The following is a 72,089-nucleotide window of genomic DNA, read 5'->3' as shown; positions in this document are numbered from 1 at the left end:
TGGAATGGAGTGGAGTTGAGCGGATGTACCTTTTGACATAAAATAATAATGTAACCTTGAATATACATCTTCATATGTATAATTCACACGTATTTCCGCTGCAAGATACTCTGATTATGTTAATGTTTTATTTTAAGTATGATACTCTTTTTGGGTAATTCACTTCGACGGGCCTTCCCGAACAAACATCTTGTATTTGCCCAAGTGATCAGTTATGATCCTAGTGTTATATAATAAACGTCTCTTTTCGTAAAATGTTTGATTGTTAAGTAAATGCCCCTTTCTTTCCCCGCTTCTTAATCCCCTTCCCGAGTCATAACCCCGGTTAAGCCATCCTTAGGGATTGCGGGCTGTGACAGAGTGGTATCAGAGCCGTTCGTTTGCTCTGGACCCTAGAAGTTCCTTTCAAAGTAAAGCCTAGATCGAGTCATTAGATTTATATGGGTTCAAACAACACCGCTCAACGCTCCATTGCATCACGCTCAATCAGGAAAAAGGTAACTGTAGTTTCAATCTTTTAATAGTGTTATGATTTTAAACTGTTGCAAGATCATGATTGTGAAGATATGATATGAATGAATGTAGAATGTTTTACGTTGGTATGATAGATTTGGTGCATACTATGTTGATATGATTAGAGGAATGAATGATACTGAACACGTTTTCAAGGAATGTAGATTGTTATAAGTTTTATGATCACATTTGCAAAAGAACATAGATTGATGGATTTATAGGGTATCCCTATAACCTAGATGCTTGATATGTTGAATGAGAAAAATGACTGAACACCTCGAATATTTTGGTTTCCTTCGGAAGACTGTAGTTTCGTTAAAACTCAAAGATAGACTGAAAAGATACGTGCCACGATGATAGTAAGTCAACGAAAGGTGGCATGAGACAACTTTAAGATGGACGTTACACCACGAAGGTTTTAAGCATAGTCTCTACGTTCGAAAGTTCACACATGACAGAATATCAAATTGACTTCGTTTCATGATGAGTTGTAGAAAGAATATGGTTTGACTGTTACATTACTATGTTGTAATATGTCTACTTATGTAAGAATGTTGAATGTTCAGAATATGAGTTTAGAACAAATGATCCTAAGTTTGAACTTTTAGCTTACTGCGAGCTGAAGTTTTGTTATATATAGTATCTTGAGGGTTTAGAAGACCCAGAATTATCAAGTTCGGGATGATGTTTCCCGTGTAACTGGGAAGTGATTATGTTGGACCTGGCCAGTCCACATGATCCAAATCTCAGTAGACGTCTTTTGGGTTTATAAACCCCTGTATTTCAACTTCAGTTTAAAAATCAGATGGGTTCCCACTCGAGGTCATTTTGTTCGACTTGGTAGTTACTCCTTTCTACCCTCTGGTTATTTATTTGAGTCTCTTGAACAAATTTTCTGCAACACTTTATATCATTCGAGATTTGAGCTTTTGCAACTTTGAGTTGCCCTAGTAGATTCTTTTGATGTATACGACTAAGAAGCGTTAGTATATTGACTTAGTAAGTCACCCAAACTATAGCATGGTTAATTGACTTCAGTTGTGTCTAAATTAGTTGAGATTAGTATTTCTCCTCTGATTATTATCGACCACTCCTTTTTTTTTTAACAATTTATAGTACAAACCGTAAGGTTGAGAATAAGGACTTGAGTTATTTTGTCTATGCTGATTTCACGATGGAATCATGGAAAAAGTGTTACGCATGTAATATGAGAAAAGGAATGTATTGATGATCGTTTTTTTTTTTTTTAAATAGAATGTCTGGTAGATGAGAAGCTAGAAACGAGATGGGGACAAAAATGAACCATTACGAAAGATGGATGAACTTTTTCTCGAGTAAAGCTTGTTATAGCTATGAAACCAAGAATCCAGTTGAGGGTAAACTCTAGATTAAGACGATGAAGAGAACCTTTGATTTTTTTTGTACCGCACAAAAAAAAAAAAAAAACGACTTCATGTGTTGCGTTCCAGTTGACTAGATCTACAGATTTTGGTGGGAGGCCAAAAGAAAAGCAATGACTCAAGAATGGTTAGTAAACTTGTCTTAGAAAGACTTTAAGACGGATACATATGACATATATTTTCAATATCTGCGATAGGAGGAGAGAAACGAAAATGTTCAATCTAAAGCAAAACAGGATATCTATGACCCAGTATGACCACATTTGTTGTGGCATGTCCGTTATACCCCACAATAGGTGGACATCAATGAAAAGATCCCGAAGAAGTTTCGCCCTGGCCTAAAGTATGAGATAAGAATGACACTCGCCAACTACGGTGAGTTTATGTACTTTGAATTGCTCAACAAAACTCTAGACGCCAAGGTAGTTATGCTCGGAGATCACCCGTCACAAATTCAAACTGAACAAAGTGATCAAGACATGAAAAACTTTTCACCCATAGAAGGAACGACGATAGTGACACGTAGTTATATGAACCTGTAATTGAATGTAGGATCACTTAAGGTGGTAGCGAATAACTTGATGTTATACCAATATGGAACGTAGATGTAACCCTAATAATGGACTGGTTAGCTGAGAACTATATGCTATGATTTATGCAATGAATGGGAAATCTCCTTCAAACCTCCAGGAATAGACGCTTTAAGTTTTCACGAGATTAGTATAAGGAGCGGATACCAGTTATTTCATACATACAAGCCATGAAAGTGATAAATAAGAAACATTACCAAGCTTTCCTTGTATACCTAAACGGAGGAGCTAGAACCGAAAGGACAATTGAGGACATAGAAGTTATACGTGAATTCCATTATGATTATCCGGAGAACTTACCAAGACTGCCACCCAACAGACAAGTAGAATTTACCATCGACCTAGTACCAGGATCGACACGTGTATCAAAAGCATCGAACAAGATGACTCCAAAGGAATCGGAGAACCTAAAGATCCAGTTGCAGAAACTACTAGACCTAAGTTAGATCATATCTAGTGCATTCCCATCGGGAGCGCATATTTGTATGTTATGAAGAAATATGGCACTTTGAAAAAGGCGCACAGACAATAGAGCGATGAACAAACTAATACTCAAGAATGAATATCCTTTACCGATGGTAGATGAATTGTTCGACCAACTCAAGGGTGCAAATGTGTTTTCCAAGATCGATTTGAGGATCGAGTGTCATCAGCTAAAAGTCATACAAGAAAGTATACCCAAGACAACTTCTAGAACGGGATATGACCACTACAAGTTTGTAGTTGTGCCATTCAGGCTAACAAATGACCAGATATATTCATAGACATCATTGATAGAATATTCCACCTTCACCTGGATAAGTTCGTCTTAGTGACTCCAAGAATGAAGATGAACGTGAACATTTAAGGACCATGTACACAAGTACTATTGGGTGAACGAATTTATGCCAAATCAGTAGGTTTGAGTTTTGCTCAAGGAAGTGGCATTTTCTGGAACATATTGAATGATTTGAGTTTATATATGTGTTTATATTTATTTAATATTGCACGTATAATTTACTTAGATTAATTTGAACACCAAGGTTCAAATTTGATGAAGGCCGTGAGTCATAAGGCCAGAGACGAGCGATGCTCGATTTTAATTGAGTTATTTTGAGCATGCCAATGTGTTTAGAATAATTAAAAATATTTGTATTTAAATTTTGGAATTTATTTCCATTAAATACGAATTTTCTAACTATTCAATGATTTATTAAGTTGAGATATGTGGAGTATGTGAAGTCATGTAAGTGAACTAGCAGTGCATATGAGTTAATGCTATGTTAGTAAGATTATATGAATTATTTGAGTATTTATGAGATGAGCATGATTAGTAAGTTATTGAGCTTTTTGAATTGCATGAGAAATGCATATAAAATGTCTAAGTATGAGAAATTAGCATGGATTAGATTTATTAGTTTAAATGAGATAAATAAATGAGAGAAACATGTTAATTAATTATAGTTGGAATTTAGTATTTAATTACAAAGTCCGAGATTTAATCGAAAACTATGAGCATGATAAATTGTTAAGATATAATTTATTATTTGAGTTTGATATCGATTATGTGTCTAAATGGAGTGAGTGTGAGAGTTATGAATAACGCACATAAATGTTGGTATCTGACACTCGAACAATTGGTGTCGAGTATAAATGATAGTTTATTGATAAAGAGTCTTGATGATTTTGAATTGTAGTGCTAGAGATTCTAAAACCTGATGAGGAATTTGTAGTAGCTGATGAGACAAAGAGGATGGGTTGAACCCGTAAAGGATTATGATTTTGGTATTAACCATCACATGGACAAGACCAATGTAGTAGATGATACAGTGAGCCGGAAGGCCTCGTCTAAGATAAGATAAGATGATGATAGAAGTGATTAAACCACCCAGCTTGAGGAAAATTGTGGTAGAAGCACGAAGGAAGGATGAGAAGTTACGAGTAAGAATAAGGATAAGAAGTTTCAAGAATTACCACGAGGAATCAAATAATGCTATCTTCTTTGAAGGGAAGATATGCATCTCCATGACAATGAACTTAAGAATAAGATAAAGCCACGGCACCCTTATACTATCACCAGGAAGTACTAAGATGTATTAAGATCTAGAAAAAAAAAAAAAAAAAATTCTAATTAGGAGGAATAAAACGAGATGTAACCTCATTTGTTGAAATATGTCTTGCGTGCTAGCAAGTGAAGGTTTTACAACATATCATATTGTTACTTTGAGTCTTCGAGCTCATAAAGTCAAGCCTAATGTCGTGTTTGGGACAAACCGAGCCCTTAACGAACCAATGGATTTCTTTGTCGAGATGGATTTTTCGAACCCTTCAGACTTAAGCAAAGGTTGTCACGAAAGGGGGCAGTGAATGCCCACATGACTTGAGATTCCATCGATGAATGAATAAAAGTTTATAACGGCGTTTTAGGCTGACTGCCTACATGCTCGAAATGGTTGGTCTCCTTACAAACTGTTTAAGTTGCCTTAGGAATGCTTTAGAGATATTAGTCGTTATAGTTCCACTTAAACGACATAGAAATTACTAATAAGGTATGTTGAGGACGACCAAGCTAAACCGGGGTGAAAGCTGAGAACATGTTTTTGCCACTCTTTGTGAGACATATAATACCAGTTATCAATCGACTATCGATAGGTTAGCAAATGAGGCGTTATACGTGAGGAAATATAGATCACCACTTTGTTGGGATGAAATGACTAGATGATTGAAATTATCCGTCAAAAATTTGATAGTAAATAAAATAGGGGCCATAATTGACAGAGTCATATGTTGACAAATGACAAATTGACCTATGATGTGAAAGTGGAGAGATAATTTCCATAAAAGTTTCTCCATCAAGAGAAATCATTGGACTCAATGTGAAGGGTAAACCTAAACCCGTTTTATAGGCTCATACGAGATTGTAGAAAGGATAGGCCCAATAACTTACTGTTTGGCGTTAGCGCTAAGCTTTGAGAATGTGCGTAATGTATCCCATGTGTCGCAATTGAAGAAGAATGTTTACGATTCAAAGCATATGATCCATAAGAACAACATTGTTATTAGTCAATATTTGAGTTACGAAGGAAGATCCAAATCTATCTTAGATCGGGAAGTTCAGGTACTAAGGACTAAGTCGATACCGATAGTAAGGGACCTATGAATTTATCATGGTCAAGAATAGACTACGGTCTAACAGGAAAGTGAAGTACTCAGAGTTGTTTTCTGCGGTACAAATTTCGGGACGAAATTTCTTTTAAGGGGGATAGTATGTAATGACCCGACTTTTAATTGAGGATTTAAAATCTTCTAATTACTGATTTAAGGATTTATTATGGTAATTAGGGTTCAGCATCCATTAATAAAATACGAACTTATATGAATTTGATGATTTATATACATGATGATTTATTTTATTTTATCTTCAGTGGACGATGCACTCAAAATATATTTTGAGTCCATTAATTTATTAATGATGATTTAACATTTAAGTGTTAAATATGAATTTTTATTAATTACTAAAGTTGATCCATGTGGTTAGTTAAATTATTAAATTGACAAGCCCAAATGGATTTTATACTTCAAATAAGAATTAGTCTTGTATGTGTTAATGTATTTAATTGAGTTTGGAACCATATGATTAATGTATTAATCCATTAGATATTTTAATGATTAAATTTGAATAAATCCTAAGCATGCTGAAGAATTATTTTAGTCATAGCGCATGCTGAAGAATTTATTTCAGTCATACGCATGCTGAAGAATTTATTTCAGTCGTACGCATGCTGAAGAATTATTTTAGTCATAGCGCATGCTGAAGAATTTATTTCAGTCATACGCATGCTGAAAAAGAATTTTACTTCTATTAAACCAACCCCACCACTTCACAATTTTCTTCACCTCTACAGTCAATCTCCAAATAGAATTTTACTTCTATTAAACCAACCCCACCACTTCACAATTTTCTTCACCTCTGCAGTCAATCTCCAAATAGAATTTTACGGTAAGAATACAAGGAATTATGTATCTTTCAATTCTTTCTCATACTTGATCCCCTAACTCATATTACATACAAAATCTGCAGAAAATTCTACGCCACCTACTCAAGGTACTCCTCTTGTTTACATTCTCCAAATCACCAACATTAGCAACAGAGGATTCCCAACACACACAATTATTTAGATGTTTCATTATATGTTTACTAGATATATACAGACGAACTGAAGTTACAAGGATAGAGATAAAGACTTTTTTTTTTGATTAACAGATGTAAATTGAATTTACACCCTATATGCTATCGTGTGAACTAAATCTTGGCTTAAAACCCCTGAGTGTGTGTGTGTATAAGTCGAGGTCAGGGGACGGCAGCCGCGGTGGCTGCCGATGGACAACGGAAGGCAGCGGAGCCTTGGTTCTGTTCTGCTAGAAAGGGGAAAGAGGAGAGGGTTTCAGCTTTTAATTAAAATGAAGAAGATGAGGAAAATAAAAAGGAAAAGAGAACAGGGAGTTAGGGTTTACCGATTTCAGGTGAGGCGGAGGTGGCTCCGACTGAGAAGAAGGATCAGGCGGCGGCGCACCACGGTGGGACGTCTGCTGTCTTGTTTCCGGCGGCGGCGCGGCTTACGCCGAGTCCGTGCGCGTATGAGAGTGTAGAGAGAGAGATAGAGGTGAAGGGAGATCGAGGAAAGAGAGAGAGAGAGTCAGGGCGTGTAGAGAGAGAAATAGAAGAGATGGAGATGGAGATGGAGATGGCGGCCGTGTCGCCGGAGAGGAGAACCAGGCGGCGGCGCATCGTGGAAGGTGGCTGTCTGCCGCCTTGTTCCGGCTGTCTTGAGATAGAGAGATGAGCGATAGAGGCGAGAGGGATAGAGGAGAAGAGAGGGTGAATGAGTTCAGGGAGAGAGGAGAGGGGCCGACGCCGGCCTCCGTCCGGCGAGCATCCCGGCGAGGCGCGGCGGAGAGGGCAGAGGCGAGAGAGAGAAGTGAGGCGCAGCTTTGTGTGTGTGTTTGAATGTGAAATAGTGTGTGTGGAGATAGGTTAAAGGATGAAGGATGGGCTTTGGGCCATAGTTAATTGTTGGGCTTGCTGTTGGGCCGAGACTTGGGCCGATTTTAATAAGTGTGTGGGCCCTTATTTAATTAACAGATGGGCTTCGATTTAAATGTTTGGGCTCGGCCCTTTACAAATAAAATCTGATGGGCTTCTTTTAATTAAAGGATTTGGGCCTATTTTAATTTAATTGTTTGGGCCTTATTCAAAGAAAAACATGATAGACTTAATTTATCTAATTAATTTGGGCTTATATCTATTTAAATTATTTGAGCTCTTAATTATTAATTTAAATTGAGCTTGATTAATTTAATTATATATTGACCTTTAAATTAATTATTTAAATGGAGTTCTTTATTTCAAGTATTTATAAATGGATTATAAAATAAAATATTTTGAGTTAAACTCTCATTTAAATTAATTCTTTTCAAATGACTTATTAATATGGATTATTTGTAAATGATTAAATGATTTTAAAAATAAGAAAGCATGATCTATGATGATATAATTTATCTATGTGATATTATAGGATTTGTTTTTTTTAAATGACGGAATATTTAACTTGATTGCGTGAGTAGAACGAGTTATGATTGATGCGCATGATGATGTTCAAATAAACGGTTTCGAACCTAAATGTTAGTTATGTGATAGATGTTTTGAGTTTAAAGTTTTGAACGAGACAAGATTAATATGGATGCTAGAACCCTAAAATCATTAAAGGAGATAGTTTAGTTTAGAGACCTATCTTCCTTTCTTACACGACTTTCTTCTCGAACTTATCGACTCTTCGTCAATAAAGGTCCAGACGGGAAGTGAAAGCTAAAGAAGGAGGTAACTCTACGCCCCTAGTGGGAACGGAATGAGGTGGGCTTTCTTAAAACACGTATATAGAGATCCCCTGGATACAGGCCTCTTATACGAAATAAAATAAATGACATGATATAACTGTGATATTTCAAATGATGAATGATTATTATGAAATGAAATGTTTATGGAAATGATTAATTGATGAATGGTTCTTATGAAAGGAAATGAAATGTTTATGAAATGATTGTCTGCCAAAAATGTTTATGTTTTATGTATGTATCCTATCTGTGTTGGTTCGCCAACTATAAAGGAAATCGAATTCGGACCCTACGCTAGACGAAGGTTTGCTAGTAAGGGTTAACGTGTACACTCATGGAGACTGTGTGTCGCTTGCGACCGGTCTTAGCGTCCGTGGAAGGAGGCCTCCTTCCCGGCGTGTAAAAGGAACAGATATGGATCATATAGACCGAAAATGGGATGCGCATCCAACTTTATGAAATGAAGAAAATGTTTAGTAAGCACAGGTCTTTCAAGTAAAACCCTGTGTGTTACTGTTGGCAGTACAATAAATGATATAAAATGTTATGTTTCCGGCATATGTTCACTGAGTATTTTTACTCAGCCCTGCATGTTGTTTTCCCTAATGTGCAGGTTGAGCAGGTGATGGAATGGAGTGGAGTTGAGCGGATGTACCTTTTGACATAAAATAATAATGTAACCTTGAATATACATCTTCATATGTATAATTCACACGTATTTCCGCTGCAAGATACTCTGATTATGTTAATGTTTTATTTTAAGTATGATACTCTTTTTGGGTAATTCACTTCGACGGGCCTTCCCGAACAAACATCTTGTATTTGCCCAAGTGATCAGTTATGATCCTAGTGTTATATAATAAACGTCTCTTTTCGTAAAATGTTTGATTGTTAAGTAAATGCCCCTTTCTTTCCCCGCTTCTTAATCCCCTTCCCGAGTTATAACCCCGGTTAAGCCATCCTTAGGGATTGCGGGCTGTGACAATAAAGGTCCCACCTACGTGCGGTGTAAATATTTCTCATATTTGTGTGATGCAGAGGTTCCGCCTGAGTGCGTGTAATGACTTAATTATTTGACTATATAATACATACCAGTGGCGAATCCAGGACTTTTAAATTGGGGATGCAAAAAATAATCTTATAAACACTGGTGGAGCTAGGATTTTTTTGAGGGAGTTGAACTTCAACGGGGGTTCCGCCCCCGATTTTTTTTTTTAGGCCTTCAATACATTTTAGACATTTTTTTTACTAAAATACAAATATAATAGTAATAACTTTGCATTCCAAATGCAAAATGTATACTTTCAACTTTTTTGTTTAATTAATAATTGAGGTAATTGATTGATTAAGTGATGGGCTTGATCAAAAGAGTGAAAAAGAAAGAGATGATCGATGAGCTCTCTTTTTAGTTGGGCCAATGGAATTTAGGATTTTAAAAACTGAATTTCTTTTTTATTTTGAATTAAAACTTTTAATTGGGGGTGCAAAAACTAAATCTAAAATAATTTATATATGAATATTAATACTACTATTTTTTTTTTGGGGGGGATGCAGCTGCACCCCCATGTTCCTAGCTGCATCCGCCAGTGATACATATATAGATACTACATAGTCGATACCTCTTGTAATTTGAAAAAAGATATTGTATATATATTTATTCATTGGAATAATAGGATGATGCATATAATATGTAAAAAATGACAAATTAGTTAGGCGCGAGATGATTAAGGAGCAAAGTTAGGAGGTTGCTGTCTCAATTAAGAATAAGATATTTACCTTTTTAAAATTGGTTTTATTTATCCTTTCCGTGTCAATGAAACACTACCAAAGTCACGAAAAAAATTAAAGGAAAATCACAATAACGTAACTAAAGCAATTTACGCTTCTATATATATGAGGCCAGCTTGTTCGTAACTTAAAAACATTAGACGCTCTAGAAAGAAATATGATCAAAAGTCTTGGGAAATAGAAAATCGGTTATAAATTTGGTTTCTTGTGTTTTTTCTTAGCAACTAATTGAAGAAAATCCCATGATTTGAGAAGTTTCTAGCACTCAACCCAACCCAACCCCACTCCATTATTATTTTCCACTATTTCTACCTCTCATATTTTTCCCTTCACTCAAAATTCATGCAACCCTCACCACACACACACACACGTACATACATTATATATAGAGTATATTGTATATCATGAGTTTCCCTACCTATCCTTCCACAAATAATTCTTTCTAGAATCCTCAGCTCTCAATTTACACTGATCGAACTCAATAAAACAACATTCCATTACCTTTTGTCTCCTGTTTAATTTTTTCAACCAAACCTCTCCCACACTCACTTACACACACACACACACACTACTTGAAGATGGGGGTTGCAGGAACTATGGAATACTTGTCAGATTTACTAAGCAGCACTAAGAAGAAGAAAAAGAAGCAGCTAAACACTGTAGCTGTAAAAATCAGAATGGATTGCGAGGGCTGCGCACTCAAAGTCAAGAAAGCACTCTCCGGCGTCAAAGGTAATTAACAACTTAATTATATAAATAAGGCACGCAAACGAGCACGTGACATTCAGTGGATGATGAATCTATATATCGACATGCAGGTGCGAAATCGGTGGATATCGACATGAAGCAGCAGAAGGCGACGGTGTACGGCTTCGTAGACGCTAAGAAGGTTCTGGCAGCTGCTAAGTCGACTGGCAAGAAGGCCGAGCCCTGGCCGTACGTGCCCTATACGATGGTGGCGCATCCCTACGTGGCCGGCGTCTACGACAAGAAGGCGCCGCCCAATTTCGTCCGGGCCACCACCGACCCGGAGGTGGTCGCCTTGAACCCGGTCGAGGAGAAGTATACGCTTATGTTTAGCGATGAGAATCCTAATGCTTGCTCTATTATGTGAATTTTGTTGATTCCAGATGCATTATATATATACTTCAACTGTAATATCAAATTATGAGTGCTACTTCTTTTTGTACTGTGCATTAATAAATAGAGTTATATATCAACGTATACATTTTGCTACTGTGAAGATAAATAATACACCCTCCATCTTATACGAATGTGCATGATTATTGGTAGTAAGAGTTTTATTCAATGTTAAGTGAATGTGTTATTGTCACGACCGCACTTGCTAAGGATAGCAAATTCGGGGAAACCGCGAATAAGGGAGGGGATTTAGAAGCGGGAGTTAGAAAGGGGCATATTCGGTTTCTTGATGACTCGATTTGTATAAGGAAATCAATCGAAATATCTAGATATCAATGAAGGCCACAAGGGGACCGTACATAATATTATCCCAAAACGGGGTACTCAATAGTTTTAGTACATTATTAAATAATACATATTGTTTGACATAATATCTTAACATAATCAGTGTTCGCAGCGGAATAACAATAACTTGAGTATATGTATGAAGACATATACTCTACTCTGAGGTAGTCATCCTAATTTGACAAAGCTCCGCTTGCACACTACATCCTCGATCACCGCTCAACCTGCACATTTAAAAATACATGCAGGGCTAAGTACAAAAGTACTTAGTGGACACTTGCCGAAATTTACATATATGCATAATATTTTATTGTCAAGCCTTTCAACAGTAGTAAAATACGAGGGTTTTCCTTTAAAGACTCGTATTTACCAAACATAATATCATTTCTTTCATCAATAACCCGCGCAGGTATTTTATATCATTAATCACCATATCAGTAACTCGTGCCGAGAGGGAGGCCTCCCTCTACGGACACTATGATCGGCCAACCCGCTAGATGACTCACGATCACAAGGTGTACACTAATTCCGAAGGGATTTGCGGTCCCATCCAGAATCCGAATTCGATTAACATCAGATAGGCAATTAATAATAAAACATAAAGCATTTAGGCATTGACAATATCATTTAAATTCATAAGCATAAAGTCTTAACAATTCTAATATATAATTTTAGTTTATACGTAGAAAGCCTACCTGAATAGCAGACTCACGGTTTAGCTCTAACTCTGGTGCTTGACCTTTAATCCGAGAAAATAAAATAAGATTCTAATTCTCGAAAAATCTCAATAAATGAGGATGCGTGATATGATTATGCATGACTCATATTCCTTTAATTAAATTATGAGATGTTAATCCTATTTAAGGAATTAAAGCTCGTCTTATGAGGTCGGATTATTAATCTTTAATAATCTACTCATCTTAAAATAATCTAATTTACTTACTAATTAATGATTAGTAAGTCTTAAAAATTTATCACTAATAAAAATAATTAGGATTAAATAATGGGGCCTAAATTAATAAATTTCATTGGGCTTAACTAATAAATTTCATTGAACTTAATCAATTAAAATAGTAGGAGTTCAATTAATAAAAATAATAAATCCATTATTAACAATTAATAGAAGCCCAATCAAAATAAATAATAAGAGCCCATTTATAAAAATAATAGAGTCTAAACAATATATATATTAGCCCAATGGAAATAAAATAAGCAAAGCCCAATTGAATTAATCTCCGGCCCAATAAAATAAACTAGGCCCAAAAGGAATTTAATTTGAGCCCAAATGAATAAATTCAAAGCCCAATGCATTAATAATATTAGGCCCAACATCAATTAAATCGTAGGAGCCCAAGTAATATAAATTCGAGACCCATTATTAATAAATAATAGGAATCCAAGTAATAATTAATGTGGACTGGAAAGAATTAATCTTAGTCCAATAGACACTTTAATCGGCCCAAATGACGAATTAACAGCTGGGTTGAACTAAACAAATCTGAAACAGGCCCAATAGAATTAAATAAATTCCAGCCCAAGAACATTAAATAAATTCGGCCCAGTTAGAAATAAAAAGATGGCCCAATAAAAGAGTCCAAAAATTCTCCCCATAAATCTTCACTCTCGGTTCACTCACTACCGACAATTCTCCTCTCTCTCTCTAAATTATCGGTTCTCTCCCTTTCTTTTTCTTTTTATTAAAGCAGCCACTCTCTCTCTCTCCTACTCACAAAAATTCTCACGCTGCATCTCCTTCTCTCTCAATATTTTTCAGACAACATCTATCTTTATTAAAAGCAAATATTCCTTCTCTTATCATGACCGAACCACTCTCTCTTTTTTTTTTCCTTATTAAAGTATAGCACTCCCCCTCTCTCTTAATTATTAAAACTGAAACTCTCTCTAAAATAAAATAAAAAAAAACGCTGCATCATCTCTCTCTCTATTCCTCTCACGGCTGGAGCCTCCCTTCCATTTCTCAAGCTCGTCTCTCTCACTCTCAATCGAAAGAACACTGTTCATCATCTCTCTCTCTCGCTCGATTCTCCTCCGGCCGCCCCCTCACGAGCTCCACCGCGGACGGTTCCAGCGAACATCGTCGACCGGGAGTCATCGCCGCTCCGCCCTCTGGACGTTCCAGCCGTCGCCGAGGAACTCGCCGTCGACTGCTGCTGTTCCCGGAATCGCGGCCTGGAGTTGCAGAGCTCCGAAATCCGGCGAATCGGCCTCTATCGCGCCGAGGTCCGGCCCTCCTTCTCTCTTCCTCAACCTTTATCTCTCTCGCTCTCTCGGCCGCTGGACCCAGGCGCAGCAGACACCACCACCGCGGTGTGCCGCCATCGCCGGGCCGCCGCCTGCTCCCTCATCCTTGCGGCAGATCCGCCGCCGCCGTTCAACGCCACGGCCGCCTGGAGCTGCTGCTGTTCGCCTGGGGTCGACGGATCTGGCCTTCGGTCGTTCGTCTTGCTCGGAGTTCCCGCCGCCGTTGGCTTGCCCGGAGTCGCCGCTGGCTGGCCCGCGATCGACGGCCAGCAGCTCGCTGGAGGAGCGCCGCCGTCAGCCGCTGCCGTTGGCAGCAAGAATCCGGCAGCCGCCTCTCCTGGAGTCGCCGTCGCCGTGAGTCGCAGAGCTCCGACAATCCACCATCCTTTCTCTCTCGTTTTATCACTCACGATAGGTTCGTAAATTTGAATAATTTTCAGAAAATTCAACTTTGTATAAAGACTTGATTTTGGAATGAAAACTTGGGTTTCTGTATTCTTATTTTTACAACATATAATAGCTCATTATGTATCACAGAAACGAATGGTTTGCTATTTTTGCTATGTCCATTTATGCATATGTAGGTTCTCTACCATTCTGTATTCCTAATTAAACCGAAGCGTGCAAATGAGATAGTGAATACCTTGAAAGTTTTGTTTGTTGGTTGTTGTTGCTGAGTTATATATGGTGATCTTGTTTCGTCTAAAATTCTTTGCAGCTGCTAAGGATTTTAGGTAAGTGAGGATGCCTTTTATAGGGAGTAAATACTGAAGCTGCTAGTGTGAAAAATATGGTGAATAGTGCAGCTAAGTTTAGGCGTGGTTGAAGAATTCAATGAGATTATATTTGCTGTTTGACAAATTAGATTTGTCTGTTGAATACTTGAGATTTTGGTTGAAGGAATGAACGTAGGAGACGTTGAGTATGGAAAATAATGGTGAAAGTGCTGTGATTTTAAAGAAAAATGGGGTGGCTTGGATGGATGAGGATGGTGTAAATTATTCAGCTGACCAGTATGAACATGGACATGGATGAGGGTGGCTTGATAAGTATGAATATGAAATTCTTTCTCAGCATGCGTATGACTGAAATTCTTCAGCATGCGTATGACTGAAATTCTTCAGTATGCTTAGGAACTATTCAAATTTAATTATCAAAATATCTAAGAGATTAATACATTAATTATATGGTTTCAAACTCATCTAAATACATTGACACATACAAGATTAATTCTTATTTGAAGTATAAAATCCATTTGGGCTTGTCAATTTAATAAATTAATTAACCACATGGATCAACTTTAGTAATTAATAAAATTTTCATATTTAACACTTAAATGTTAAATCATCCTTAATAAATTAATGGACTCAAAATATATTTTGAGTGCATCGTCCACTGAAAATAAAAATAAAAATAAATCATCACGTTCATATAAGTTATCAATTTTATATAAGTTCGTATTTTATAAATGGATGCTGAACTCTAATTACCATAATCAATCCTTAAATCAGTAATTAAAAGTATATAATCCTTAATAAAAAGTCGGGTCGTTACATACTATCCCCCTTAAAAGAAATTTCGTCCCGAAATTTGCATACCTATGTGAAAAGTTCTGGGTATTTTTCTTTCATCTGATCCTCAAGTTCCCAGGTTGCTTCTTCCGGTCCATGGTGTCTCCACAGTATTTTGACTGACGCGATCGATTTATTCCTTAACTCTTGCACCTTTCGGTCCAAAATGGCTTCAGGTTTTTCCTCGTACGTCAAATCTGGGTTAAGAATCATTTCATCTTGGTGAATCACGTGTTTGGGGTCAAACACGTACCGTCTCAGCTGTGACACGTGGAACACATTGTGAACGTTTCCAAAGCTAGGTGGCAGTGCCAACCTATACGCTACGGGACCTATTCTTTCTAGGATCTCATAAGGTCCTACAAAACGGGGTCTCAACTTACCCTTAACACCGAATCTAACGATCCCTTTCGAGGGTGATATTTTAAGGAAAACCTTGTCTCCCATCTGAAATTGTAGTTCAGTTCGTCGGGTATCAGCATAAGACTTCTGTCTGTCCTGAGCCTCTTTAATTCTTGCTCTAATCTGGCGGATGGTCTCAATCATCTCGCTTACTGCATCTGGCCCAAGGATTTTTCTTTCACCTACCTCATCCCAGTAAAGTGGTGATCTACACTTCCTTCCATACAGCGCCTCATAAGGTGCCATATCAATGGTTGCCTGGTAACTATTGTTGTAGGCGAATTCGATTAACGGCAGCACTGATTCCCAACTTCCTCCTCGGTCTAGCACCACTGTCCTCAACATATCTTCAAGGGTCTGAATTGTCCTTTCTGATTGTCCATCTGTTTGAGGGTGAAAGGCGGTGCTAAAGTTTAATCTCATTCCCAACTCTTTCTGCAAACTGATCCAAAATCTAGAAGTAAATTTTGAATCTCTATCTGAAGTAATGGATATTGGTATTCCATGTAGCCGTACAATCTCACGAATGTACAGTTGGGCTAGTTTCTCCGATCCATGGGTAATTGGAATCGGTATAAAATGAGCGCTCTTTGTGAGACGGTCTACTATTACCCAAATAGCTGTGTTGCCCCTATTTGTCTTGGGTAAACCCGTCACGAAATCCATCGCTATGTGCTCCCACTTCCATTCTGGGATTTCCAATGGCTGTAATTTCCCATATGGTCGTTGATGTAAAGCTTTCACTTGCTGGCATGCAAGGCAACGCTCTACAAACGAGGCTATGTCTCGTTTCATCCCGTCCCACCAAAACTTCTGTTTTAGATCTTGGTACATTTTGGTACTTCCGGGATGAGCGGTATAGGGCGTGTCATGAGCTTCACTCATGATCTCGTTTCTGAGTTCCTCGTTATGGGGAACACACAATCTTCCTTCAAAAAGAACTGCGTTATCCGTTGCCTCTTGGTAGCCTCCTGGCGTGCCTGTTCGGATCTTGAGACGAACTTTTTCCAAGCTCTCATCCGCTCTCTGGGCACTGACGATCCTTTCTCTGAGGTCTGGGACGGCTACTAGAGTTGCAATAATTGCTCTTGTCGTTGCCGGTGGCTGAACCACTTCTATCTTCAATTTGTCAAAATCCCTTACAAGCGTGTCCTCTTGAGTGAGAAGAAGTCCTAACTCGGATTGAGTTTTACGACTTAAAGCATCAGCTACTACATTAGCTTTTCCCGGGTGGTAGTTGATACCGCAGTCGTAATCCTTCACGAGCTCGAGCCATCTCCTCTGTCTCATATTCAAGTCTTTTTGCTCGAAAAAATACTTAAGGCTTTTGTGATCAGTGAAGATTTCACATCTAACTCCGTATAGATGGTGTCTCCAAATTTTCAAAGCGTGCACAATTGCTGCCAGTTCCAGATCATGAGTGGGGTAGTTCAATTCATGTGGCCTTAGTTGTCGCGAGGCGTAGGCAATGACCTTTCCTTCTTGCATCAACACACAACCTAGCCCATTTTTGGACGCGTCCGTGAAGATCACGTATTCTTTATCGGCTGCTGGAACTGCTAGCACTGGTGCAGTTGTCAATTTCTTCTTCAGCTCTTGGAAGCTGGCTTCACACTCCTCGTTCCACTTATACTTGATTCCTTTGCGAAGTAATTGCGTCATTGGTCTCGCTATTTTAGAGAATCCTTCGATGAATCTCCGGTAGTATCCTGCCAAACCTAAGAAACTCCGGATTTCATTAGGTGTGGTTGGTGATTTCCACTCGCGCACTGCTTGCACCTTGGCGGGGTCCACCTTGATTCCATCTGCTGATACGATGTGCCCTAGAAACATTACTTCTTTCAACCAAAATTCGCACTTGCTGAATTTGGCGAACAACTTCTCCGTCTTTAATGTCTCTAGGATGATTCTTAAATGATTTTCATGTTCTTGGTCATTCTTAGAATAGATGAGGATATCATCTATAAATACTAAGACAAATTTGTCTAAGTATGGATGGAAAACTCGATTCATGAGGTCCATGAATACTGCCGGTGCATTGGTTAGACCAAATGGCATGACAACGAATTCATAGTGACCATATCTTGTGCGGAAAGCGGTCTTAGATATATCCTCTGGTCTGATCTTCAGTTGATGATACCCAGACCTTAAATCTATTTTTGAGAATACACTGGCTCCTTTAAGTTGATCGAACAAATCATCTATCCTTGGAAGAGGGTATTTGTTTTTAAGCGTCAGTTTGTTCAACTCTCGATAATCAATGCACATCCTCATGGTTCCATCTTTCTTCTTGACAAAGAGTACAGGCGCTCCCCAAGGCGAGACACTGGGTCTGATGAAACCCAAGTCTAAGAGTTCCTGTAGTTGCACCTTTAATTCTTGTAGTTCCTTTGGGGCCATTCTGTACGGTGCTTTTGATACTGGGGCAGATCCAGGTTCTAGATCAATGGTGAAATCTAGTTGCCTGTCTGGAGGTAGTCCTGGCAATATTTCAGGAAAAACTTCTGGAAAGTCTCGTACTATTGCCACATCTTCCACCTTCTTGTCTTCACTAGCTTCCCCGTTTAGGTAGACGAGATAAGCTGTGCTTCCTTCCTTCATCATCTCTTTTCTGGCTTGTAATGCGGATATCACTGGTACTCTTTTCTTCATACCTATGCCGTGAAATTCCGTCGGTTCCTTTCCAGGTGGTCGAATAGAAATTTTTCGTTCACTACAAAGGATGGTGGCGTGATTCTCAGCTAGCCAGTCCATTCCTAAGATTATATCTACATCCCACATGAGCAGAATATTAAGATTGTTTGCTACCATCTTAAGTTCTCCTATTTCAAATTCTACGTTAGAGCAAACATGTGTGGTGGTAGATCTTCCTCCTGAGGGTGTAGTGATTCTTAAGGCACACTTAGCTCGTTCTGATTCGATTTCTAAGGTATCTACGCAAGGGGCAGATATAAAAGAATGCGAGGCACCAGTATCGAACAGAATCATTATGGAAAAACCTTTAAGCTTGCCCATACCTGCCAGGTTTCCTTGGTTTTTCTCGGGCTGGTTTTGGGTGAGAGCAAAGGCTCTTGCCTGCTGCGGCAATGGTTGTTGCCGCCTCTGTTGCTGTTGGCGCTGTTGGTTCTTGTGTTGGTATTGCTGCTGGTATGGCTGTTGTTGGCGGGGCTGGTATTGGTATTGCTGCTGGTATGGCTGTTGTTGGCGGGGCTGGTGTTGCCCTTGAACTGCTTGCAGGGGCTGGGCATAAGTGGCCCTGATTGCCGCGCCCTGCTGTTTGTTGGGGCATTGTGAGGAGTAGTGGCCCTTCTGGCCACACGTGTAGCAACTGTCAGTTCCAGCCTTACAGACACCACGATGTGGTTTATGGCATTTTGGACAAAGGGGAACTTCATTTTGTCTTTGGCTGCCTCCAGCCGGGGCAGGACCCTGTTGCTTCCCTTGTCCTTGTTGCTGATATTGTCCAAACGGCGCATTTCCTTGCCATGGCCTCTTGTTAGTCTGGTTTTCATTTCCTCTATGGTCGTTCCAGTTGCGCTTCCCTTTAAAGTTCTGAGGGCGTGCAGGTGGGTTGGCTGGCGCTGAGGTCTGTGGTGGAGCCAACCTTTCTACTGGCATCGCAGCTTCGATGTCCAGTGCCCTGTTCAAAGACTCAGTGTATGAGAGTCCACCATGACTAGCTAGAGTCATCCGAATCTCGTGCCTCAGACCAGCACAAAATTTCTCCGCCATTTTCTCATCAGTATCCACCTGTTGTGGAGCATAACGCGATAGATCGCAGAACTCTCTGTCATACTCGGTCACCGTCTTCTTCCCTTGTTTCAGGCTATAAAACTCAGCCTCCTTCTTCTTTCTGTAGCTCTTGGGAATATACTTATCATATAATCCCGTCTTAAAGTCTTCCCAAGTGTATGCTGCCCATTGTTCGGGAGTCAGAGTCTTTCGGCGGGCTTCCCACCAAAAGTCAGCCGATCCGGCTAGTTGGAAAGACATACACGAGAGTCGCTCCTCTTCCGTGCAGTGTAGGAAAGTGAAGATACGCTCCAAGGCGCGTATCCAAGCTTCGGCCTCGGCTGGGTCGCCTGTCCCAGTAAATGTGGGCGGATTCTGTCGAAGAAACAGTTCTTCAGTCCTTCTAGCAGGGGGTGGAGGGGGTGGGGTAGGTTCCCTGTCGTTTCGCCGCCCTTCAGGTATTTCATCGCGATTTCCATCATTGTTAACGTTTCTCCTAGGGGGGCGACCTCGTTTAGGCGGCATTCTGCAAATTACAAACACCCTTTTTAATACATTCTATACAGGAATCTCTAAGGCAATTAAGAAAGAACTGTTTGTTAATTTTAACTTATCATAACTCCAAAACTAAGATATTAACAGGAACCGTTGCATACACAAGTCACATTATTCAAAGTTACTACATTCTTAACTAACTTGTGAAGAATAAAACCCGTAGAGAAACATAAAACATATACGAGATCGTCGTAGAAAACCCATGCTAGGGTCATATATATATATGGAATATTGCCTCATCGAGGGCTTTTACATCGTCAACCCAAAATGTAAGTAAAGTCTATCTAGTACTCCCTATGATGTATTGGCTTACTAGTTAAGCAATCACAAAAGGGTTTTTATTCACGGAACGTCCTAGAGACCAACATTTCCGTACTAATGCTAGCTAGAAACAACATAAATAAAATCATAGTCATTGGAACGAATTATTGTTTCCGGAGTACATTCACAAGCTAAAACTATCAAATTTGTGAACTCTGAGTCGCGGTACGACTGTTCCTCGGTGACGCCAGGGGGTCCTCTTCTGGATCCTCCTCGGGGTCCTCCTCCTCATCCTCCTCGGGGTCCTCCTCCTCATCCTCGCCCGGCTCCCAGCTGGGCAACGGAGTCTCTCCCTGGCCCTCGCCTGTCTCCTGCATGATCTGGGCTGAGCGGAAGATATCGTCCACAATCTCACGGATCGGATCGTCTCTGGTGCTGATCCTGGCCGTGGCACGAGGCTTGGTTGGAGCTGGAGGTGGCACGGGCTCGGGACGAGTAATTCTCATCGTACCACACTGTGCTGTATCGTCATCCTCCTGCATAGGGTATTTGCCCTTATCTAGAAACTCCCTCATGTTGGCCATGACCCTGTCGACATCTGCCATGGCAGCCTCAAACCTTGCGTCTATCGTAGGTATCAGTGGTGGTGAAGGAGTAGTAGCTCGGATCGCTGAGTCAGGAGGCGATGGGAAATCTCTACGAGCCCGTGGACGAGAAGGGCCTGTCTCGTCATCGTGCCTACCACGGCGCCCTAGAACTGAGGCACGTGGTGGAGAATCTCGTGGCAAGGCCATCGGAGACTCAGGGGCAGTAGCGGGTGTCTCCGCTGGCAAAGGCGTCCCCACTTGTACGTAGTCTCCCGGAAGGATGTAGGGCCCTAGAGGGGCGCGGCCCCACAAAGTGAAACAGATCTGAAGCTCCGCAATAAAGCTAGGGAAGTCTCCCATGAGGTCGTGGTAATCTTCTCGGCGAAAGATGTAGTGGGCAGAAATCTGCCTAGCCCATCCCTGCCACTCGGAAGGTAACAGTAAGATCAACCTCTGTATACCGTCATACCCTGATACTCCATGTGCACTCGCCTCGACCCAGTGTCTGTGAAAACCTGCGAGGAACTGTCCGAGGTTATCCCCGTGACATGGAGCATAGGTGCGGTAGGACCGCTCGACCTCCTCTGGACTAGCCCATGGGGGTAGTGGTCGTCGTCGGGTGAACACAGTCCTCGCCATCTAACAAAGGAAGTTCTATCATCAAAAGTAGCACACGACAAGTAACTTAAGGCGATAAGGTTCTAAATATCTAAAATCGGAAAACAAGTTCGGTTCAATAACCATAACGTGCAAAAACACCTCATCATCTAAATCTAGCATTTACACAAGCCATACAGGTTCTTAATACTTAATCACAGATTACCAATTCGACTATCATATAGTTCTAGTGTCGTTGTTTCCCGAACTTAGGGCTTGTTATGTGATGATGATATTTTCTTAAATCTAGCAACGAGCACTAAAAGTTTCAACAAAATAAGTTCAAAAGGCCAAGCTAATTCGAGATCTCATCGTAGAAAAACACTCGAATATTTAAGTTATGCCCTTGCCATCAACGTATTATTGGCGTTCGTTATGCTGCTCAATCTTCATGCTCGTGGTTTCATCATGCAACCCTTCGTGTGATTCTTCTTTCTCTATTTCGACCGTCATTGTCGATGTCATCGTAACATGAAGAAAAAGTTAAGGCATCTCCCTAAGTTCTCTTCTATGTTCCGTCGCGAGAGTGAGCATATATAACTTAACAGTTCTAAGTTCTTGTGATTCATACAATAGTCATACTTATTCATGCTTCATACATTTCAAGAAATTAACTTAATTAAAACTTGAAAGCACTTACCATAACCTCCGTTGAGCGTGACGAGATGTAGTGCCAAGCTTTTGTCAACTAGTTCAAAAGTGTATTAACTTACTTAATCTAGACTCAACTTAGAAGGAATGAGTAGTACTCAGAGCAAAAGAAATGCTCTGATACCATTCTGTCACGACCGCACTTGCTAAGGATAGCAAATTCGGGGAAACCGCGAATAAGGGAGGGGATTTAGAAGCGGGAGTTAGAAAGGGGCATATTCGGTTTCTTGATGACTCGATTTGTATAAGGAAATCAATCGAAATATCTAGATATCAATGAAGGCCACAAGGGGACCGTACATAATATTATCCCAAAACGGGGTACTCAATAGTTTTAGTACATTATTAAATAATACATATTGTTTGACATAATATCTTAACATAATCAGTGTTCGCAGCGGAATAACAATAACTTGAGTATATGTATGAAGACATATACTCTACTCTGAGGTAGTCATCCTAATTTGACAAAGCTCCGCTTGCACACTACATCCTCGATCACCGCTCAACCTGCACATTTAAAAATACATGCAGGGCTAAGTACAAAAGTACTTAGTGGACACTTGCCGAAATTTACATATATGCATAATATTTTATTGTCAAGCCTTTCAACAGTAGTAAAATACGAGGGTTTTCCTTTAAAGACTCGTATTTACCAAACATAATATCATTTCTTTCATCAATAACCCGCGCAGGTATTTTATATCATTAATCACCATATCAGTAACTCGTGCCGAGAGGGAGGCCTCCCTCTACGGACACTATGATCGGCCAACCCGCTAGATGACTCACGATCACAAGGTGTACACTAATTCCGAAGGGATTTGCGGTCCCATCCAGAATCCGAATTCGATTAACATCAGATAGGCAATTAATAATAAAACATAAAGCATTTAGGCATTGACAATATCATTTAAATTCATAAGCATAAAGTCTTAACAATTCTAATATATAATTTTAGTTTATACGTAGAAAGCCTACCTGAATAGCAGACTCACGGTTTAGCTCTAACTCTGGTGCTTGACCTTTAATCCGAGAAAATAAAATAAGATTCTAATTCTCGAAAAATCTCAATAAATGAGGATGCGTGATATGATTATGCATGACTCATATTCCTTTAATTAAATTATGAGATGTTAATCCTATTTAAGGAATTAAAGCTCGTCTTATGAGGTCGGATTATTAATCTTTAATAATCTACTCATCTTAAAATAATCTAATTTACTTACTAATTAATGATTAGTAAGTCTTAAAAATTTATCACTAATAAAAATAATTAGGATTAAATAATGGGGCCTAAATTAATAAATTTCATTGGGCTTAACTAATAAATTTCATTGAACTTAATCAATTAAAATAGTAGGAGTTCAATTAATAAAAATAATAAATCCATTATTAACAATTAATAGAAGCCCAATCAAAATAAATAATAAGAGCCCATTTATAAAAATAATAGAGTCTAAACAATATATATATTAGCCCAATGGAAATAAAATAAGCAAAGCCCAATTGAATTAATCTCCGGCCCAATAAAATAAACTAGGCCCAAAAGGAATTTAATTTGAGCCCAAATGAATAAATTCAAAGCCCAATGCATTAATAATATTAGGCCCAACATCAATTAAATCGTAGGAGCCCAAGTAATATAAATTCGAGACCCATTATTAATAAATAATAGGAATCCAAGTAATAATTAATGTGGACTGGAAAGAATTAATCTTAGTCCAATAGACACTTTAATCGGCCCAAATGACGAATTAACAGCTGGGTTGAACTAAACAAATCTGAAACAGGCCCAATAGAATTAAATAAATTCCAGCCCAAGAACATTAAATAAATTCGGCCCAGTTAGAAATAAAAAGATGGCCCAATAAAAGAGTCCAAAAATTCTCCCCATAAATCTTCACTCTCGGTTCACTCACTACCGACAATTCTCCTCTCTCTCTCTAAATTATCGGTTCTCTCCCTTTCTTTTTCTTTTTATTAAAGCAGCCACTCTCTCTCTCTCCTACTCACAAAAATTCTCACGCTGCATCTCCTTCTCTCTCAATATTTTTCAGACAACATCTATCTTTATTAAAAGCAAATATTCCTTCTCTTATCATGACCGAACCACTCTCTCTTTTTTTTTTCCTTATTAAAGTATAGCACTCCCCCTCTCTCTTAATTATTAAAACTGAAACTCTCTCTAAAATAAAATAAAAAAAAACGCTGCATCATCTCTCTCTCTATTCCTCTCACGGCTGGAGCCTCCCTTCCATTTCTCAAGCTCGTCTCTCTCACTCTCAATCGAAAGAACACTGTTCATCATCTCTCTCTCTCGCTCGATTCTCCTCCGGCCGCCCCCTCACGAGCTCCACCGCGGACGGTTCCAGCGAACATCGTCGACCGGGAGTCATCGCCGCTCCGCCCTCTGGACGTTCCAGCCGTCGCCGAGGAACTCGCCGTCGACTGCTGCTGTTCCCGGAATCGCGGCCTGGAGTTGCAGAGCTCCGAAATCCGGCGAATCGGCCTCTATCGCGCCGAGGTCCGGCCCTCCTTCTCTCTTCCTCAACCTTTATCTCTCTCGCTCTCTCGGCCGCTGGACCCAGGCGCAGCAGACACCACCACCGCGGTGTGCCGCCATCGCCGGGCCGCCGCCTGCTCCCTCATCCTTGCGGCAGATCCGCCGCCGCCGTTCAACGCCACGGCCGCCTGGAGCTGCTGCTGTTCGCCTGGGGTCGACGGATCTGGCCTTCGGTCGTTCGTCTTGCTCGGAGTTCCCGCCGCCGTTGGCTTGCCCGGAGTCGCCGCTGGCTGGCCCGCGATCGACGGCCAGCAGCTCGCTGGAGGAGCGCCGCCGTCAGCCGCTGCCGTTGGCAGCAAGAATCCGGCAGCCGCCTCTCCTGGAGTCGCCGTCGCCGTGAGTCGCAGAGCTCCGACAATCCACCATCCTTTCTCTCTCGTTTTATCACTCACGATAGGTTCGTAAATTTGAATAATTTTCAGAAAATTCAACTTTGTATAAAGACTTGATTTTGGAATGAAAACTTGGGTTTCTGTATTCTTATTTTTACAACATATAATAGCTCATTATGTATCACAGAAACGAATGGTTTGCTATTTTTGCTATGTCCATTTATGCATATGTAGGTTCTCTACCATTCTGTATTCCTAATTAAACCGAAGCGTGCAAATGAGATAGTGAATACCTTGAAAGTTTTGTTTGTTGGTTGTTGTTGCTGAGTTATATATGGTGATCTTGTTTCGTCTAAAATTCTTTGCAGCTGCTAAGGATTTTAGGTAAGTGAGGATGCCTTTTATAGGGAGTAAATACTGAAGCTGCTAGTGTGAAAAATATGGTGAATAGTGCAGCTAAGTTTAGGCGTGGTTGAAGAATTCAATGAGATTATATTTGCTGTTTGACAAATTAGATTTGTCTGTTGAATACTTGAGATTTTGGTTGAAGGAATGAACGTAGGAGACGTTGAGTATGGAAAATAATGGTGAAAGTGCTGTGATTTTAAAGAAAAATGGGGTGGCTTGGATGGATGAGGATGGTGTAAATTATTCAGCTGACCAGTATGAACATGGACATGGATGAGGGTGGCTTGATAAGTATGAATATGAAATTCTTTCTCAGCATGCGTATGACTGAAATTCTTCAGCATGCGTATGACTGAAATTCTTCAGTATGCTTAGGAACTATTCAAATTTAATTATCAAAATATCTAAGAGATTAATACATTAATTATATGGTTTCAAACTCATCTAAATACATTGACACATACAAGATTAATTCTTATTTGAAGTATAAAATCCATTTGGGCTTGTCAATTTAATAAATTAATTAACCACATGGATCAACTTTAGTAATTAATAAAATTTTCATATTTAACACTTAAATGTTAAATCATCCTTAATAAATTAATGGACTCAAAATATATTTTGAGTGCATCGTCCACTGAAAATAAAAATAAAAATAAATCATCACGTTCATATAAGTTATCAATTTTATATAAGTTCGTATTTTATAAATGGATGCTGAACTCTAATTACCATAATCAATCCTTAAATCAGTAATTAAAAGTATATAATCCTTAATAAAAAGTCGGGTCGTTACAGTTATCAATGAAAGAAATGACCCGCTTTTATTAGTGGAACAAGAGATCTAAAAAAAACACACACGCACTCTTGTGGAACGTACCGACATGGTAAAATATAACACCATTATAAGAAGATTTGTGATGTGAATTGTAGACAAAATATGATTAATTTATATTTTTAAAAAGACTTACAATAAATTATAGATAAAATGGGATCAATACACGATTAGAGGCATATTTTTGTCGTGTATTGTATCAAAATAAGGTCAATTACCAACTAAAAAGCATCGACTTGTGAATTATAAAAAACAAAGTTAAAATTGTAAGAGTAATTAATTTTTCTCCTTTTTATTTTAGTGGTATTTTTAACTTTACAATAATATAAAATTGATGTTTTATTTGTTCACGTTTAATAAATATATTTTATGTGATATGATGATCTTCGTATTTTTTTTTTAATTTAAACTTTTTGTGAGAATTAATCTACTGGGGCATATTGATGGATCATTGGATCTCAACCGCAGTTAATTAATCGGTTCAGTTGTTTAAGTAATGACGTATGTTTCAAATTTTGTGGGCGATAAGCTGTTCGTTATTAATTGGTACGTGTCTAATTAATTAACAGATACTCCATCTTTCATTCGTGCATCAAAAGTATGACATTAATTTTGTATGAACGCATGTTTTAAGAAAATTGATGATGATTTTTAAGTAGTAGAATAAAGGTCCCACCAAAAATAAAAATATCAACCATACTTTAATCTAATTTTTTTAAAAGTATACACCATACTTTTGAATTTATCAAATATCAACCTATTATTAACTAATAAAAGTATAAATAAATAATAAAATAATTACATATCCAAATTATATGGAACAAATCATAGTTAATAATCATAAAATTAAATTAAAACACAAAAAAAATTAAAATTAAATTAGAAAATAACTAAAATTAAAAATATAATATAAAATAGGACATCAAATATAACACACTGTAATCACAATTTTAATAAAAATGTCTTGACTTCAATTTCTGTCGAGACACGGCATACGCGGCTCAATTCTTAAATTTATGACTTTTGACGGTGTCCCAATTTCAAACTCCCAATTTCGGTGTTTAAATGGGAATAAGATTCAATGTACCATATTTTATGTCTCACTTTCAATTTTGTTTAATTTTATGTATATATTTTCTTCAATTTCAACTTTTTATGCTTTAGTTTAATTTTGTGATTATTAACTAGGGTTTATTTCATCAATTTAGGGTATATAATTATTTTTATCATTTAATTTCACTTTTATTAGCTAATAATAGGTTGATAAATTCAAAGTCATGGTATATGCTTTTAAAAAAAATTAATTTTTTCAAATAAAAATTAAATATAATTCATAGTATTATAATAAATTTTATTTTTATAAAAAATATTTTTAAAATAATAGATATAAGCATGGGACACAGTGGCACACATAAGATTGTGGGACACTGGATCTCTTCCCGCTTAAATGGTGGTCCCCACCTTAAGCATCTCTTCTCTCCAATGCCACAAATATTCCTGTGCAACTGGTTGCACCGTGCAACTGGTTTTCAGAATGACACTACTTCATTCGGAAAATGACACTTGAACATTTTCGAATGACACTACGTCAATCATCAAGTGTCATTTGTATGTTGAAGTAGTGTCATTCAGAGACCAGTTGCACGGGAGAGTGCCTCCTCCAATGCATAGGTGCTTATGGAGGTGCTTAAATCTCCATTTCCATTTAATTCCAATTCTACACTTCTATTTAAAATTCCAAATTTTCATTAAAAATATAATTCAACAATACAATAATTAAAATAAAATTAAAGAAAAAAATACAATAATAAAAATAAAAATTACACTAATTTTTTAGGGCTCAATCGGACCAAAACGAGACCAAATGTGCTCCTTCAAATCTAAAGTGAGACAAGCATGCATCTCCGCGTCTCGCATAAATGCTTGTCATGCCACATGCACGAAATTCCAGCGGAGCAGCGGTGCGAGGACGAGCTGCGGTAGAGCTACTCAAAGCTTAGTCGGTGACATTTTCTTCTCATTCCGTTGCGTGCTCACCTTCGTCTTTGATGATCATATTGTGCAAAATGATACACGTGAACATGATGTCGCTCAACTTCTCCTTGCTCCAAAGACGCGTTGAAGCACGCCGAAAGCTCGTTCGATATCCTTGCGAGCCGCTTCCTGCATCAACTTGAATCTCTTACTCTTTGCATCTGTCGGATGTGTAGGACGCTTCACCAAAACAGGCCAATTAGGGTAGAAATCGTCGGTCAAGTAGTACCTACTCTTGTAGTAGGAGTTGTTGACTTGATATGTGATCAGTGGAACCCTTCCTTCTAGTCGATCGTTAAACAACGTCAATGAGTTGAGCACGTTGATGTCGTTGTTTGAACCAGAAGTCCTAAAAAATACGTGCCAGATCTATAGATCTTGGGATGCATGCATCAGCTTCAAGGATGATGGTTGGCTCCCCCTGATCGCCTCGAGTGTATGCTCCTTGCTACACCGTTGGGCAATTCTTCCATGCCCAATGCATGTAATCGATGCTTCCTAGCATTCTCGGGAAGCCGTGCTTCTCCTCGTGCATTGCTAGAAGCCTTTGGCAGTCGGCGGAAGTCGACCTCCTCAAGTATTCCGCGCCGAAGAGTTGGTTGATGATTCGACAAAATATGCGCAAGTATTCCAATGAGGTGGACTCCGCAATCCGTAGATACCTGTTGTACTCGTTAGCTGCACCTCCATTTGCTAGTTGACAAATAGCAACCGTGCATTTCTGCAACGGTGTGAAGTCAGGTCTGCCAAGTGCATACCGATCGGACTGCGCGGCGTTGACGATGCGCAGAAACAATGCATGCCGCATACGAAATCGACACCAGAAAATGGAGTCGGTGTAGATCGACTTCACGGTCCCGATGAATGTACGCCTTCTACGACACCCTTTTTCAAGGAAGAGGGGTTTCCGACTTCGATTCACCAATAGCTTCAACAATTTGGCAAAATTGTTGCATGAGTTGAGAGATTTTTTAGCATGTTCCTCGTCGCCATCGCTTGATGAAGAGGATGATTGTGGAGAAGACATTTTTGTAAAAAAATTTCAAGAGGTAGAGAGAATTTTTTGGGAGTGATTTGAATGAAGTAAAAAGGAGGTATATATTGATAATGAAGAAAGAAAGAAAAAAAAAACTACCTAAACTAACCGTTGCATTGCAACGGTAAAATGGCAAAAAAAATTAAGGGAAAGTCGGCTGCCAACGATGTTCTCTCACAATTTAAAATTCGAATTTTTATTTTTTTTAAATGGCGCGCGTGTAACGCACACCCACACCATTTCCCCCCCCCCTAAGACCCGAGGCTTGCATAAGTATCGGGGGCACACCGCCGCGGCACTCTAGTGCGTGGTGCGCCCCAATTGCTGCATCGACCCGGGCCTTAAATTGCTGCGTTGTGGATGCTCTAAGGGTCTCACTTTTTAAGGGTATTAATTAAAGGGTTGTGTGGAGTACATTTGCTAAAAAGATAAATGAGATTTTTATGGACGGACTAAAAAGGAAATATGATTACTCATTTTGTGGACGGATGAAGTATATAATAAAGAGAATTTTTTTAATATATTTTTAGATACAAAAATAAATAATTTTAAAAAAAGTGTGATAGTGAACTCAAGTTTAAGAAATTTAATATTTGTAACTTGAAATGTTATAAAGAGTGCAATTATAGTGCATTTACAGGCAAAATTGCAGTTATAATCCAACATTATAATTTTAAAGAACTTGAGTCCATCTGTGAAATATTTAATTTATGGTAAAATGTAGCAGATGATGCGTTACAAATTACTACTCCAGTGGCCTAGCAATTGTAAAAAGAACCCAGGCCCATAATCTTAAAACACACAAAAACTTGAATCAAACCAAAGTCTGGACAACATAGCAGGTAAATGGGCTACACTTCGGAAATGGCCCAAAATTTCTTTTATTATTATTATTATTATTATTATTATTATTATTATTATTATTATTATTATTATTATTATTATTATTATTTAAATCCCCATCAAGTGAAGTACTTCAACTAAAAAGTATTGCTATAAGCAAAAAAAAAAAGTAATATCCTTCACACAAACTGATTACAGGAGGGTATTTTACAATGATCAATGATTCATGATAATTTTCGCTGTTACATTTTTATGCCGGCATTAATTTACTTGATAAAATGCAGGACCTAAACGTAGCAGCTAGATTATCAACTTAATTTATTCAATCACAAATAATTAAGCTCACTAATTAATTAACAACAATTGAGACCATTGATTTTGAGACGAAGCGACGCCTCCACAGCGTCGCCTACAGACAGAAAAACCCATTCTGCACCAATTTTATCTATCAATTTTGCTGCCTTCATCTTCGTAATTACTTGCCACTTCGGATTCACCACTGCTAACTACCAAATCACAAAATATCGATTTTTTTAAATAAATAAACAAATATAATTAATTTGCAAGTTAATGTGTAATTCATGAAGTTGGAAAAGAGGGTTACTTGTAGTCCTCTTGCATTGAGTTTCTTGTGCACTTCTTCTAGCGCATGAATACCCGAAGTGTCGATATTCATCACATCTGCAATAGTACATTTTCACATTTATTTCATTTTAATGTAAAATCATAAATACTACTATACGTAACATTCACTCAAAAGATTAACAAGAAGGAAAGAAAAGAGAAAGACTTAATTAGCTACAACTTCAGTAATATAACGGGTTATGGTCATACAAAAATTTTCGATTATATACTGAAAAAAGTTTGGGATGATTTTTTCTCATGCTAGTAGGAAGTATAGCCAAAACAAACTATTCGATTTTGAAAAATAAAAAATCATGCCACATTATTCTTTCAATTTTCGCCAAAAACTTCGAGTACGCCTAATTAAACATTTTATAAGTCATATCTAAAATCAAAATTAGTGAATATTTTGGGGGGAAAAAATCATAATATAATTTACTACTTACTAGTCATATCGAGGATGAATACACAAAGCCGTCCTTTGGCGATTTCTTCAATATTATTTTCATCTTTTACCGACTTCAAAATCCTGAAATAGAAATCGTTATATATTTTATATGAAATAATAATGAAGCAATTAAAATTTGGTATAGATAAGTTGAAGTAGTAAAAATTGCATTTGAGTAATAGAGTAAGTGCAGTTTGGTTATAGTAATTTAAAATGTGGTAGGTACCTTTCTCGGATGAAACTGGCATTGGCAAAGCAGAAAGTTGCAGAAGTAATCCGGGTGATTAAGAGGCCGGGAAGTTTGATGGCCACAGGATATTCTAGTATGTTACAGAATATGTCTGTCCCTGGAACTCTCCCTACTTCTTCTGTGCTTGGTTTTATAGATATTATTATTACCTTCCCAAATGACATTATCACCTGCATTTTTCCAAACAATTCAAAACTATTTTTATTTTTCAAACTTTTTTTACTTGCTTCTTACTTAATTAATTACTATCAGTTTATGCCAAAATGGCACTACTTAGGCGTGGGAGGAGAGATTCTCACATAAATTGAATTTGGACATATATTTTGGCGCAATGTGTAAGAATGGTGAATCCACCTCGCGAATGCTATACTCACTTATTTATTAAAAGTCTTTTATAATCTCAATAAATCATTCAACAATAATTTCGTTGGAGAATGGAGATTAACATATAAATATATAGTTAAAGGGAAAAAAAATTCAAAGCACGTGATTTTTATTTTTGTTTTGCCTTAAATTGATACTTATCTGGGCCTTAAATTGATAGTGTTTTTTTTTTATAAATAAAAAATATAAAATAATCTTTCAGGTCCTAATTAGTTTTGATAGATAACCCACCTATCTTCTTTTTTTTTTTTTTTTTTTTTTTTTTTTCAGGTCCTCACTTAAGTGAAGTGACCCGGGTTCGATCCCTCTTGGGAGCGAATTGGAGATTGGAGATATAAGGTGGATTTGGTGAATGAAGCGAATTGGAGATTGGAGATATAAGGTGGATTTGGTGAATGGAGAGATAAGGTGGTTCTTGGAGTGGATGGGGAACTAATTACTAACATCTAACATGACTTTGCCCGATCAAAAAAAAAAAAACCCCACCTATCTTCTGGAATCTAAATTTGTAACTCCTCTAGTAATATTTCTGCTGAAATTAATTACAAAAGTTCTGCTCATGGTTCAAACACCTAAATTTAACCTTTTTACCTTTTTCAATTTTGGTACATTAATGTACACCTCTTATTTAAAATATTCATATTCTGCATATATAATTCTGGATTTATAATAACCTCGTTACTTTTGCCGTCAGTTTATAAGTGATACTCCCTCCGTCCCACAAATCTTGACACGTTTTTCTTTATGGGCCATCCCACGAATCTTGACATATTTCCAAATAAGGTAATAATTATTACATTCTCTCTCCTACTTTTTTACTTCATGTAATGCTATTTGGACAAAATTTGTCCGGACATAATATAATTAAATACTTTATAAAATAAATTTATTTAAAAATTTTGGTTCAAAATAAAATATGATTTAACTAGTTTTGTTGTTTTCTTTATATTATAATTTTTTTATAATTTTTTAATATCATTTTTAATTATTATTATTTTTAAAGTACACAAACTACAAATAAAATGACAAAAAATAAAAAAAATTTAAAAAATTACGAAAAAACTACAATATGGAGAAAACAATAAAACTAACTAAATCCTTTTAAACTTGAATCAAAATTTATAAATAAATTGATTTTTAAAAAATTTTAACCTTATTTTTGTCCGGACAAATTTTGTCCAAATAGCACTACTCCTTGCTTATTACTTTTATTTCATTCTCTTTCATATTTTATCACTTTTATTATACCCTCTCTCTTTTCTACTTTATTTCTTTTATACTTTATTAACTATACATTTAAAACACTAATCTACAACTTCTTAATTTCTGTGCCGAAACCAAACGTGTCAAGATTCGTGGGACGGAGGGAGTATATCACACGAGTTTAATCCCAACATAATATTTTATTTTAGTTGTGATTGAAAGTTTGGTCTGTAGACATAGTGGATAAAGAGGTCCTATAATGTATACCTTTCATTTTTGGATACTATGTATTTTTAACTACTATTCTTTTTTGTGCATAACGGTATATTAAGTTGATTTTCATAATTACATATAATGATGACTTTTTAATGGAATCAAATCGAAGCACGTTACACCAAACTAGCACTTAAATAAAGGAGCCAAGGAATATAATCTTGATAAACTTTTATTAAAATCTTTCTTTATGACCGTTGAAGATACCCTTTTTTGTGGTAGTCAAATTCTAAACCCTAGATGGTGCATTAGATGGGAGATTCTCTTATACATTGAACCTGGACGTGTTTTACGAGTTTAGCTTAGATTCCACTTTCAAAGATAGTGATCATGACACAATTAAACCCTAAATTCTACATGCCTTTGATCTTTGAATGTATTTTGAGACAGACAATTTGATATATTAAAAATAAGAAAATCCAGCATCTAATTAAATTTTGAAAGAAAGAAATATTCAGAAGAACAATACCCAAAAAAAAAAAAAACGATTAATGAATGTAATTTTCATTCTTGTAAAATTTATTTTATAGAAATTGATTTTAATTAGTACCATTATATACAGTTAAGTTTCTAGGAAGTGAGTAGCTATATATATAGTACTGTTTTCATTTAAACTAAATAATCAAATATATCTCAAACCATCACTATTTTTAAATTCTATCATAAACTATCGACCTTAATTAATTATATTATATTATTATAGTTCAAATTATGGAAAATTGAGCAAATTTATCCTTATCCCAAGAATTTGGTTTCAATACTTAAAAAGCTCAATGATCTTCAAGAATTTGACGTCGTGGCTTGACATAAAATAAAATTATACATGTATTTTTATATTAAATCAAGTCAAATATATAATTAATATTCTACTTAGCTTACAAGTATTGAAAAATTTATTTGATAATTATTTTACATAATTTCTCGTAATTGAATAAGTTAGTAAGCTTTTATGACTCAATTTTAGTGGTCGGTATAGAATCAACCAATAATTCCAATGAAAAAAAAAAACCTATAGCATTGACCTACTTCAACTCTTCACACCTTCGACCAATTGGAACATACAATGCACACTACTGTATATATGCACACTTTGAGAATCTCCATTATATATTGGATTCTTATGTAACCCACTATACTAATAACTTCAACTCATTTCTTAATTAGTTTGGAATCTCAATTTATATATATATTCTTTCGTACATCGCTAACTTCATATCATTAATATTCCTTCTCGCTAATTACGCACATGACCTCGCACTAATCCAACATTCACTACCAACTCATACTTGCTCCGTCCTCGCCTATTTTAGAATCAATTAATTCCATCACAAACAGACGTAAAATTTCTCATTTTACCTTATTATATATCGTAATCATTTTTCTCTTTTCCTTTTCTTAATAAAAGTAAATTTACCCACTTTCTTAGTACGTGTGACATTTGTTTGAGGACGGGTTAAACATATAAAACTGGAAACATAAATAAGATGTAAGATTAGGGGTTAACATTAATCATAACTACTTGTGTTATCATTTTTCACTCCATTTTAAAAAATATTTTACACTTCAAAATCTTTCAACTATAAAAAAGTTCGATTTACGACGACGAAATAATGAATGACTTCAATAGAATCTGCATGAGTTAATATAAAATTGAATGAAAAAAAAATTCGAAAATCCTAAAATGAGACGTACCGCTACAAGGAGGCCGATTTCGACGGAACCGAAGAGAACGCCGAAGAAGGCAGAGAGGCAGACCATGAAATCCAACTTATCGACCTTCCAAATGTTATAGCCCTCGTTGAGATCGATCAATCCGGGCAGAGCCGACAAGATTATGGAAGCCAGAATCGCCAGAGGAGTGTAATACAACAGCTTCGTGAAAAAGACAAGGCATATCAACACAGTCACAGACATCACAATGTTAGATATCACTGTTTCACACCCTGCGCTGTAATTTACAGCCGTTCTTGAAAATGAACCTGCACATTATAGTTAATAGTCTGAGTGTAATTAATAAATTAATTAATTTAATTTATACTTATATTTTACCAGTGGCTGTGTAGCATGACGTTAGAGATCCAACTAGGTTCATGGCTCCCATGGCCACCATTTCCTTGTTCCCATCCAGGTGGTATCCTTTCATCGAAGCGAACGATCTCCCCACAGCAATCGCTTCCTGATCATATATACATACACATTTTATTTATTTATATTAAAAATACTCATTTTATCAAGTTATATGTAAAATTACCTTTTTTAGTAAAGAGTATTGCAGTTTGGACAAAATTTGTCTAGACAAAAAAAGATTAATTTTTTTAAAAAATCAATTTATTTAAAAATTTTGGTTCAAATTTAAAAAGAATTTAGTTAGTTTTATTGTTTTCTCCATATTGTAGTTTTTTTTGTAATTTTTAACTTTTTTTAAAAAAAATTGCAGTTTTTGTACTTTAAAAATAATAAAAATTAAAAAGGTTATTAAAAATTACTACAATATGGAGAAAACAATAAAACTAGCTAAATTCTTTTTTATTTTAAACCAAGAAATTTAAATAAATTTATTTTATAAAGTATTTGATCATATTTTATCCGAACATATTTTGTCCAAACAGCATTATTGTTTTGTAAAAACACATAGAAAATACCTAAATTTTAAATTAAGGGACAAAACTATTGGAAATCAACAACACTCTTCTAATACTGAGGATCCGAACGTATTTTGTCAGCCGATAGATCCATTAACCACTAGCTAGTCGGTTGACTAATGAAAATCCACTAGGCGATCAGACAAAATACATTTCGAACAATCAATGTCAGGGTATCATTAGCTTTCACCCAAATTTTGTCCCATTGACCATTATTTTGTCCCTTAACTTATACTCCCTTCGTCCCGACTTTTGGTATCCAGTTGAGAACGGCACGAGTTTTAATAAAATGATTGGTGTGTTGTGAGTGGAATAAGGATCCCACATTTTATGTGAGAGTTAAAATAATTAAAGTGGAGTAAGGGCCCCACCTACTTTTACTAAAAATAGAAATGGATACCAAAATATGGGACGACCAAAAAAGGAAAGTTGGATACTAAAAGCTGGGACGGAGGGAGTAATTGGGTATTTTCTACATATTTTTATAAATGTTGATAATTTTTAAGTATGCATTATTAAAAGTGGGTAGTTTTATAGCCAACGTAAAAAAGAAATGAGTTAATTGTATGGGAACTGACAGTGAGGGCTATAAGGGCGCATATTAATCCGATTTTGGCGGCTTCTCCGACATGTTGGCCTCCGAAGTCTAGCTGGTGGAGTGAGGTGGGATTCAGCCCTCCTTTCAAGTGTTTCACGATTTTGATGCCGTGCTTTTCGGCTTCGCTCAAGTACACTATTAAGGTGGATAGTATCACTGAGAATAGCGGCGCCGTCGCCGGCAGCCAGAACAGTTTCTTCTTCCTTTGGCCCTGCAACAAAATTCATTTTCAAATTACTTCATTTTCCAATATCTTGATTGATTAATGGAGTGATTAGTTGTGCTTACGATGAATCGGGTGATTAGGATGAAGATCAAGAATGAACAGCCGAGGACAGAATTCAATGGATACCACTGTTGAACAATTAATAAATAATTCAATTAGAATAAGAGAGACGGATCAAAGAAATTAGATAGCCTTTTCTATTAATTAAGGGGTAATCTTGAATAAATACGAATTTTCATCCCATTCCGATTTTACACATGAACTATAAGTTTTGCTGCCAAATACATGAACTAATAATTATTCTTATTTTTTACATAGTTATTAATTAATTTTCAATGGAATTAATGTTATTGTCACTAATTGAAATAACATAGATATCCGACTTTATCGTTTAATACACTGTTTGTTTAAGGCACATATACGCCTCAACATTAATTTGGGGCCAATTCAAATTAGAATAAGTGAAAATTTATGTATTTAAAGGCATGTTCAAAATCATAATTAGGTGAACGATTCATGTATTTAGGCGTAATTACGTGACTAATTGATTACTTACTTGTTGATGAAGTGCTTTGACGACAGCAGCAAGCACGGACACGACATCAGTTTTGGATGTGAAATGGGTGATTCCGAGCAATCCCTTCAACTGTTGGAGGCCAATCACAATGGCTGCGCCTCCCATGAATCCTACAATCGCAGCATGTGACAAAAAATCCACCAGAAATCCCAGCCTGAAACGCCATAAATTAACAATTAATTCCAATAACTTAGTAAAAAAAAATATGGTTTATAGAAAAACGAGTTTAAAATTGACCGGAATATTCCGAAGAGCGCCTGGAAGGCGCCGGTGAAGAAGGTGACGGTGAAAACAGTCCGTCGATAGGCCGTGGGATCGGCGGTAGGGTCCACCACTTTGGAGACCATCGCAGAGAGCAGCAGCGACACCACCGCCACCGGACCGATGGCGATCTCCCTCGAACTCCCCATTACAGCATATATCAATGGCGGAACAACACTCGTGTCTGAAATATACATAACAAATTCAATTTCACAAAAATTAAGGATTTTTTTTTTCTAGTAATTGCATGACTTACATAGGCCGTATTGTGGATCCATTTTAGCCAGATTAGCATATCCAATACTCTGCAAATTTAATTAAAATAAATGATAATATTACGCAACCAACTCGCAAATTAAATATATTGTTAAGTGTTAATCATATCTTGTGTAATCATTTTTCAACGTTTTTGTGAAAAATGTCTTGCTATATAAAATACAACAATAAAATGATAAGTTGTCTCGTTGAATTCTTATGTGAACGACAAGTCGTTTTATTGGGTAAATTGAAAAAACAATTTCACCTACGATTCCTGCAAAATGTACGACACATTATTCATCGCCGGATTTTATATAGAGGGAATTTTTTTTTTAATAAAGCTGAAAATTTTGAGTTTTAAATAGAAAAACGAAAATTACCGACATTTTCTAGAAAAATGCTAAAATTTGGAACACAAAATATAATTAATTAACCTTCTAGTTAATAGAGAAATAATTAAACCTGAGGAATGCAGAGGCTGGCAAGAGTCAAGCCAGCCAAGAAATCATTTTTGAACATTGCAGCTTTATAATTCTTTCCCCATTTAAGTATTGGAAAGAGGGATTGCAAGAAGAGAAGTAACTGATTTGGGCGATGTTGCTTCGTTTTGGGGTGAGGTAGAAGGGTCTCCTTTACGGAGCTGAGGAGTTGCTGCCAAGGCGGCGGAGGGCCGGCGGAGGCCAGCAGCCACTTGGACCTCTCAGCTCTGCCGGCCGCAGCGGCGTCAGCGTCTAGCTGCACGACGGCGGAGTGGTCAGCAGAGGAGTTGCCCATGGCGGGTTTTGAAGTGTTTGGGTGAACTTACTTGGAGTTAGTTGCTAGATTAGATGGTGGCACATCCCTTTAAATACTAGCCTTATTTGATTGAGGTTGATCGTTACACGGCATGTAACCAACAAAAGCCAATCAAATTTGTATTCTATCAATTTTTTGTTATTTTTGACATATAAGTTACATGTATATATAATACACCTTTTTCAACAATACGTAAATGATATATAGAGGAGTTGATTGGTTATTGTAAAAATTATATTTTATCCTGAGAACTCAGAACATTGCACTAAATTTATAAAATTATTGTATTTGATGTAAAATTAACTGTATTATATATAAAAAAAAAATCCATTTTTAAGATCATCTCTAGTGGTGCCTCCCCATTCACTACAAAAAAGCGCGTATTTACCGGCGAAAACTACCGGCGGCGATTTTGCCGTCGGTAGATAACGGCGGCAAGGCGGCGGCATTGCAGGCGACCCGAAATTTCGAAATTACCGGCTAGTTACCGACGGCAAACTCGCCGCCGGTATGTAACGGCGGCGTCGCCGCCGTTAATGTTAAAATACGCATTATTTAATTAAATTTATAGACTTAACGGCGGCAAAATCCCCGCCGCTAGATAGCGGCGGCATTTGCCGTCGGTAACCTTTAAAATATAGGGCAGCGGGTTTGCCCATTTTTTCAGTTTCTGCGCCGCAACCAACCCCCCCACGCGAACAGAAACTACCCCCCTCCCCTGCTGCTGCTGCTCTTCCTTCGCCGCCGCCGCCGACCGCCGCCGACCCAGCAGGTATCTCTCTCTCTCTCTCTCTCTCTCTCTCTCTCTAGATCTATATATATATATATATATATATATATATATATCTAATTAATTTTAATTATATATATATAATTATATAATTTCACTTATATTATTTATTGTAGTTCGACGACCTCGTTTCACCGCCTTCTTCACGACACCCACCGGAAACCACCACCGTACGCTCTCTAATTTATTTATTTAATTATTTAATTATGAATTTATTTATGTATTTAATTATATATTAATTAAATAGATTTATTTGTTATATATAGTTAATTAATTTATAATAGATTTTGTTTATAACTAAATTATATGAAGCATGATTAATTTTAAATTATATTAATCCATTTAATATATGATGTTGTTAGTTTAATTTTAAATTATGAAGCATGATTAATTTTAAATTATATTAATTTTAATCAATTAGTTTAAGTTGTTTGTTAGAATAATTTATATATGTTGGATAATTTTGTTAAATTCAATGTTATGTGCTATGTGTTTATGAAATGTTATATTATTATATATATATATATATATATATATATATATTGTGGGATAGATTTAATCAATTTCTTAAGGATCTTCTCCCTTTGGGATAGAAATTGATTATTTCTTAAGGATCTTCTCCCTACAAATGATTGTTTTTAATTTAATTACCATGATTTTTATTGCTTTTATTTGTATTGTATTATTGCTTCGACATTGGGGGGTCGGGTAGACCTAGTATAGGCTTAGTAAATTAGGACCACTATGGTCACTATAGTTGCTGGTAGAGTCGAGCACTTGGTAGTTAGGATAGTGGGGTTATGCTGTCGAAATTTTGTTAGATTTCAAGTAATTTATTATGTTTTATTTGTTTTTTTCAATTAGAATTTGCAAGAATGAGTGATAATCGTACGTGGATGTACGCGAGATACAATGATCGTACCGCATTTGAAACGGGGCTTGAGTTTTTCCTTGAGTGGGCGTTGAATCAAACGGCGTACACTGATGGACAAGGTAACATTAGGTGCCCGTGTAAGAAGTGCAAGAATCAAGCGTATTTAGATGTACCTACGGTCAGAGAACATGTTAGTAGGCGTGGATTTGTCCTGAATTACAAAGTTTGGGTTTGTCACGGGGAAGCACCGCTGTCTATGCCGAGAGAACATGCTATAATGAATGAGGATGATGGATTATACAATAACTACGAAAGGATGGTGCATGACCATGCTGGACCTAGTAATTATCAAGATCCTCCAAATCTGGAGCAGCCGCCCAATAATGACGCTCAACAGATTTATAACATGTTGGATGCAGCGGATACTCCATTGTACGCAGGATGTGACACGTACTCACAATTAAGTTGGATGACTCAATTCATGAGCATAAAGACTGAAAGCCACATGTCAGAGAGGACTTACAATCAGATGTCTTCGATGATGAAAGCTGCTTTACCAGAGGGTAACAACTGTCCAGAAGACTTCTATAGTACGAAAAGAAATCTACGTGGTTTGGGTTTGCCAGTAGAGAAGATCGATTGCTGTGTTAATAACTGCATGTTGTATTGGGGGAAACTAGTGAGCTACATAGTTGTATGTTCTGTGACCAATCACGATATAAGGACAGCTTGCGTGCATCTGGGAGTCGCAGAAAGAAACAAGTGCCCGCTAAACAGATGCACTATTTTCCCTTGACGCCCCGATTGCAGAGATTGTTTGCATCTCCTGCAACTGCTGAACATATGCGGTGGCATGCGACCTCCACAGACGATGGGATAATGCGCCACCCGGCCGACTCTCCGGCATGGAAACATTTGAATTCAGTCTTTCCTGGATTCGCCGATGAGATTAGAAATGTGAGGTTGGGCCTCTCTACAGATGGTTTTGCCCCATTTGCACAATCAGGGCGTCAATATTCTTCTTGGCCAGTTATTGTCACGCCGTATAACCTGCCTCCGTGGTTGTGCATGAAAGAACAATTCATGTTCCTCACAGTCCTCGTGCCTGGCCCATCAAACCCAAAGATGAAGTTGGACGTATTCTTACAGCCATTGATACACGAGTTAAAATCTCTGTGGGAGGTTGGTGTGAACACTTACGACATATCGTTGAAGCAAAATTTCCAGATGCGAGCAGCTCTGATATGGACTATCAGTGATTTTCCAGCGTACGCTATGTTGTCTGGGTGGGGTACAGCTGGGAAATTGGCATGTCCACATTGCATGGAGAATACAGAAGCATTCACTTTGCCGATGAGTGGAAAACAATCGTGGTTTGATAATCATCGGAAGTTCTTACCTCCTAACCATGTGTTTAGGAGAAACAAAACTTCATTCTTGAGGAATAAGACATGCAATGTTGGTCCACCATAACAAAGATCAGGAATACAAATCTTGAATCAAATCGAGGGGTTAGGCTTCGTGAAGGTTACCGAAGACTTCGATGGCAGGAACGCTCAACTCGTCAAATATCAAGATGTAGGGTGGAAAAAGAAAAGCATATTTTGGGATCTACCCTATTGGAGATATCTTTTGATTCGACATAATCTGGATGTTATGCACATTGAGAAAAATGTGTTTGATAACGTGTTTAATACTGTCCTGAATGTGAAGGGGAAGACAAAAGATACAGAAAAATCTAGAGAAGAATTGAACACCTTCTGCAAGCGGAAAGAGTTGAAGAAAGTGGATGGAACTCGAGGGTATCCGAAAGCATGTTATACGCTTGACAGGGAAGAGAAGAAGATCTTACTCCAATGGATCAAGAGTCTTAAGTTTCCCGATGGGTACGTGTCAAATATTAGTAGATGCGTTGACATGAACGCCCTGAAGATGCACAACATGAAAAGTCACGACTGTCACGTGTTCATGCAAATCCTTCTGCCTGTTGCATTTAAAGAACTTCTTCCTAAGAATGTTTGGGAGGCAATTACAGAGTTAAGTTTCTTCTTCAGAGAATTAACATCCCGCAACGTGGCCATATATGACATGAGAATACTGAGTGAGAAGATAGCTGTTACTCTTTGCAAACTTGAGCGTATCTTCCCGCCTAGTTTATTTGATTCAATGGAGCACCTACCAGTTCATTTGGCAGATGAGGCACGATTGGCTGGTCCAGTGCAATATCGGTGGATGTATCCTTTTGAAAGATATTTGAGGACATTAAAAAATCATATAAAAAACAAAGCCAAGGTTAAGGCGTCCATCGCCAATGCATACTTACTTGCAGAAATGTCAACCTTCTCTTCGTTTTACTTTGAAGATCAAATATCTACAAAGTGGACAACTTTGCCTCGCAATATTGAGATGCCCGTTGCTGAAAATGATGATCCTCTTTGTCTCGCCATATTCAAACCTATTGGGCGTTCACTTGGCCGAGGGACGAAGAGATACATGGATGAGCGCGAATGGCATGCTGCACACATGTATATTTTGAGCAATTGTGCAGAGGTTGCAGAGACATATAGCAAGTGAGTATTCTCGTTCAATTTACGTATAAGAAGTGTTCATCATATATAGGTGTTAACATATTTATTTGATTCTTTGTATCCAAGGATCTTCAAGGAGGAAAAACGATATGCAAATCCTTACATGACTGATGCAGAGTTTGAAGTCGCGTTTCACAACGAGTTTATTCTGTGGTTTAACCATTACGTAAGAGACGATAAATTTATGTTAAATATACATTTACTTACTCTAAAATTGGCTAGCAAACTTAAATGATATTTGTGTGAAACAGGTTTGTCGTCCTTGTAACGACGAGTTGAACCCTTATATTAGGTCGCTTGCAGCTGGACCATTAAGGGAGATTGAAACATACTCCGGCTATTTCGTGAATGGCTACAGGTTTCACACAACTGATCATGATAGAGAGAGTGCGACTGTGAACAGTGGCGTTTGCATAAAAGGTTCGGTCTATGGTAGTGATAGAGATGTGCTAGACTTTTATGGGCGTCTGCAAGAGGTTTGCGTGCTGGAGTATCCGGGGTATCCAATTAAGCAGACAGTCTTGTTCAACTGTGAATGGTTTGACTTGTCGGCTCAGGGAACTTCTATTGATACAGACTTCAAGTTAGTTTCACTGAACCACACACGAAGATATAAGAAGTATGATCCCTTTGTTTTGGCGAGTCAAGTAGTTCAAGTGTTTTACTGTCCCTATCCCAGTACGAACCAATCAAAGAAAAATTGGTGGTCAGCATGCAAAGTCAACGCAAGATCTAAGGTTGAAGTGTCTACTGCAGCATCTACATCAACATTAGATCAACCATTTCAAGAAGAAGTGGTTACTATTATGCCTACTCACACAAGTGTAGGCATTGAACAACCACTTCTCCTTCATCCCCTCGGTGGAGTCGTTGAGATTGAAGATGACGATGAAGCAGAAGACGATGATTCCCCGTTGACATCTAACGATAGTGATGATGATAGTAGTGATGCTTATGAATAAATGTAAATGCACATTTTGGTTGAATTTGATTGCAAATTTGTTATGTTTGTTAGTTACTGTTAATGTTACGTTTCGCTATATATTTGTTAATTTAATTGTATGCAACAGGCATCATGTCTACCTCTCGAGGTTTGTTGGGATTTGGGAGGCGATCTGGCGTTAATGCGCCAGAAGCTACAGCAGATACATCTGATGGGTCTGGGACGCATATTTCTGGGACTCCCGAGACTCCCAATGCTTCTAGTAGTTCACGGGCTAGAAGGCCTAGGGGCCCTACAGCTGCCGCTATCAGAGAGAGAGAGGTTAAGGCACCTGATGGGAGGACGGTATTTCAGAGGCATCCTGAGACTGGGTAAGTACATTAGTTAAAATTACTGTTTCTCGTACACCATGATTAAGTGACAAAATTACTTGTACACAGTGTTTTGTTGGAGCCCACTGGCCTGTCCAAAGCTTGCACGTGCACATTTAAGATGTTTGAAAACCCAGGCGGGTACATATGGAAGTTGACGCCCCCGGCGATGAAGGATAAATTTTTTGATGAATTACAGGTACAATTAAATTTATAATACATATAAATATATCATATTAAATTGTTAAAATGTTTGATATTAAATTAATTCTCTTTCTTTCAACAGAAAGAGTTTACGTGGCAGCCCGATGATGAGCATGACGTGAGGATCATGTGGGAGACAAAAGCCCGCAAAAGGTACTCCGACATGATGAGCGACTACAAGACAACTCTCAAGCAGTGTATCAGCCAAGGGAGAGAGATGTCTAGGCCCGCCTGGATGACTCTCGATTTCTGGACTGGACTCCGGGATTACTGGCATCAGCCCGAGGTTGAGGCTGTTTCAACTCGAGCTCGTGCCAACCGGATGTCCGAGCCCGATGGGGAGGGTACAGGGATCAGTAGGCACGTGGGCGGGTCCCAGTCGACTCGTATCCTGCAGCAGTATATGGTATGTAATTAACAAATAATTAAGTATATAAATTAAATTAATATATTGACTAATATAACTTATTTATCTTATATAAATGCATATACAGAGCTTGGATCCTGGTACTCCCCAGGATGCACCGAACTATGCCACCTTCCTCCGCCTCCACACGTACGCCGACGGAAGTTATACGTCGGAGAGAGATGCTAGAATTGACGTAAGTGTTTAAGTTTATTCAAATATTTAGTGAATGTATTTATTTTCTAACAATTATGCATTGTTATGTATGTATTAGGCCGAGGTTCATCGACTGGCCGCTGCCACAGGACGACAGGAGCGGCTAGACGAGGTGTATTTGGAGGTGGTGCAAATTGATAGGTCACGGATCTACGGCGTCGGGAGTGCCGGGCAGAGTCAGGCTAGTAGGGGGTCTATCCGCAGCACGGGCACTTCTGCGGTGTCTCAGCAGCTTTATGAGACACGGATCTCCACGCTGGAGGAGCGATTGGCGGCAGAGCAAGCACAACGCCAACAGATAGAGGAGCGCATGGCGGCAGAGCAAGCAGAACGCCAACAGATGCAGGACCGCGTGGCTCAATTGGAGGCGTTTATGAGGATGTATAATGCTCCGCCACCTCCACACCCTGATGCCGATGATGATGATGATGATGATGCTTAGACTTATGTTTATATTTTCAAACAAAATTACATTTGCACTTTCTTTTCAAATTTATGTTTTATTGAACTATATATTTCAAGTGCTTTAATTATTAAAACTATAAATGTTTTATATATTTATGGCAATGATGATGATGATTGCATTTAACATAAACAAATAAATTCAAATCACATTATAATAACCAAATTAAAACACTTTTGGTGTATTAATGTTTAAAAAAAAAATAATAAATAATTAATTAATTAATTAATTAATTAATTAATTATTAAATATTAATTAAATATTTTACCGACGATAAAAATAAGGACCGAAACGAACTCGCTCACTAATTAACAACATATTTAAGGTATTATCTCCACATATTCAAAGATTATAATTATATGAGTGAGTATATAGCATTTAAATGAATTAATAGATGTAGATATATCAATAATACGAGTGTTCTGTACTGGTGATCACTCGAAAAGAATTTCAAAGTTAAGCGTGCTTGACACATAGCACAAGCAAGATGGGTGACCCACTGGGAAGTCGGGTCGCCGACTGGGAAGTTCGTCTAAAGTATGTAATACCGTATAAATACGGAAATAAATTGTGGATATACAATATACAATAAAATAAATAAATAAATAAATAAATAAATAAAATAAAATAAAATAAAATAAAATAAAAAAATAAAAAACATTACCGTGGGCAAAACGCCGTCGGTAGTTACCGACGGCAATTTCCCCTCGGTAAATACCCGGCCATCCTCCGGCGTGAACCACCGGCCGGCGGTAGATTTTTACCGACGGCGATTCGCCGCCGCTAGTTAGCGGCGGTAATCGCCGTCGGTAGTTTTCCGGCAAGGTCAGCCGGACTCCGGTGGCTCTCTACCGACGGCAAAATAGCCCTCGGTAACTAGCGGCGGTGTCTGCCGCCGCTATTTCTCCGGCTAGGCTCCGCCGTTTAACGGCGACAATTCCGGCGGCATCGCCGCCGTTAACTGCCGACGGCGGATGTTCGCCGCCGTTATTGTCGTTGCCGATGAACCGTTTAGCGGCGGGAGATTGCCGCCGTTATCGCCGCCGGTAACACTATTTACCGGCGGCCGTCTTTTGTTACCGACGGCATTTAGCCGTCGGTAATCAGCGCTTTTTTTGTAGTGATTTTAAGGTTTTGCTGACATCAACGTAGATACATCATCATATTCCCCACCTCCTATTTTCACCATCCAATTTCAATTTACTCAATATTTATTTACATTTCATTTTTATATTTATTTTTTATAATTTAATACTTCATCCGTCTCATTACAAATGTCTCATTACTTTTGAGCACAGATATTAAGAAATATGTAGAAAATAGATAAAGTGGGTTGGTGAAAATTATTTAAATATTAGATATAGAGAGAGAATATATTGCTAAAAATGAAATGAGACATTTGTAATGGACATCCCATTATGAAAAGTAGGACATTTATAACGGGACGGGGGGAGTATAAATTAATGTGAGATATTTTTAATTAATAGGAACGCACCATGAATAGAAAAAGAAATAGAAATTCATGAGAAAAGTAGAATGAGAAAAAGAAAGAATAAAAAAAAATGCAAGCCAAAATAGAAACATCCGATAAAAGAAGAAAAAGGCAAAATATATATATATATATATATATATATATATATATATATTTATATAGGGGAGGGCTAGAATAAAAACACTCTTAAGTGTATAAAATATAAATGATTTTCAGCCCTTAGATCATCAAGATCTACGGTTGATTCGTAACCCTTTTGGATGAATTCGTGGTCCTGGGTTCGAATCCCAAAGGTAGCAAAAATTTATTTTTCACAATTCGTAATCATGTTGGATGAATTCGTAACCCTGTTGGATAAAATTCGTACATTAAAAAACGTTTATATTTACTCCCTCCGTCCCTGAAATAAGTTCCTCTTTTTCCATTTTGGGACGTCCCCCAAATAAGTTCCTCTTTCTTTCTTTCTATTTTTGGACAACTACCCCACCACTAATAATACTTTATTTATTCTTACTTTTCACTTTTTCACCACTCCCAATACTAATTATAACACTTTTTCACCTTTTCACCACTTCCAATACTAATTATAACATATTTTTCTTCATTATCAATACACTTTACCATTTTCCTTAAAACCCGTGCCGTCCCCAAAGAGGAACTTATTTTGGGGACGGAGGGAGTATATTTTAAGAAGTGTTTTTACTGTAGCCCTCCCCTATATATATATATATATATATATATATATATATATATATATATATAAAGAAGAAGAAAAATGAGAAAAAAATAAAAAAAAAATAAAAAATAAACAAAAGACACTTAAAACAAACTAAAATATGAAAAGTAACAAATAAAATAATAATAATAATAATAATAATAATAATAATAATAATAATAATAATAATAATAATAATAATAATAATAATAATAATAATAATAATAATAATACTCCCTTCGTCCGCCAAAAATAGACCACTTTAGTTGGGCACGAGATTTAATAAAATTAGTGATGATTTTGATGAAGTGGAGAAAGGTCCCACTACTTTATGAGATGTGTGGTTGAGATTGAATTTGGGGTGGGTTTTTTTGTAAATAAAGAGTGTTTGTAAGGATAAAACTTAAAGTGGGTGGTGGGACACTGGGACCATTTCCATAAGAGAAAAGTGGTCTACTCTTTGCAGACGTCCAATATAGTAAAAATGATCTATTTTTGGCGGACGGATAGAGTAATAATAATAATAATAAATTATATATGGAACTCACTTTCCAATAACTTTACGGGATACAATATTGCATCTCATCTCTCCTCTATCCTAATTTCACAACCTCAATATATCACCCTTCAACAATAGTTTATGAGGAATTGAGGATGCATCTCCCTTGGCACCCCATTAGAGATATTCTAATGAAAAATTCGAATTCATATGATCCATTTACCGTAATAATTGAAGAGCTGAAAATAATCAGCACATTTAACTTTTGAATAAGGGTTCTTGTTTGAACCTTTCTCCATTATATATAGGGGTTTTTGCAAATAAAATCACGAGTAATTTTAAATTTGTAATTTTAACGTGACTTTTGAAGTGTGGCGAATTAAATCATAACCTTTTCAATTTTTGCAATTTCGTCTCCTCAATTTTTTCCGGCCATCGGAGTGATGAGTTGGAGCTTATATGGATTATTTTTTTCCACGTAATTAATTTCTAACTAAGATTAAATTGCTGACTAAGATTAAAACAAAATCAAAACCTAATTCTTTTATTGAGAAAAGTAGAATGAGAAAAAGAAAGAATAAAAAAAATAAATGCAAGCCAAAATAGAAACATCCGATAAAAGAAGAAAAAGGCAATATATATATATATATATATATATATATATATATATATATAAAGAAGAAGAAAAATGAGAAAAAAAAAATTACTTCCTCCCATTTTTTGTATAGTTATATTTTTGTGCATATGTGTATATCCCAATAACGATGTTTCAAAGCATTATATTCTTTTATCAAAAATAAACAAAAGACACTTAAAACAAACTAAAATATGAAAAGTAACAAATAAAATAATAATAATAATAATAATAATAATAATAATAATAATAATAATAATAATAATAATAATAATAATAATAATACTCCATTCGTCCGCCAAAAATAGACCACTTTGGTTGGGCACGAGATTTAATAAAATTAGTGATGATTTTGATGAAGTGGAGAAAGGTCCCACTACTTTATAAGATGTGTGGTTGAGATTGAATTTGGGGTGGATTTTTTTGTAAATAAAGAGTGTTTGTAAGGATAAAAACTTAAAGTGGGTGGTGGGACCATTTCCATTAGAGAAAAGTGGTCTACTCTTTGCGGACGCCCAATATAGTAAAAGTGATCTATTTTTTACGGACGGATGGAGTAATAATAATAATAAATTATATATAGAACTCACTTTCCAATAACTTTACGGGATACAATATTGCATCCCATCTCTCCTCTATCCTAATTTCACAACCTCAATATATCACCCTTCAACAATAGTTTATGAGGAATTGAGGATGCATCTCCCTTGGCACCCCATTAGAGGTATTCTAATGAAAAATTCGAATTCATATGATCCATTTACCGTAATAATTGAAGAGCTGAAAATAATCAGCACATTTATTTTTTGAATAAGGGTTCTTGTTTGAACCTTTCTCCATTATATATATGTATAGTGTTAATAGGCAAAAATGCCATTTTCTTATAAACACTTGTAAAAATGCCCTTTTTCATAAAAGGGCATTTTTGCAAATGCCTCATATGTATATATATAAGTTTATGGTACCTTCCTACTACAAATTGTAGTAATGCACACTGATATATTGATTTATTTATAATTATCAATTCAATGATTAAGCATATAATTAACAAGTTTATACTTTATAGTACTCCTTTCGTCCCACGAATCTTGACACATATTCTTTTTTGGGCTGTCTCACGAGTCTTGACACATTTCTAAATAAGGTAATAATTAGTCCAAAAATAAAGAGTCTTAATTACATTCTCCATCCTACTTTATTACCTTCTCTCTCATACTTTATTATCACTTTTATACTCTATTACATACACACTTAAAACATTAATCTACAATTCATTAATTCTCGTGCCGAAACCAAATGTGTCAAGATTCGTGGGACGGATGGAGTATTTAAGATATATTAGATCGTTTAAAATATATACATCATAAGTATATATCGCTATAAAACACAATCCAATGGACTTCCGCTGGACCACATGAATTGTTGGACAACTTAAACCGTGATCCAAATTGTTGTACAACTTCAACTATTAGCATGTGTACAAGAATATTCATATAAGAGCATCTGCAACGGTTATACGATAGCAGCCTACTCGTGTAAGACTGCTATCGTGTAACCGATGCAACACACACTTACACGAGGGCTACACGTTCTATCGTGTAGCCCATTTGCCCTATAGTGTAAGACCTATTAAAAAATTTGAATTATATTTGGTTGCCTCGATTTGCGTGTTTTTTGACGGTTCAACAAATTTTTTTTTTCTCTTCTTTTTCTTCTCTGTATCTTCTTCTTCCACATTTTTAATTATTAGTAAAATGTGTTATTTAAATTTGAGCAATTAAATTTAAGTGAAAAGCATAAAAATCAAAATTAAAAAAATCATGTAGGCTATCATGTAACCCCAATGCAGCCTCTTTACACCATATGCCCCCCCTCCTCATAAAGTAAGCTATCATGTAGGCTATCATGTAACCCCAATGCGGATGCTCTCAGCAAAAGTTTAGTTTAAAAAATTAACTGAATTACTTTATGTTCCAAGGGTCTAATGGATCTTTGTTATGACACTTAAATTTCTTTAATTAATGTAAACTTTAGTTATTAAATTTTGACATACTTATTGTAGTTTCTTTCCACGTATTAACGTATTGGTCAATATAAAGATTTTCGTTATTTGTCATGTCACATATAGTGAAAGGTAAATCATTTTCCATGAAATTTCGACCAACTGATTATAGGGAGGAAGGGTCTCCGCTAATTAATTGACTTCCCTTTCTTCTTGACCTTGCATCAAATTTTCTTATCCTTAATACATCCTATTATTATTATTATTATTATTATTTTGAAATTAACAGTTTTTAAATGTGCGAAATGGAAATTAATGTATAGAAGGAAATACCTTAAAAAAGAAAAGAAATATATAGAAGGAAAGAATATTAAATAACTTTTCCGTTGACTCGTTAACTATTATCTAAACGCTAAAACGCGATCGATTTTCTCCAAATTTGTGACAGGCGCTCGTGGGGTGGGGCCCTTCTTATACCGTAGTTTCTTTTCTTCTTCAAATTTGCAATTTCATAATCTTTTCCGACATTATTTTTTAGATTTATTCTTCTTCTTTTTTCTTTTTTCTTTTTATCTTTTTGTATGAAATATTCTTGTGATGAAGAAACTAGTTTTCTGGGGCTGATGATCATCCAAAACAGGAATCGCCACATTTCATTCATCTAAAAGCAATTTTTTCCACTCATCTTTGAAAATGATTGCAGCCCAGAAAATTCTTGTTTACAAATGGAGAGAAATAATTGGGGAATAGGAAATGCAAAATCGTGAGGTTCACTGAACTTGGACGCATTTCTGATTGATCAGTTTATTCCGAAACCAGAGCCATTGAGTGTGCGCAGCAAAAGGTAGGTAAGTTGCTAACTTTGTCCATTCAAAACATTGATATTATGGGATACTTGTAATAATATTATTATTAAAATGTGACAAAGTTTTGCCTCTTTGGGCTAACTACTAAAATATTCTTTCAGTGGGGCGTGGGTCATTTTCTTTTTATTTATTTGTGCACTTTTAATGGCATTTGGAGACTGATGTGAGAGATGCCTTCTTTATTGAGTTGATTTTTATTCTCTTGTGAAAGATGTTTTCAGATTTTGGCATTTTTCTAACTGGAACTCAGGTTGAACTAACTTTGAAATTAGATCATTTTGATATGTGACTATCATGAAAAAAATAATTTGTACAAGAGGTCACTAGACTATGGTTTGTATCCTTAGACAATTAAACTGTAATTTTTATCAAATAGAATAGTGGACTTCCCATTTCAATATTTATGCAATTTTTATCTTTTGTGACGATTGTATCACTCAATTAATTTGAAGTGCTCAAATCTTAATGTTGAAATCTGATATCTCCTACATGCTAATTAATAGTACTGACATAAAGAGCTTATTTTATTTGATCAAAGTAAAAAAATTAGTATAATATTTATTATATTTAAATTTTTAATTGGTAATTTGGTCCATTTGATACTATAACAATAGTAAAGCATCTTTAAAATATTAATATTCAAATAAATTAATAAACTCTGTAAATTAATAAATTTCTTTAGTCCCGACTTAGGTCAATTTAAAAAATCATCAATTTTAATAAAATAATACTAATTTTTTAGAGAATCTCTTTATACATATATAGGTCTTGTTAATATTATAAATTAATAATTGTTAAAATATAACAATTATGAATATTATATTAACTTGTTAAAATATGAACCTATTGTTGAATTATTTTCAACTTAATCATTATTATGATCTTCAGTAACATCGGTCATAATAAATTGACATATACATGTATTTATTTAATTAAAATCTTATCTCTCATTTATTTTTACACTTTACAACTTTATTTAAAATTATAATTTCTGAAATTAAGAAAACACTCTTTAAATAAAACATTATTAATGTATCTATATATCAATATCTCTAAATTAGTAAAATCCTTAGGTCCAAAGGTTTTTCATTTATCTAGTTAAGTAGTTAGGTCTCTGGGATATTTATCTGTTTCAGGATTCTAAACAGAGTTCCAGATATATAGCAAATACATTTGATAAATTAATATAATTAAATAATACTATATTTTATAGTAGTTTTATATATAATGAATTAATATATAGTTGTGCTTTCAAGGGTTTAGGTTGTTTTTTTTTTCCCTTTTATTATTAGCTTTATTTTAATATAATGAATTAATATATTCTTCTAAATATATAATACATAATTTACACAAATACTAGAATAAGGATATAATAGACAATTTATATTTTGTACCGAACATACTTTTTGTATTAGTATAGATATATAGATTATTATTACATTGGACGCTGAAACTCTAAATACTGCAAGAGATATTTAGTTATTTACCAGTAGCAAATGATTCTTTTGAATTCATATGTTACACTTAATTGCTCCGGACATATGTTTTGAAATTGATTTAATCTCGTGTTCGCTTTCAAATTAATTCGGCACTCCACATATATAATTTGCGGTAGAATTTGAAATAATTAAATTTTATGTGACATCCTGATTTAATTTGCGGTGTCTCTTGTCATTTTAATCAATTCTTTTTTGTTTTCTCCTCCGCTTCATTCTTTAATTTTTTTTCTCCCTTCCATTTGCTTCATTAATGTATAATGTGAAAAGTGGTTTTAATTTGTGGTGAATCAGAAAACTTGTTGCAAATCAAAGCTAATTCTAACATGCTGTTGTTTCATGATATTTCTTGATTAAAAATTGCTAATACGACTTCATTTTATTTTGTTTTTCTGCTCCAAATATACTTTTTTTTAATAAATTAACTGTATTAAATGAAAAAAATTAAAGGCCGCACAACATGGGACTCGAACTCAAGACCTTTAGCCTGAGGCATTAACCTGCTACAGTTAGGCCAACACACACTGCTCCAGACATACTTTCTCCTTTGTTATGTTGTTCAATTACTTTTCTAATAATATATCCAAGTTTTAGTTATTATACATGACTAATTTTTTTAGCAAGAAATAAAGAAGTAAACTTAACAATTTATGTATCACGCACTGAGTGACATGAATGATATCATTGCCTACACAAACTATCACAAATTAGGCCTCTGTGTGTAGAATCAAAAGCAGAAATTACTATATATAGTTTCCATGATCTGTCAGTATCTGACAAGAAAAACATCTAGGTTCATTAACCAGTTAGAAAACTTTGACCTGCAATTTTCTGTCAATCACAAAAGCAGTAGAAACCTAAAAGAATATGAACACTCCTTTCAAAGATTGATCAACCTACTTTTGCTTGCTTCCATCCATTCTGTAGTGGAAGCATATATTTTATTTTTATTTTTTCCCCCCTTTTATGATCATGGAAGAAAAGTACTCATTTAACTTTGAAACACATGTTAGAGTATGTTTGTTGGAAGAATTTATTATAAATAGAGTGACATAAAAAAATGAAGAGTTATAGTAAGTGTATTTGACAATGCAGATGGATGGCCATAGCGAGGAGTCTATGATGAGAAGCATGCCATACAGAGTTGGTGTTCCACCAAAGCAGAAGTTCTGGAGCGAATTCTGTAGCACGTTGAAGGAGACTTTCTTCTCCGATGATCCTCTCCACTCCTTCAAGGACCAGTCGAGGTCTAGGAAGTTCGTTCTTGGAATGCAGGCCGTCTTCCCCATTCTTGAATGGGGCAAAAGATACAATCTTGCCAACTTTAAAGGAGACCTCATTGCAGGACTCACCATTGCCAGCCTCTGCATACCTCAGGTTTAAATTGTTGCATACAATAAATAATTAAGGCATATACATATATATAACATTTTGATCACATTTGCTGTATTTGGTGCAACAGGACATTGGCTACTCCAAGCTTGCAAATTTGTCTCCACAGTATGGTTTATGTGAGTGATTTCTTGCTGATCATTGTTCTGCTCTCGAGTAGATTTTCATGAGTCGTGTTTGTCATATCAGATTCGAGCTTTGTCCCGCCTTTGGTGTATGCATTGATGGGGAGCTCGAGAGACATAGCCATAGGGCCGGTTGCTGTTGTATCCCTCCTGCTGGGAACTTTGCTACAAAACGAAATTGATCCTATAAAACATCCTTTGGAGTATCGGAGGCTCGCCTTCACTGCAACCTTCTTTGCTGGGATAACACAAGCAACACTTGGCATTCTTAGGTGATAACTCTTTCGAAATTTCTTGTGAAATGCATCTGTTTTCATACTGCGTTTTGTGTGACAGATTGGGGTTCTTGATTGATTTCCTGTCTCATGCTGCCGTTGTTGGCTTCATGGGCGGCGCTGCCATAACCATTGCACTCCAGCAGCTCAAGGGGTTCTTAGGAATCAAGAATTTCACTAAGAAGGCTGATCTCATCTCTGTGATGCAGTCGGTCTTCAGCTCCGCTCACCATGGAGTCAGTTCTCTCTCTCTTTCTTTCTCTCTCTCCACTTAGGATTCGAGCTCAAGTTATAATACTTGCATTATATGTATCTGCAGTGGAACTGGCCTACAATAGCAATTGGAGCAGCATTTCTGGTGTTTCTTCTTGTAGCCAAGTACATTGTAAGAAATTAGTATATATCCAATGAGAGAGAGAGAGAGATGATATTGAGTTGGGATTGTGATAAGGTGTTTTGTGCAGGGGAAAACGAAGAAGAAACTATTTTGGGTACCTGCGATTGCTCCACTTGTATCGGTCGTTCTGTCCACCTTCTTCGTCTACATCACTCACGCAGAGAAGAAAGGAGTGCAGATTGTAAGGAATTTTTGTGATTTCCATCAGTTTATAAGCCATAAAGTTTGAATCTTGAACTATCAAAAACAGGTGAAACACATAGAGAAAGGCATCAATCCAGCATCAGTAGGTGAAATCTATTTCACGGGTGATTACCTCTTGAAAGGCGTTAGGATCGGCTTAGTTGCTGGGATCATTGCACTCACTGTAAGCTGTTGTTTCTCTCCGAAAACCTTCATCTCTAATCATGTAGAAAAGTAGTTCAACATCTTCCCTTTATTGCACCAGGAAGCAGTTGCAATTGGAAGAACATTTGCTGCCATGAAGGACTATCAAATAGATGGGAACAAAGAAATGGTGGCTCTTGGAGCAATGAATGTTGCTGGCTCAATGACGTCTTGCTACGTCGCTACAGGTATAAAACATAAATCAAGCTCATTTCATTAAAAAAATTGAAGGCATATAGAGATGATGTTCATTTTGCAGGCTCCTTCTCACGCTCTGCTGTGAACTACATGGCCGGCTGCCAAACGGCCGTTTCAAACATCGTGATGTCCGTTGTCGTGTTCCTGACGCTGCAGTTCATGACCCCTCTCTTCGAGCACACCCCAAACGCGATCCTCTCCTCCATCATCATCTCAGCTGTCATCGGCCTGATTGACTACGAGGCAGCACTTCTCATATGGAAGATTGACAAGTTCGATTTCATCGCCTGCATGGGAGCCTTCTTCGGTGTGGTTTTCGCCTCCGTTGAGATTGGCCTCTTGATTGCTGTAAGGATTCAAAACACCTTGTCATTTCATCATATATTAGTATACAAATGATAGTATTATTTTGGTTTCATGGCAGGTCTCAATATCATTTGCTAAATTACTATTACAAGTAACAAGGCCTAGAACAGCCATTCTTGGAAAAATTCCAAGAACAAATGTTTATAGAAATATTCAACAATATCCAGAGGCAAGCAAGGTTCCAGGAGTTCTGATTGTAAGAGTGGATTCTGCCATTTATTTCTCAAATTCTAACTACATTAAAGAAAGGTAAACTTGTATATATTTCCCATTAAAATTTAACATAATCAAGAAAAAGAATTGATTTTTTTGCTTGAATTGTATGCTACTGCAGGATACTGAGGTGGCTAACCGCGGAGGAAGAGCAACTGCAAGCTACTGGCCTTCCCAAAATACAGTTTCTTATCATTGAAATGTCACGTATGTTTTTGTGTGCGTGTGTTTTTACATATACATTGCACTCAACGTATCAAGACACCATATTTGCCCTGAAATTAACATGAATGCATCACTGGGTTCAAATCCCATAAGGGCAAAGATTCCATTTTTTAAGTGCAGCAAATTTTACGGCGAATGCAATGAGTTTATACATTCAGTGCAATGTTCTCACATTTGAACATCTTCTTACATACCTTTGCTCCAAATATGCTTTCATTTTAACGTTGTTTGATTCCTGCAGCCGTCACGGACATCGACACGAGCGGCATCCACGCGTTGGAGGAGCTGCTGAGGAGCCTGCAGAAGAGAGACGTTGAGGTAACCAACTTCACAATGAATACAAACAACCCCAAAAAAAATGAAGTGTAAAACTTACCTTAAATTTTTCCCAACAGCTGGTTCTGGCGAATCCTGGGCCCGTCGTGATCGACAAGGTGCACGCGTCGAATCTTGCGAGTATGATCGGAGAAGACAAGATTTTTCTTACAGTGGCAGATGCCATTCAAACATGCTCACCAAAATTTGCTGAAGATGTTTGAGAATGAAGCTTCTATTTTTTTCAGCAGAGGGTGAGAAATGATTGTGCTTAGATAGTTACATGAGAAGTTGAAAGAATATTTGGTAGTGGAATCCTTCTCACAAACTGATCATCCAAATCCAAATGCCGGAGCCCACGAGGAAGTGGAGAGATAAAAGTTTTTGCTTTTGTAGATAGGTTTGAATTATGAAGAAATGTGAGATTTTTTTTTCACCTAATATAGTGATAGAAATATGCTTACCAAAAAATAAAAAATTAGATACCAATCTTGTGTTCTTTTTTTTTTTTCTTGTTGTTTGTAGCATGGGATGTGATGAGATATAAGGATTTGCGCTAAATAAATAAATAAATAATAGATAGCTACAAGAATTGTGATTCACCAAAATAGTTGGGCACTACACTACATAGTGCTATGCACAAATACAAAGAATAAATACAGTTCACAATATGCTCCCACCAAAATCCCTAATCTGTTACTTTTTTTTTCTTTTCTTTTCCCATTCAATATACCTAATAGAGGGTGATGGGGAATAACTTTTTCTTAACAAAAAAAAAAAAGAGATAAAGAAAGAAAAGGGAAAAAAGAGAGTTAGTAATTTGTTGGAACGAAGGTCATCTTGGACCTGATAATTCAACAGCATGCAAATTCTCAGTAGAATCGAGGATCCAATCGGAAGTCGAATGAGGCGGCGCAAGGTCGAGCTCCTGCCGGAGCACTTCCACCTTCTGCCACTCGTCCCACTTCTCAGCAAGACCGTCGCCTTCCAGCATTCTCACCACCTCCGACATCTTGGGCCGCTCCATCGGAGAACTCTGTGTGCACAGCAGCGCCACCTGTATTAGCTGCTCCACCTCCGCTTCCACATAGTTCTTCTGCAAATCAGGATCAACCAGCATTTCCACTTTCTTCTCTTTTAGAAGCCCTTTCACCTGCCAATCACCATCACATTTAGAGAGAGAGAGAGAGAGGGATGATATATATATATTATATATATATATATATATACCCAATCGAGCAACATGACATCATCGTCGTTTGCAAGGCGAGCAAGATCGAATGCCCTCTGCCCCGTTATCAGCTCGAGAAGCATGATGCCGTATCCAAAAACATCGGTCTTCTCTGAAGATTTTCCGGTGGACAGGTACTCGGGAGCTATGTGTCCTATAGTTCCACGAACAGCGGTGGTCACGTGTGTATCCTTGTAATCCATGAGCTTCGCCAAACCAAAATCTCCAACGACCGCCTCAAACTCTTCGTCCAATAATATATTTGCGGCTTTCACATCACGGTGAATGATCTTCGGGTCACAGTGATCGTGCAGATAAGATAATCCTCTGGCAGATCCCAGAGCAATGCACTTTCTCGCGGGCCAAACGAGTGGTGGCTCATTTGGCGGCCGTTCTACAATCAGCAATTCATTTAGTCATGTATTGATTAGTCGAGCTTCATGTATACTCACAGCTTAAAACACATTACCTCTTAAACAGGATGCGACGCTTCCATTAGCCATGTAAGGATATACGAGCAACCTTTCAGTAGGGGTCATGCAGAACCCACGCAGTCTCAGAAGATTACGGTGCACGGCCATACTAATCATCTCGACCTCCGTTTGGAATTGGAGTTCCCCACCAGGCGTTCGCTCCTCCTTAAGTCTTTTGACGGCAACAAGTGTGCCATCTGCCAGTCGTCCTTTATATACCTTCCCGAAGCCACCTCTGCCCAAAATGTTTTTGTTGCTGAAACTATCGGTCGCAACTTGCAGCTCTCGTAGAGAGAATCTTTTAAGCTGTCCCAAATGGACTTCGGGATCCTCCTCAGCTGCAGAGTCGTGCAACCAAAATCAATTCATTTAGGAGCTAAACAAATTTAACATGAAGCTAATTACATCGTCAAAATAAGAACCTGGAACATCAAAGAAATACTCCTTTGGCTTTCTCCGACGCCACCATGCAAAGGCGATGGCAGGGGCAGCAAATAGTAGAGCTGCGCCTGCAGCAACCCCTCCAGCAATGGTTCCCATTGCAGTATTTCCTCCTGCAGTTACAATAGTAAAATTAAAAAGAACGACAAATAGCAATTTCACTGCCAAATTCTCCATTAAACAAACTAAAATGCATCAACTCAAAATGAAACCACAAAGGCAGTGAACGCCACAGATTAGAGATTAAGTGAATGTGCTAAATTTTTTGACACGTTTTCCAGCCAAGATAAACAGACGATAAACTGGGAACAACCTGGATAAGCAGTTGGGGGCGGTGGAATAAACGGAGGGGGTGGAGAGAATGGAGGTGATCCAGGGCATGGTCGTCCAGTAACTGGGCCGCAGAGGTCAACATTATTTGCAAAACTGTGAAAGGAAACTACATTAGATTTAAATGAATACGGATGAGGTTTCAATCGGAATTCGTGCCATTACATACACCAAAGTACCTTATGGGTGTAAACAAAGAAAAGGAACCGTTATCTGGAACTGCCCCCGAGAGACGGTTGTTTGATAGATCCCTGCATAAGAAAGTGAAATGAAACACTTGCTATGACACTCCTATAAATATTCTGCACTAATAAAACACTCAAATTGAGTACTCACAGAACTTGAAGTGACGAGATATTGGTCAGTTGCATAGGTATGGGACCCGTCAAGCTGTTATTGTTTAGCCGGCTACCCTTACGAAGACATAAAACCAGTTAACAATAAGATTTTTTATACTGCAGAAGCCATCATACCAATGCACAGGAAACTAAATTATTTGGAGAATGCATGACATCAAATTGGAATTCTTCTAGTGTTCTGAGAAAAGAATATAAAGATGCCTATGAACATAGTAAACATAAGTGCCAATTTGTATGAATATTAGCTAGTCCAGGATAACTTAACGCACAGGAATCGTAATTTCGACAACTTGCCCAACGTGGCTGGAATGGGACCAGTGAAACTGTTCAAGTACAGATCCAAGCTCACCAAATTAGTAAGATTTCCAAGATCACTTGGTATTGGCCCAGTTATGTTGTTACTGTACAACTCCCTAGCACCATAAAAAACAAAAAACAGTTAAGATAAAATGTAATGCCAAAAGGCGAACCATTTGAAGAAAACATGACAAATTTAGATGTCTTGACTATGAATCTATGATGCCTGCATATATCTACATATTCATACAGCAGTTTTGCAAGACTTGAGCATGCGTATGTATGATTGATATTTTAACTGCAGGAGTACTTTCTGGTAGTGATGCTGAAAATTAAATATTATAAAATTGAAGACATTTAATATAGGCAAATATTACCTAGTATTAGATCTACAAAACAGCCAAGCAACGTGTTTTCAAGCATTTTAACCAAAACAGGATTATTCATCTTCCAATTTTTTGACTTAATAGTTCAAATTTCCCCACAACCAGATCAACCTCAACTAGGATGCCTTGTGAAGCTTTACTTATTTCACTACTTTCTATGTCTAAGAGTATCACTAAATGCTAAATCAAGCTTCAAATCTGCCCTTGTTCCACTATCTATTCAAGGAAACAAGTTAAGGAATATTTCAAATTACTTTATATTTCTGAACGCCTAAAGCACTTAGTAGGACTCTGAGATTATACAGCAAGATATGTTATTTTTAGACATTTAACGAACAAGGAAATTTCAAGGGGAAGAAAACCCTTTACTTTTGTTAGATAAAGTTTTATTGTGTTTCTATCCAGTTCACTTCTCTAAGAAGGTCCTAGTATACATGAGGAATAAATTGAATAGTCAAATAAAAGTTACACAGAAATTCATTTGAGTCACGCATGTAGAAGTCATCGTTGGAAAACAAAATACAAAGATACTGCAATAAAATGAAAAACCTCCGACACCAAAATTACTTTGAAGCAACACTAATGCGTGTCAATAGATTAGTCAGTGGTACATTTTTCTGTTTCATGCATAACCAATCACAGTAAACTAATCATCCAATTCAGTTCTGTAAATTTCTGCAAATAATGAACATGGCATACAGATACTGCAGATTCTTCAACAGGCCAAGCTGTGCAACCAATTGACCCGATAAAGCAGCATTCCCGAGATCACTGACACCAGAAATTGATAAAAGAGAGTTAGATTAGAAGTTCCATTAGAAAACTAAATGTGAACCTACCTAAGGAACTGGAACTGACCGTGAAAATGGGAAGATAAAACAACTAATCATAATCTTACACTCTAATTACACTGTTATCATTGTTGCACGTAACATGGAACCATGTGCAAGGGTTGACAAGCGTGGGGTCCCAGCTTTGTAGCACATTGTTAGGATCCTCCAAGTTTGCTCTAAGGCTATGTAAAGCATCACCTGTACAATAATTTTTTTATATAAGAAAAAAACCACCTGAAATTCAGATGCCACAAGTAATAATCATACCATAAGATCAGTATCAAGACTTTGACTAAGCCCCATCAGTTCTAAAAGGCACCGGAGCAAAATCAAGTTACCACAAGAAGCACTCAGAGTTGAACTAAGTCAGGAGACAAAAAGCAAACCCTTACTCGAGTTCAGCAGAAATGTGTGCATATTTTCCATAAAGGCACAAATTCATTGATAAGTAATGCTAGAATGTGAATGCCTCAAGAAAAGTTCATATTCCTTACTACAAGCTCTAACCAAAGATTCAATCAAATTATAAGCAGTCATCGATATGCATATCTGATATCTGTGGAAACTAAATGTCAGCTCCAGAACATTATCAATTGCTGTTCATAGCAAGCTAACAAAAAAGGAAGATTGCACAAAAACAGCATTTCCGTAACCACTTCAGATATTCCAATGAAATTTTTCTGGAAAGCATATCCTAAAAGTAAAGGCAACCAATTATACAAAACAAAATACTAAATTCCCCACATTCAAGAAAACCACAAAAGCTTCAAACTTTATGAACCAAACAAAGACGAAAGTCAAAATCTAGACCACAGCATCCAAGGATCAAAACAAAAAAATCAAACTATAATCTGAAAGCAAAAGAAAATCACAAATCACAAATCAACATTCCGACAATTAAGCATTAAAATACACAAACCTTCCATATTAGCATAAATGCACTTCAAAGGATAGAGCAGAAACATCAGCCACATCACCAAGCTCACTCTTTTCACCATTCCCACCAAAAAAACATACATATTTATGCGATAGATATGGTAGCTCCACCAGCTCACGAGATAATAATGCCTCAGATCCAAATAGATAAAGGCACAGCATTTAAAGAAGGATAAAAATCCCTAATTTAGCCCAACAACTCCAACATCATTTAGAGATCAAGAAGCCAATCCCAATAATTATGACAATACACAAGAAAATCAACAAAAGAGAAAGTGATGCTGGGCTATTTTCGAATGTGTGCAAAAATTTGTGGTTGGATGCTTCTGCAGTGTAGTGTATATCTTCCTCGGCAACTTAATGGCTCTCTAAACATTCTTTTCAAAAACTTGTGGAGAGTCCCTCTCTCTCTCTCTTTGGTGCGAGGTGAGAGAAAGTAGTAGAGTGGGATAAGTATGATTAGCTTTCTTTTTGGGCGTGTGTGCTCGCCTCGCTATGACCTGTGACCACTGACCAGTGATCTCGAGAGCTGCCCGAAACGGTGGGGACCTGCCCGACCTGCCCCTCGACTATACATCAAAAAGGCTTCGCGCTAATAACTGTGACTCACTGTGTGTCTGTCACCCTACATTTTATTTTTATTCAAAATAAATCTTTTCTTTTGCTTCCATTTTTAATCCTCTCTGACACAAATATCAAAAATTGAGTAATTTATAGTGAAATAGAATAAAAGAGGTAATTTTGTACGAGGGTATATTTTCCAAAACAAATAGAAATGAAAAATACTATTCATTTCAGTTACTCCCTCCGTTCCATAAAGTATGACTCAATTTTTTTTGGTTTATTCCACGAAATTTGATCTGTTTCTAAAAATGATAAAAAATTTATCCTTTATTCATATTTTCACTTTTTCACTTTCTGCTTCCAACTAATCCAGTGAATCTTCCGCTGCTCATCTACAGAACCCCAAAAGAAACGAGCGATCAACTATTCTCAGTCCCAGAGAACACTCTGTAAAGGTTCCATAACTTGAAGGATGTGGAGGGAAATAGCACTAAGAGTACTCCGAATCAGGGCCAGGCGCCCGCCAAAAAAGAGATGACGATGAGACCATCCGTGAATCTTATCTGTCAACTTCTTACGAATACCAAGGTAGTAAGAAGTTGGTCGGTAACCACGAAAGATTAGGATGCCAAGATATGTGAAAGGCAAAGAACCACGCTAGAAGCCGCCAATCTCACTGATGCTCTGCTCCCACTGCCCATGACGTACGCTAATGTAGGTGTTTTGTTATAATATTGAATCTTCACTTATGTAGTATGATATTGATATATGACATCCAAATAAGGCTACATGATTTATTGAAATTGGATGGAAGAAATAATAGATATATATTCTCTTCGTTTCATTTCATTTGGCCTAGTTTCTTTTCGGATCGTCCCATCCGACTTGGCCATTTTTCTTTTTGAGTAATAAGTTTTCACTATAATAAATGTCAACACACATATTTTACATTACTTTGCACTACAATCTTACTATCCTTTATAATCGTGCCGAAAAGAACTAGGCTAAGTGAAGTGGGACGGAGGAAGTACAAACTACTCTTTTATATAAAAATATATAGAAAATATTCAAGTTTAAGTGAAGGGATAAAAAAGTTAGTAGATGTGACAAATTTTACGTGAAAATCGGTGATATTCTAACATTGATTGCTCAAAATATATTTTATCAATAGATAAATCTATTAGTTTGTTGAGTCAATCGGTTAGTCTATTAGCCGGCTGACGTTTGACAATCTAAAATATTTTTTAGCCGACAAAATACATTTCAAAAGGTCAATGTCGAAACATATATCACTGATTTTTTCGCAAAATTTGGTTCATTTAAATGTTTTTTTTTTTTGTTTCTTCACTTAAAATCAAGGGGTTTTAATGTATATTTTTTTATGAAAATTAGCAACATATAACCCAATTAAATGAGTATTTTAAATTTTCCCTCTTGTTTAATAAATTCATGATTTTACTATTGTATAAACTGTGTTTTTATTGTGGTTCTCGCTTGTTTGTGTTGGAAGTTACTCCCTCCGTCCCAATTCAATAGGTTACAAAGCTTGGGTATGATGTTAAGAAACAAATAATTTATAATAAAATAGAAGAGAGAAAATAACTTTTGTTGAGGATATATGTGTGTCCAAAAAGTAGGAGAGAAATAAGAAAAATATAATTATGTGTAAAGTACAATGGCACTTGATGTAAATAATGAATTATATGAGCATATTTGTTAAGTATTGACTTTCCATTTAATGAAGTGGCCTATTGAATTGAGACGTTCAAATAAGGAAACACGGCCTATTGAATTGAGATGGATGAAGTATTATCATATATTTTTATATTTATACGTCAAATTGTATGCGTCACAAAATGTAATGTTCCTACGTTATCAACGGTATACTGATCGTACTATTTATCTTTGTGTGATCTTGTTCTATTGCTTTTTCATTGTTTTCTTGAGCAATCTGTTGGGATAGTGGAATCTTATTCGTTTGTTGCTTTCACCAGTCTGTTGGTGATTGATATTTTCGTGGGTGTAGGTGGTGAGTGAGTGTCATTCACACTTAGAGAGTTGGTTGTTGTCTGTCTCTCAATTATTTATCGTTGTGCGGGTTTGAGAAGATATAGAGGCTAGAAAGCTTGTGAGTTTGTCGTGTAAGTCCTTTGTATATCTTATATTCACTAGTGGATAATTTATCCTGGGCGTGGCCCCCCAGACGTAGGTGTTTTATCACCGAACTGGGTAAACAATCGTTGTGCTCTATTCGTTTCTTTCTGCAGTACTTTCCTTGTTATTTTGCTGCTGCAAATATTTATGTTTTGTGTGTGTGAGATTCATGTGTATGGATAGGTGATACTTTCAGTGTTGGTTCTGACAAATGATGAAACGAATAATGACAATTTAATCTATTGAAATTAATTATATTGTCTAAATATTTTTCTTTTTGTAATTATATATGAAAAACCTTATAATTTTGTAATAGACTAATCACGTTGTATTGGTGACAAAATTACTCTCATTAAATCAAATCATGTAATATCGATATGCAAATTTTATTGATAACGAAAAAAAAAAAAAAAGGAGAGAACCTGAAAGAACCTTCAAGAGCACGGAACGCAAACTAAAAGTCAAACTTCGTTAAAACATTCTTAATTAAAACTCAAAGGGAATCGTCTCAAAAAAAAAAAACTCAAAGGGAACAACGGAAGAAAAGCAGTGGCAATGCTCACGAAGGACCCTCCTAATCTCATCAGAAAAACCACGTACATTTGATTAATGCAATAAAATTCATGGATATGTAGTGTTGTCAGATGCGGGAAAGTCTTTCTCGTTCATCTCTTCAACCCATTTTTTCTTTGCAACATTTGACATGGTTATCATCGTTGGGCAATGGTCTGACTCTATCATTAAATCATATAATATATTAAAAAAAGGAAAAACAATGAATAATAATTCAGGCTATGTTAATGTGATAGATCAAGTTTTCGCATTTCTCCATTTCTTTTATAGCTTCTATTTGTGAATAAAGTTTGAAATTAACGTCTAATTATTATAGTTGAATTAATAAGTAAAGTCACTCCGGCATGCTCAATCGACAATCATAATAATTGAAAAAGTAGATTGGGAGGTCAATCCCACTAATAGAAGAAGAACCAATAGAATCAATTTTACAAAGATAATTTATTTTAAATTAATATTGTATTCTACATTAGCTTGTCATAGATATAACGTTGTATTTCACATAGGCAATGCCGTTTTCATAATGAATCTTAACCGAACATAATATGAGAAATATCTAAATATAGAACTCGTCCAATTAATTAATCAAATTTTATCGCACTGTTTCATGAGGCTATAACCACACACATGACACATGTATACATTAGCTATCATTCTATTTCTATAAACTATTACGTCCCAATAATATTGACCTGTTTTCTTTTTTAAATTGTTCTAATAACATTGATCTGTTTTCATTTTAGAACATAATTAATTTTTAATTAAAATTCATTAAATTATTTAATTTATACCTACTCTACCCTAACTTTAATCATTCACTCCATTACTTGGCTCTCTCACTCTACGCACCGCTCTCTTTGTTCTCTTTTAAAAAAACCCTAAGTCTTTGGCGCTGCCTTTGTACCGTCACCTCTATCTCGAACTCTTCTAAATTAATTTGTTTAATAATCTCGAACTCTAATGAATTATGTGATTTAGTGATTAAAAAATTAATAGGAACAAATAATATTTTTTAAATTGAAATATCTTGTGTGCATAAGAAAACAATAACTCCCTTTTATCTCTTCATTGATAGAAATTGGCAACAAAAATAACTAACTCAAATAATGAACTTCCAAAATGATACTACTAATTATTTTTAATTTTAAGTTGGGGCTGCTGCTGTTGCGGCGGCGCGCCTCCGCAATGGATTGGGCCAGGACGGCGGACGCCTCTGGCGTCAGCGTCTGCTGAATCGTGCTCAATCCAACCCCAAAAAAAATAAAAAATAAAAAATTAAAAGAAAACGGCGTTTAACCCTCCGTTTAACGGAGGAGTTTAAATGAACCATTTTTTCGAAAGTTCAGGGAGGTCAACGCGCCTTCACCGATCTTGGGAGGGTTAAGGCTATAGGGGTATCATGTTCGGGGGCTAATATGCACCTTTGCCCAAAATTAACTATAATTTGAAAGAAGATTTATGTGGTTGGAATTTAAATACACTTATCTCTTATATAAATGTACGTAATAATTGTCTTTCACATGATATCCTGTCTTTAAATAAATAAATAGCTAAGAAATCTAAATAAAATGTATGTGGGGAACAATGTTAGGCAAAAATCTATCTGAAAACTGTCTAGAAAGTAACATGTTTGTTGATATTGCAATGTGATATCCTAAATTAAAATATGAAGCGTGGAAAGTGATGGGATGTCCAAAATCAACACGTATCCTAGTCAATATTCCGTTTACGGGTGAAAAAGAGAGATTCAGAAAAAAACTTGTTTGTCGTATCTTATCTTATTTATGGTTTTATTTGATAATCTAAGTAGTTTTTTAATACTTTCTAATTTCTATAGTTAATTGCAAAAAAATTCTACATAAAATTTAAAATTTATAGTAAAAATATTTGATAATTATATTACTCATTCCGTCCTATTATAAAAGTCTCATTACTTTTTGGCACAAAAATTAAGAAATGTGTAGATGGCACAAAAATTAAGAAATGTGTAGAAAGTAGATAAAGTTGCTGGAAATTATTTAAATATTAGGTATAAAGAGAGAATATATTGTCAAAAAAGGAATGAGATATTTGTAATAAAACATCCATTCTGGAAAGTAGGACATTTGTAATGGGACGGAAGGAAGATTTTTTATTTTGCTATTTCACCTATTTTTTGGCTAAATTTAATGATGAACTAGTCGTTTAAAATCCTATCCAAATTTGTCGATTATTAAAATGACGTCGATTTATGCAAAGATAAAATAAGCGAAATAACATAATTTCAGGAGGCTACTTTAACATTAAGTTTGGTCGAAAAATGAATGAGATAATGAAATGAGAAAAAATAATACTCTAGTTGAGTAATTCTATTACAGGTTTTAAAGTTAATGTGAAAAATGAGATTTTTTTAAAGTTCAATAATTTATATAATATTAATTCAATTTAAATTTAGGGTTAATCGCATATAAATTACTGAACTTTCAAGAGATTCTCATTTTGCATACGAACTTTAAAATTTTTATTAAAATTACTCAACTATTAATTTTTTCTCATTTTGCATAGTTGCTCATTTTTCATCGTGATGACATAGTTTAAATATACTCACTTGACATGAATATGCTTGCGTGACATAAGTATAACCGACGTTATAATGTATAGCTGGATAAAAATGACGTGATTTCGGGCCCAAAGTTTGGTCGAAAAATGGACAAATATGTAAAATGAGAAGGAATTAATAGTTGATTAATTTTAATAAAAATTTTAAAGTTTATGTGCAAAATGAGAATGTAATTAGTACATACGAAACACTTCCTCATAATAGATGGCCATCATTAATGTCTACATATTTTTTTATTTTTAATTGCAAAAGGTAGGTATCACATAATTAAGGCGAGATCTCTATATTGCACAAATGTGAAAAATAATCATATATAGACGGGACCATCATCCACGCAAGGCGAGACAATTAATTGCACACAGACGAAATTGAACTTAAGACTTTTTATAAATAAGAGTCTTTCAGTGCTTCGACTTTGTCATGTAAATAAAACCTCATCGGCATATAGTGCATGTATACTAATCTAATAGTAAAATTGTTATTCTCTAAAATTAAAAATTTTAGATTCGAATATATCCTTAGCATGATTTTCTAAAATATACTCTATATTTTTATAAAAATATTGGCCATCATATATGTGTATTTATAAAGTGCCGGTGGTCCTTACCACGTGTGCTATTATTAGTTCAAGAATTAATATTTATTTTCATCAATTTGTTTTATTTATTTATTCTTCTTACAGTTTTTTTTTTTTTTTTTTGAGGGGATTCTTACAAATTATCATGTGTGAAGTTGTTATTGGTTTCTCCGTTGAGCAGCAAACTCAAATAATACGTCTCCCCTAAAAAAAACAAGATATTGATTGTATTCTATATATATCCTATATCAATCCATACAAATATATTATTAAAATCTCTATACATAATCTAGACGAGTTAATTGTAATTAATAAATATATATATATATATAGGGTAGTGCTATTCAATGGACTTCTCTTAATCTATAATTTAAGACTTAATATCAACCGTACAATCAAGATGATGGACGGTTGGATTGCAATATTTGATGGGTTAAATAATTCATATAAAATAATCGATTATTCATTAACGTAAGCCATTTAAGGGTATTATTGCCATATCTTTTTAAACGCTATTTGACCTTCCAAATCTGCGTTTCAATCTCTTCTGATTCTTAAGCGTAAATTTTTAGGAAATTAAATATTTGCAATGATTACCTCTTGGAATATGGAAGGGAGAGACGCCATTTGAGTATTGAATGAATCCCAACTAAAAAATGAACGAATATTTTTATGTTTATCAAGTAAAATTTGAATTCTAATTTATTGTGTCAAATCAAAAATCGCACATATCTTCCGAATCAAAACAAAAAAATTCATTCTGATTTTTATCTTTTTGTGTGCATTTTGTGTGGTTTATGTATGAATAATTATTCTGGTGTTTATTATGTAGGTGGTGGTGTGGAAAATGATTCAAGCAACAACCGAGGAAAAAACTTGCAAAATACCCAATCTAGCAATGTTGTATGAATGTTTATAAGAGTGGTATGAATATTTGTATATTTGAGTATGAACATTGCACATTCTAAATAATACTGTATTGATCTTGTGTTTCTATACTCCCTGCATGAATAAATATGTGTATATGTGTGAACCACATATGTAAGACACAATAACAACATATTAATATATAATAACTTATACGAACTATACGTGCAAAAGAAATTTGTGAATGAATAAAATTGTTAGTTTATGCTAAGGATTTTCATATTGTTAATGAATATTTCACAGTCACTGCATGAATTATTTCGTATACATTCGTGCACTAAAAAACATGCAATTCAAAAATTAAATATACAGAAAATTAATTCTAAAGCATTTGTATTGATCTGGGCGATGCAATGTTTGTGCAGAAAACTCTAGATTACTTCTCTGAGATAATAACGGTGCAAAGTTAAGCCATCATGAAGATATGGAAAACGTGATCCCATAAATCATGGGATTCATATTGATTAATGGAAATGTATTTACCTTATTAACCTCCTAATATAAATAGGCTAACACATCTAAAACATGATCTGACCGTTTATATAAATGAGATCAAGAGTTGAGATTGAGTCTTATTTTATAGTATAAGATTGAGTTTTATTTTAGCGCAACCCTATATATAGGGTATATATAGGGAGAGGTTCAAGAAAGAACCATAAATAAAAAAAGAACGGAGAACCATTTTCAGCCATTCGATCATCAGATCTACGGTGGATGCATCATCTTGTTGGATGAATATAGAATCTGGGTTCGAATCCTGAAGGGATGCATCATCTCCCTATATATATATATATATATATATATATATATATATATTTTATTTCTGTCATGACAATATTATTAGCAGAAAACTGTTCAGCGCGCACTGATATTAACTAATGCATTTTGCTAGCACTTTTATCTATATAGGCTGCATTATACTGTAATAATAGCTATACGAGTATATAATAGGATCCAAAATTAGGCGCGCAGTAGTGTGATATAAGATGGATTAAAAGGGTCTTTGCCTAAATTTATTTTAAAGACTTTGTAAGTTTTAATAATTTATAAGATTTTTTTTTTCAAAAGAAGTGTAAGATGTTTTAAGAGTTTATAAAATATAATTTCTCAAAAATTTATTAATATCAAAGTGTTTAAATAATTGACCTTATAATTTAGAGAATGAACTTTGTGTTAGAGAGAATTTTGTGTTAGAGAGAAAAATTGAAGAGAAACGAACTTGAAAGTGTTTGTTATATTTTTTTTCCATTAAAGTTGGATTAATTTTTACAATTTATAAGTTATTTATGAGCTTATTTTATCAAACAATTTGAATGAATTTATAAACTTCTATATAACTTATAAATTATTTTAAAAAATTATAAGTTCAACCAAACACCCTCTTAATTGACTTGCCTTTTGACTTTGAATTATTAATTACATAAAAAATATAGTTTAGCTTTATGCACATTTGCGATGAACAACGAATCGCTACACACCCATACACTCATATGTAGCAATCACTTGTAAATGACTTCAATAAATTTCGACAAATGCTACGAGGCTCCAAATTAACCAATGTCGCTGAATAAAGTATTTAATTTCGATATAGTATGGTACAGTTTTTTTTGGTGACAATTAAATTTTGCAGGTGTTTATGTGAAGAAACTTTAAATTTCAAGTATGAAGACATTATTATGTAGTAACTAGTAAGTATTTCCACACCTAAAAAAGAGTAAAAAAAGAAAAGGAAAACAAACAAAATATTTAAATTTTCATAAACTCTTAGCTTATCTTGAGATGTAAAGCCACGAGATCCAACGCAAAGGGTTAAACCATTTAAAAGGGCCCAAATTGATATAAAAGTTAGTTGCCCCTCAAGCTCCAATTTCCCTCAACCTCTTAATTTATCAAGACCAACTCTAATTTATTAATTAAAGTAAAGAAAACTCTAATTTATTAATTTGAAAATTTTTGTTGCCCCAATATAAATTGTGCAACATAACTTATATATTTTCTCAGTTCCATTTCATTTAACTTAATTCTTTTCAATATAATTA

At 36.1% G+C, this 72,089-nt stretch overlaps 5 protein-coding genes across 5 annotated transcripts; 2 read left to right on the top strand and 3 right to left on the bottom strand.

Annotated features, from left to right (window-relative positions):
- The first annotated feature begins 10,278 nt into the window (after positions 1-10,278).
- On the top strand, positions 10,279-11,386 carry LOC131012006 (heavy metal-associated isoprenylated plant protein 24-like). Its single transcript, XM_057939915.1, has 2 exons — positions 10,279-10,894; positions 10,981-11,386. The coding sequence occupies exons 1-2, from the start codon at positions 10,741-10,743 to the stop codon at positions 11,274-11,276; spliced, it is 450 nt and encodes a 149-aa protein (XP_057795898.1). The 5' UTR covers positions 10,279-10,740; the 3' UTR covers positions 11,277-11,386.
- A 17,171-nt stretch (positions 11,387-28,557) lies between these two features.
- LOC131009680 (uncharacterized) lies at positions 28,558-29,527 on the bottom strand. The gene is made up of 2 exons (XM_057937091.1): positions 28,953-29,527; positions 28,558-28,849 (listed from the first exon to the last, which is right to left on the bottom strand). The coding sequence occupies exons 1-2, from the start codon at positions 29,525-29,527 to the stop codon at positions 28,558-28,560; spliced, it is 867 nt and encodes a 288-aa protein (XP_057793074.1).
- Positions 29,528-30,537: 1,010 nt separating this feature from the next.
- On the bottom strand, positions 30,538-39,072 carry LOC131012005 (low affinity sulfate transporter 3-like). The gene is made up of 12 exons (XM_057939914.1): positions 38,586-39,072; positions 38,122-38,170; positions 37,842-38,049; positions 37,584-37,758; positions 37,090-37,155; positions 36,782-37,012; positions 35,611-35,737; positions 35,254-35,540; positions 31,678-31,871; positions 31,450-31,532; positions 30,984-31,060; positions 30,538-30,885 (listed from the first exon to the last, which is right to left on the bottom strand). The coding sequence occupies exons 1-12, from the start codon at positions 38,895-38,897 to the stop codon at positions 30,733-30,735; spliced, it is 1,962 nt and encodes a 653-aa protein (XP_057795897.1). The 5' UTR covers positions 38,898-39,072; the 3' UTR covers positions 30,538-30,732.
- A 15,274-nt stretch (positions 39,073-54,346) lies between these two features.
- LOC131012002 (sulfate transporter 1.3-like) lies at positions 54,347-57,859 on the top strand. Its single transcript, XM_057939912.1, has 14 exons — positions 54,347-54,491; positions 54,573-54,854; positions 54,940-54,988; positions 55,059-55,266; positions 55,331-55,505; positions 55,589-55,654; positions 55,734-55,847; positions 55,917-56,033; positions 56,115-56,241; positions 56,313-56,599; positions 56,676-56,866; positions 56,952-57,037; positions 57,297-57,373; positions 57,451-57,859. Exons 1-14 carry the CDS (start codon positions 54,444-54,446, stop codon positions 57,592-57,594), a joined length of 1,971 nt encoding a protein of 656 aa, XP_057795895.1. The 5' UTR covers positions 54,347-54,443; the 3' UTR covers positions 57,595-57,859.
- Positions 54,484-63,229, bottom strand: LOC131012003 (somatic embryogenesis receptor kinase 2-like). The gene is made up of 15 exons (XM_057939913.1): positions 62,640-63,229; positions 61,786-61,918; positions 61,587-61,658; positions 60,474-60,617; positions 60,182-60,253; positions 60,025-60,096; positions 59,829-59,941; positions 59,497-59,628; positions 59,071-59,412; positions 58,601-58,995; positions 57,432-58,523; positions 57,250-57,352; positions 55,983-56,597; positions 55,765-55,810; positions 54,484-55,633 (listed from the first exon to the last, which is right to left on the bottom strand). Exons 1-11 carry the CDS (start codon positions 62,737-62,739, stop codon positions 58,206-58,208), a joined length of 1,893 nt encoding a protein of 630 aa, XP_057795896.1. The 5' UTR covers positions 62,740-63,229; the 3' UTR covers positions 54,484-55,633; positions 55,765-55,810; positions 55,983-56,597; positions 57,250-57,352; positions 57,432-58,205.
- Between the last annotated feature and the right edge of the window lie 8,860 nt (positions 63,230-72,089).

Source organism: Salvia miltiorrhiza, chromosome 2 (assembly GCF_028751815.1).
Source record: "Salvia miltiorrhiza cultivar Shanhuang (shh) chromosome 2, IMPLAD_Smil_shh, whole genome shotgun sequence".
Classification (NCBI taxonomy): Eukaryota; Viridiplantae; Streptophyta; class Magnoliopsida; order Lamiales; family Lamiaceae; genus Salvia; species Salvia miltiorrhiza.
The sequence above is the reverse complement of the archived record's forward strand: the minus strand, read 5'-3'. Positions and strand labels throughout refer to the sequence as shown.

Excerpts from the sequence above, each read along its gene's own strand:
- LOC131012006 (XM_057939915.1), top strand. The coding sequence starts at position 10,741 with ATGGGGGTTGCAGGAACTATGGAATACTTGTCAGATTTACTAAGCAGC. Across the intron at positions 10,895-10,980 it reads AGCACTCTCCGGCGTCAAAG|GTGCGAAATCGGTGGATATC; the intron begins GTAATTAACAAC and ends ATCGACATGCAG.
- LOC131009680 (XM_057937091.1), bottom strand. The coding sequence starts at position 29,527 with ATGTCTTCTCCACAATCATCCTCTTCATCAAGCGATGGCGACGAGGAA. Across the intron at positions 28,850-28,952 it reads TGGAAGAATTGCCCAACGGT|GACTTCTGGTTCAAACAACG; the intron begins GTAGCAAGGAGC and ends CGTATTTTTTAG.
- LOC131012005 (XM_057939914.1), bottom strand. The coding sequence starts at position 38,897 with ATGGGCAACTCCTCTGCTGACCACTCCGCCGTCGTGCAGCTAGACGCT. Across the intron at positions 37,759-37,841 it reads GCGCTCTTCGGAATATTCCG|GCTGGGATTTCTGGTGGATT; the intron begins GTCAATTTTAAA and ends ATGGCGTTTCAG. Across the intron at positions 31,872-35,253 it reads AAATCGGCCTCCTTGTAGCG|GTGATAATGTCATTTGGGAA; the intron begins GTACGTCTCATT and ends GGAAAAATGCAG.
- LOC131012002 (XM_057939912.1), top strand. The coding sequence starts at position 54,444 with ATGATCATGGAAGAAAAGTACTCATTTAACTTTGAAACACATGTTAGA. Across the intron at positions 56,600-56,675 it reads AGATTGGCCTCTTGATTGCT|GTCTCAATATCATTTGCTAA; the intron begins GTAAGGATTCAA and ends GTTTCATGGCAG. Across the intron at positions 56,867-56,951 it reads TCTAACTACATTAAAGAAAG|GATACTGAGGTGGCTAACCG; the intron begins GTAAACTTGTAT and ends ATGCTACTGCAG.
- LOC131012003 (XM_057939913.1), bottom strand. The coding sequence starts at position 62,739 with ATGTATGTTTTTTTGGTGGGAATGGTGAAAAGAGTGAGCTTGGTGATG. Across the intron at positions 59,413-59,496 it reads GTATTTCTTTGATGTTCCAG|CTGAGGAGGATCCCGAAGTC; the intron begins GTTCTTATTTTG and ends ACGACTCTGCAG. Across the intron at positions 58,524-58,600 it reads ATGTCATGTTGCTCGATTGG|GTGAAAGGGCTTCTAAAAGA; the intron begins GTATATATATAT and ends GGTGATTGGCAG.